A 72,089-nucleotide genomic window follows, 5' to 3' on the forward strand; every position below is an offset into this window, starting at 1 on the left:
GGGGACTTTCATAGAGAATCATAAGTGTGGCCATGTGTGTGTGTGTGTGTGTGTGTGTGTGTGTGTTTTTTTCTATGTAAATGTGCCTGTGTGTGTAGTATGTGCCTTTGTTAACACAGTGCATAGGCTACTAGGGAGAACCCTAGTGCGGTTAAGACTGAATGTGCACTGTTCGCTTCAGAGATAATAATTCAGTCTTTCTCATTGTCAGTGTACCTCTCTGTGAATCCTATTTTCTCATTACTATGCTAATTGACCAGTCTGCATTGGGCAAACATGATTTCAAGCAAAAACTACAGAAACAAAGTAATGCCTGAGAAAGCTCCCTTTGGTGAGGAACTGCACAACAACAATGCATACTACAGAGGATTATGATCAGGGCTCCATTCGTAACCACATTATTTGTGTTCAAGGCATGGATGCCAATAAATTCAACCTGAAAGTGAATACATTTCTAAGGATTTTTACTTTTTATAGGAAACCAGACTCCTTTAAAGAGTAACAAAGCCATTTAAAGAACAATGGATAGAGGCTTATAATTTACTTTATACATAATTCATGAACCATCATTTCCTATGTTCAGATCTGTACTTGAACAATGGCTGCCTCACAATAATATTGTAATCCAATCACCTACTATCAGCCCTTTCTTTTATGAGGAATTGACTTTTTAGTGGTTATCTCTGTTGCTTTGCAATTAGAGATACTTGTTTGGCCATTGAATGTCATTCTAACAGAATTTTAGGATGCTAGACAGCCTTCTTATTCTTTTCTTTAATTTGGGGAATAAGCATTGAGCCAGCGTTTGTGGAAAGAGATGGCTAGCCATAATATACATCTGTAATATACATTGCACAGTACTTTATTATACTATAGTACTCTTTACTTACTCTTTACTTATGGGGGACATAGATACATTTCTTAATAGTGGTCATGACAGGAGGCTGTAACTGAGTGGTCATTGTCAGTGCATCAGTCCTGGGTCAGATAAGCAGCTCTGGCTAACTGTTTGGGTGATGTATAGCAGAAACACTAAGTATTCACACATGAGTAAATACCTACCAAGCGCACACTGCAGAGTGGTGCACTGCAGATACCAGGAGGTGATGTGTGACTGCTTGTATGGTATGAGCACACATTGCAGAGTGCCACACTGCAGATACCAGGAGGTGATGTGTGACTGCCTGTATGAGTGCACACTGCAAAGTGGCACACTGCAGATACCAGGAAGTGATGTGTGACTGCTTGTATATATTTTCTAAGATAAGAAGTGATATGTCCTGCTCAGGAGATTTGTTGAGGGTATCACTGCTCAGAGACTGGCACAGTAGCCCAGTTCATAGGGCCTGAAACTTGCATGATCCCAATCACCTAACTCTTGCAAGTGGAGGGATATTGGCTAAATGGACTCCCTAGCCTGAAACAAATGGGCATAGGACATTTCCTAACCAGGGAATGCTTGGCTTCATCCTCATTGAAATGGCCAGTTGAGCACAGAGGATCCATTGAACAGAACTAGTGGGTGTAGGGCATTAGGGGGAAGAAAAAAGTGATAAAACCATACACAGAATGCAGTGGCTAGACAACAGAAATACAGCTACAGATAGTTAAATTTAAGCCTAAATCATAATAATATTCTTCAGCAGAGTAATAAAATTAACATATTTAAATTTTAAAATATCAATACAACAACTAGAACTTACATATTTTGCGGTAGATACTCATTAGAGTTCACTGAGGCCAAAATGGAATGCAATGGTACAATGATTTGAATATTACATCACAAGGAATTAATATTTCAGGAGACTCAGAGGTAAAATTTGCAATACTATATTCAGCAGGAGAAATGGTATATAATATTTATGATACTCTATCAACTAAAACAGATAAATATCCCAAAATAGAAACAGAATGCATCAAATAGATTAAGATTATGAATAATACTCAGTGAGAAATATACCCATTCAGGAAAACATTACCAAAACTATAGTGAACAGAACTCAGGGAAATAGTATCTCAATAAATACCATATGGAAATGGCAGACTTTCAAGCTAAAAATTGAAGAGATACAAAATCCAGACATATATACACTATGTACTAAGCAATATCCAACACCCTTTAAAACACTTGTACAATAGCAGTGGCAAACTGATTAAAAATTAAAAATCATGTAGCAATGTAACATGCAAACAATATAGTAGGAGAATTTCATTTAAAGCACAATGCCAAAAAAACATGTAAATTCCATTTACTATGTAAATGAAAACCCTTTTGTAAAGTTCAACAGAAGTAACTCTCAAGAACAGAATATTTCTCAGCCTGATGCCACAGAGACAAGGCATCCACCAGCAATGCTGCCAACTCAGGTTTGGGAATAGAATCAGGTTTCTGGTAGGGCTGATGATGGGGGGGGGGGGTGATGAGGGAGCTGATAGACAGCTTCCCTATCACAGGAAAGGGTGTGCAGGGAAACCTGATGCCTCTGTGACCTGTGATGGGGAACAGGGGCCTTGCAGGACCATCTTACATTACTACTTGGACTAGTAATGAGATCCTGACATGAGTGTACAAGTTGCTCCATTACTAGAACATTCTTCCTATTCATCCATTGTAAGAATAATGGCTTTCAGGCTCCACTCTCACAGCTGTCTATTGGAACCTCACTCCCTGTGTCTAGAAGTGAGGTTGACTCCCCAGTGAGGTAGAGGCCCACAGAGGAAAGAGTTACATATGAGGCATCTTAATGGAGCAATTGAGAGATCCAGGGATTAACAAGTGGAGATATCATAGAAGACACAGTTTGGGGGTGTGTGGGGCCATGGTGTCTCCACCAAAGAATCTCTATTTCTACAAAATAGAAAAAGAAAAATCAGAACATTTCTCTATAGAAAAAAAAAAAACAAGAATTTTTCAGACAATAAATATACAAAGTCTACCAAATAAATCATGAGACTACATTTGCAAAATATCATATACATCAATGTATGAAAAGTTTTGGGTTTATAGATTAGGCAAAATCTTAGATTATTGTCAGACTCTAAAACTTGTTCATCTCAGTATTCATAGACTCTAGAACAGCTGAGACAAAAAGAAAAAAAGAAAAAAAATGAAAATAACTCTGCAAATGTACATCTACTGTTCAAAAGAGCAGTAATCCATCAGGTAGATTCAGAATGCTAGTTAGGTCATCTGGTACCCCACCCACCAAACCTGAAGTTGATGAGCAAAAAAGGGGAGTTTCTTAAAAATCTGAAGACCTAAAAAAATGCTGAAACTTTAGGGCTGTGGGAAGCTACTTGCTACAAATGTAACAAGTACAGCTTGCTACAGTTGCACATATTGTGGACTCCAGAGATAGAGTCAACTTTGGTCACAAATGCAGTATCAGAATGCAACATCTTCACAGCTTCAAAAAGTAATATCAGTATGCCAGTTTGGTATGATTGGCAGTTACGGATCACACTCCTCAAATTAGCCATACCCTTCACTTCACCATAGTTACAGCTCTGAGTAGGTTTATAGTTATAGATTTCATAACATGCTTATAGACACATGCAACAGCTGGAAAGGCCACAAAAGTACCTCATGAAGAGGATCCTAGGCTTTAAACACATGTCCCTCATGGACAGACTCAACAAACTCCAGCTATTCTCTGTCTCATATCATCTACTAAGAGGTGATCTCTGCTTGACTTACAAAGCCATGTCTGACCCAGCTCTGTTAGAAATGCTGCATCTAAAGAAATTCCAATCCCTCCGCACCACATGATCCAGAGACCTCAACCTCATTACCACAATCAACAAAACATGCTGGAGGGACAGGTTCATATCCCAAAGACTACCCATGCTCTGGAATAGACTTCCCATACACATCAAGCAGAGCACCTCACTGGCCCTCTTCAAAAGAAATCTTGATGAGTGGATGAGAAATAGAAAGTTCACCCCGGGGATCACTCCAGTGGATCTGCCTGATAGAGGCACTGGGAACTAATATTGGGTGGCACGATGCCAGGGCACTTCTATGAGCTAGGCTTGGAAAAACACCAGGGCCATTAGCCTAGTACACACCTATGAAACTGTATTCAATATGATATCTGAACTCTGTCAAAAAATAAATAGGAAACTCCATGTATTAGTCTAAATTATATACAAACGTCTTATATCAGTTGTTACAAATAATATATTTATAGCAGGTAGATGAGAGTGGAATGAAACAGAGAGTTTTTTTGTAAGCAAAGTTAGCACAGTAAAACTGGTGAAATAATTCTACCTTTACCTTTACAGATACAGGAAATATGAGTTAAGATCCTATCTGATATAGGGCAGAAATGAACCACAACAGATAGGCTTCTGGTATTACCATGATTAGAAGAATTAGAGTAAGTTCACACTGTCATATGAAGTGTAGGGAAATATATTGCGGATGGACAGAAGCTTTTTCCTGAAGTTTTCTGCTGAACATTTTGCTACAGGGAGTTTTAGCTCAACCTCAAAGGGAGTGGCGATCAGATAATACGTCTTTTTATATACTGTAATTTTACAAAGAAGAGGAAGGCAATAATTTTAGAAGAGGTATAGAAAGGTGTGGGGTTAGAGGCAGAAGCAGGGTTAGGATTACCATGCATTTTTTAAAGCATTCTGCTAACCTTTTTACCACAATAACTATGGAAGACACATTCCCAGTCCAACAATATTTTATATATATCTATGTCTATCTATCTATCTATCTATCTATCTATCTATCTATCTATCTATCTATCTATCTATCTATGTAGATAGACAAATGTAGATATAGATGTGTTATATACATCTACATCTATGTCTATATCTATATATTTATCTATGTATATCTCTCTATGTATATCTCACTATCTGTATATATATATATATATATATATATATATATATATATATATACACACACACACACACATACATACATATATTTGTATGTGTATTTTATATGTATGTATATGTATGTGTGTGTGTGTGTGTGTGTGTGTGTGTGTGTGTGTGTGTGTGTGTGTATATATATATATATATATATATATATATATATATATATATATATATATATATATATATATATATATATATATATATATATATATATATATATATATATATCCTTAGACCTAACCAACCCATTTAGCTCTGTAGTACCTCCCATTTCCTACATCTGCCATCTTTCGATTGTTCCTTTATGGGCTACCTCTGAAGTAACTTATCACTAGGTGGGCTCCTTGATTGCTCAGAGAGTGGACATTGTGGTACTCATTAGTACATTCAGAAGAATGAACAAGCAGGGAGGGTGGCCTAATTGTTAAGTTGTTTGCCTTATAAACAGAAGGTGCAGTGTTTAAGTCTCACAAGGGATAATTGGCTAGGCTTAAAATGGCTCGCAAGGGCAGTTAGCTTATTACTAATCTATGAACCTATGAACCTATCCTACAGGGAAATATGAAACACGGCACCAGAATTTTTCATGTGCATGCAGCTAGTTAGAAACCCTAGCATGGGGTAGTAAACTGTGCAGTTACATCATGGCATCCTGCCACTATTCCTGTTAAGTAGGCATCTGGCAAGGCTCTTGGCAGTAGTTTTCCATGATATCTTCCTCTGGGATAGGAGAGCTAGCCACTGGCCATTTCATTGTATCCTCCCAGCCAACATTACTTGGGGTCTGAACATATTCCAGAACTTTGTTTTTCAGGTGTACAGACTGATGTAGTGCCTCTATGCCATTAGGCCAGTGCTTCTAATACATGTTTGTATTGAACTTATTGGAGAGCGAGCACGTTATGAACAAAGAAAGTGTGATCACCAACTTCTTAATATTAATATGCACAGAGAGTTTTAGGATCCACTAGCAATTTCAGCTCTATATCTTTACACTGAAGACAGCTTTATAATTAAGTGTAATGTTTATCTTTACAAACAAATATGCTACATTAAGCTATTGTATTACCTTCTGGGAAACTAGTCTGACTTTGTTGAGATACCTTCTTGGTTGAAAGACAATCTGGCTAGTTAATGCCTGAGGATTCAGTGACAGTTAAAATGTCGGTCCCTCGTTAAAGTTCTCTGCTACAGGATGGTCTTGCTTAACTTTCTGGGTAGGCAAAACAACCATGCTGAATGACCATATTAGTAGAAATAGCATATTGTTGTCTTATTGTAGTGGACTCATAGCAGGTAGAGAATACAGAGCTCATAAGTAAAGCTGTTGCTCTCATATGAGATGGTCTTGGATGACCTTTGTGACAGACAAACAATTGTGTTCAAAGATATTCTTGATGAGAAAGCCATCTGCTAAGTGCTGAATGTGACCCTGGGCCTGGTTAAAAAAATATGAAGCCTTTATTTAAAATTCTCTGCTAGCCTTTCTCACTGACCTCCTGCAGTGTGCTCTCGAGTGATCATCTATATGGGTAAGCTGTATAGAATCAGTTATCTTCTTGGTGGTAAGACTGTTGAGTAGCTGACTACAGGGAATCCAATGGTAAGTTAGAGAATATGGAGTCCCAATAAAACAATGCTTGAAATCATTGCTCTACTACAGTGTGTACTTGAATAACCTTCTGGGTTGGAAGACTGACATTGCTTAACAACTTTTCTTGGTGAGAAAACCACCTAATTACCTGACTTCAAGGTAGAAAAAAACAGTTAAGAAATAATGAATACCTGAATCTCATTCTGTTAACCCTATTGCAATTTATAGTTTTTTCTCTTTATATATTTATTCATTTTAGCCTTGGTTGTGGCTGTAAAAGGTAATGTACTAAACTTCTAACATAGTCCATTCATAAATATATATATATTGTATATTATATATATAAACATGAACACACTCTGTATATTATGCTGTTTAGATTATTTTAAGTATAATCATACATATATATATATATATATATATATATATATATATATATATATATATATATATATATATATATATATATATATATATATTTATATATATATATATATTTTAAACAAATATATACAAAGGGGCACTGGGAGAGATCAGTATGGGGCTGGTGGCAGGGTGAAAGAAGTATAGACAGTCCAAACATTCAGAAGACTGAATGGTATCAACAATGTGTGTCATTTCGGCTTTAGTAAAAAATTATGTGAACGTGAGGACAAGTTATTCCTGGCAGAAGATAGGTGCAGAAGAAAATCTAGTACTGACATGGTGGCAACTCTGACTCTGAGCACAACAAATATCTGTAAGACAACTGCACCCTACAACAGGGGAAATGTATGCATTATGCCCCAACCTCACGTGCACAGATTTATGCATAACCAAATTCTAATTGCTATGACTTTCGGCCCCCAGCTTCGATTTTTTGAGGAAACCCTTGGTATGATTTTGAAAGAGAGGTTGAGAGATAGATGTTTCAGGCCATGTGGTCTCTTTTGAGGTTACACTAGCTGTTTTCTGACATGTCTGGAACAGTTCACTTCAAAGGCAATGTTTTCTAGTTGACAAGGCAAAACAATTTTATGTTCAACATGCATTTGTAAACAGGCTACCACTATATGCACATAACTACTATGGAAGGTAAGTTACTTTATCATTTTTGCATGTAAAGTAATTGTATGCGAAAAGGATAGGAAAGAATCATATGAAAAGACATTTATCATCTCAAAAATACATGGCTCTGCTCCTGCATAAAGCCTGCCTAATGCTCAGATCTTCTTGTCTCAAATTTCAATCCCTCACAGACTGCAAGATCCTAAAGCTGTTCTAACTCCTTCTCTGCTTCTTAAGCTGCTGCTCAGGCTTTTATTGCGTCTATCCTTCTTAACTCTCTCTCGCTATATGCCTACATCACTAACTTTCTGGTTGCTATTTCCACATCATGTATGATGAGAGTGACTATTATGGTCTGTAATGTTTTAACTGTATAGAACTGTTTAGATGTGTAGTAATATATTACAACATCTTGTAGCAGTTTGTTCTTTCAACTTATTTTTTGTATAGTATTTCTAATGTAATCTTTATGTATTGGATTATACTGAATTTGTATTGTACTGTATGTGGAGCTTTTCTCCCCGGGACTCTGCTGAAAACAGGTTCTGTAGACCCAGTCAGACCACCCTGGTAAACAAATGTCAAATAAATAAATAATAAAAAAATTAGTTTCATTGTATGAGTATGAAAAGCCGTGCTGTTAAAGAATGTTGAGGAAATACATTTAGGACCTTTGAGAAAGATACAAAGAAATTATGCATAGTAACAGACTGAAGTAATGGAAAATGTGATAAATTTAGCACCCACAGCAGAAATAGCAGTATTCAGTTACAGATGCCTTCCAGCAAAATCTGAGGTACTTGATGCCACTAAACGAAACTTGTGACGTGAGCTGTGGCTTCTTCCCCTTTTAAAACGTCTACCCTTTTCTTTTACTTTTAATTCTTTTATTCTGTATTGTTTATTATCATTTCAGCTCAACAGTGACAATGGCTACTGCTGGTGCCTGACATGCTACAATTAATCAGATAAATAACTACTTCATTCTGCAGGCCAGACTTACAAAAATGTAAGCAGTGTCATGATTTAATGTGAAATGTATGCAGATAGTGTTTAATCATTGCAGTTACTTATTTTTATTCAGATGCCATTCTTGAAATTAAATAAAGGTAAGCAAGATTTGACAAATGTCAGGTGTTCAGCATTTAATGGGTTCATACATAATTATATGTCAGTAATGACAATAAGATAACTAAACAGTTATAGTAAATAGGTGTTAGTTGTAATGCAAATACTGTACTTAAGCAGAATATTTTCTCAGTAAGTCAGATGTTTTTGTATTTATTTCCATTGTTTTGTATCACCATCCTCCTAACAGATGATGGAATTTGTTAGGAATGTGTATCTATTTACCTATCCTAAGGCCTTTTTACAAAATAAAAGATAGACCAAACAGTGATGCAGTTAAACCTTGTAACTCTAGAACCCATAAGTAATATCAATTAGTTATTGAGCAGTGTTGTTCCTTCCTGGTGGAAAGGAATGACTTTTATCCATAATGGTTGAAACATAAGGGGGTGGGGGCAAAATGCTGACAAATTATAGGATGACTTATCTGACAGCATAGTCTGTTCTTCTTTAAAAACAGTATGCAAGTATATGACAGTAACTTTGGGAAGCAAACACACACACACACACACACACACACACACACACACACACACACACACACACACACACACACACACTTACATTCAACAAAAATAACTAACCCCTATATGGTTGCTGCATGTCTGATCATTTGTCCCACTTTTTCATCCCATGACCATGATGTTCTTCACCCCTCTGCTAGTGTACATAGGCATGTATTTCAAAGGACAGACAGTCTGTCCTTTGTGTTTTTGGTATGTGTAACTTATAAAAAGATGTCATAATTCACAAACATATTAGGGACATCAAAAGTCATATCTCCAAAGCGGAAAAAAGGCAGATCCTATTAAAGCAATTCCCTTTTGATACCAAGAAACATAGCCTAATCAAAACTCTGCATAACAGAAAGAAAATATGGCTATGACATATCAAGACTCTGGAAGAAAGTACTTTTACAACATGAGCAAACATCAATCTTTTTAAGAGCCTTGATCAGGGATTAGGTTACATCTATGCGAGTGCTATGTTTTTTGACACAGCATAAATCTGCTGTGTCATCAAAATATTCTGGTTGATGGCCTATTGTAAACATTTGCTTACATTTGTTACTCTTCCAAACAGCAAAATAATATTGTAAGTGGGGAACAGATTTACCTTTAAAGCCTATGAAAAACATGATTACTTAAAATCATTTTGCTAAATTATTAGCTAGAGCTTCATTATTCAGTTTGTTGTACATTATCTCTTTTGTTATAAAACTAATGATATGTTTTCTTCCTATCAAATGCAGCTTATTGTCAGTTCAGAACTCCTTTACACTTTTTGCATACTGGCTATTGTTATCAGCAGTTGATTTATTTAATTTGGTGTAGGCAAGCATTTAACCGTCAGCGGTGGTGCAGCAGTTAGCATTGTCGCCTCACAGCAAGAAGTTCGTCAGTTTGATTCTCAACCAGAGCACCTTCTATGTGGAGTCTGCATGTCCTCCCTGTGGTCGAGTGAGTTTTAAAGACATGCAGTAGGTGCATGTGTGTGTGTGTGCCTTCTGTGAAGGTTGGGTGTCAGGTTGGCAACTTGACACTGTAACCCCTGTCAATCAATGTGCAGACTGGTGATCTTCTGTAGTGACCCCTAACAGGAGAAGCAGAAAGACATTGCTTTGGTGTAGGTAAGTATTCAAGAAGGCCGCAAGACTGAAAGTAAATTTGTCAAATTAAAATTGTAAGAACTAACAGCAAAAAACAATGTTCATTGCAGAAATCTGAACAGCACTCTGCAAGAACAACAGACTGAGCACCTTACATATTTATGAATAATTTTTTTTAACAGTTTTAAATATACTCATTGACAGTCATACTGTATGAAACCTTTTGCACCAATCACACTGCTCATTGTGTAACACCCTGTGCAGTTTTACTTTAATTTTCCAGTATTACTGTTTCTTTTTCTGTACAGTCATATTCAACAGTAACTTAAGCAGTTTGCACTTTAATTTTTCTTTCAGCAACTTGTAATTTTTCCACAGGACACATACTTCTATAGTGACATATGAGGGCTTCCTCCATATCTTCTCTTTTTGGTATTCTAATTTAGAGATTACAGAACTTCTAAAAAAAATAAAGAATAATCGGTTTTCCAGAGAAATTATTTACATTTCCTGGTGATTGCATGAGATCACAGTTACAATGATGTGGACACACAATAATCCTTTTTTATGTCAATGTGAAAACTGTAAAATAAGTGAATCAGCAGTCAGGAAATGTCACTTCCAGAAAAAAAAAAAGAAATCCTTAAAACTCTGTGTTATGCCATGCTCATAAATACTTGTTTTTGTCACTTAGAAGATTTGTTCAACATACCCTACTGATGTTCTATTTAAAAATATAAAAAACATAAATATATATAAAGAACAAAAGGCAGTAATACTTTTTACAGGGTATATTTGGAACTACACTGATTTTCAAAAAAATTATATCTCTTTTTGAAATCAGCAGATAAGTATTAAAGAGTCCAATAGAATGTTTAATTACTTCCATTTGAAATCTGTCAGACCCAGATGTCTCTTTCATCATGTACAAAGTTTGTCAGCGTGTCTCTAGCATTGTTTTAGTCCTTGCATATCAGTGGTTAACTCAATGTGTTAAGGATCCTATTCTGTGAAATTTATTAAAATATTTTCAGTATATGCTATTGAACTGAAAGAAAAAATGTCATCTTAAAAGTATCAGAGACAAAAATATGTGCAGGTTATCCATGAATACTTTGTTGCAAAACTGTATAAACTTTCTATCATTGGCATATTTTAATTCTAGGTAGAATATTGTCTATTATACAATGATCCCCCCATTAATATTCTAAAATGTGCACGCTGATTGGTCAGTGTGCACGTTGTAAATCAGACTTATACTAAAGGAAAAAGGTCCGGTCGCCCGGACTTTTTCCATTAGTATAAGTCTTTTTTTACAGCAATGGATAACGCAAGATCTCCATTGCTTTTTACACACTGTCTCGCTATGCTGCTTTTTTTAAAGCTGTTTCGCTATTTTAAATGGGTTTAACATAGCGAGGCAGCTTCAAAAAAAGCAACGGAGATACCAGACATCTGCGGAAGGGCAGCAAGGAGGCATTATATAATGCCATTATTTAAGAAAAGTAATTATTTTTTTTCTTAAATAATGTCACTGTATAATAGCAATAACCCACTTCTGGGTGTGGGTAATGCTGGATTTACCCACAATTGTCTTTGATTGGCCACTCAGGCTTTGCCCTCATGACCAAACCACACCAACCGTGGGTAAATCCAGCATTACCCACACCCAGGCATGGGTTATTGCTATATTATACAATGACTGGCTATTAACATTCAAAAACAAGCATGTTGATTGGTCAGCCCAACCAGTGTTTCCCATTGTAAATCGAGCACATACCAATGGAAAAAGATCCAGTCACCTGGACTTTCTTCAATTAATATATGTGATAAAAATGTTACTTTTATTTCATTTTAAAAAAAAAATAAACTTACAAAACCAGAGACTTCAAACTAACAAGAGAGATGGGACAGAGAAAAATAAAAGGATTATCATGTACATTATGCAAAACTAAAGATACATACCTGATTATCCTTTTATTTTCTCTATCCTCTCTCTCCTGTATATTGAAAATCTCCTGGTTTCTTTCTTTTTTTTTAATTAAAAACAAAACAAAACAAAACAAAAATGCAAAGGAGATCTTCTTTTCTCCATTGCTTCCTTTACACAGCAGTGATGTACTGCGTAAGCATGGGAATGAAAGAACCATACATATGCACAGTACATCAGGAAAGCCCCAGGATACCTGGGGGAAAAATGATGAAGAGCAGCATGGCACCCTTTTAACTTTTTTTCTTAAATAATGTCATTGAACAATAGCAATAACCCATGGCTGGGTGTGGGTTAATGCTGGATTTACCCACAGTTGGCTTTGTTTGGTCACAAGAGTGAACCACTCCAACGGTGGGTAAATCCAGCATTACCCACACCCAGCCATGGGTTATTGCTATACTTAATTGCAACTTCAAAATGTCTCAGTAAAGAGGATATCACTTAACCACATTGGTCACAGCTTCAGAACGTATAATATATAGTTAAGATATTAAGTCTATAATGTAGTCTATGGTAGAAACTCTTTTGCTGAGAATATTTATCGATGTTAATGGAAAAAGGTATCTGCATTTTCAAGATAAATGAGGCAAAAGGGGGCAAGATGAAAAACAGAAAAATAATTACTGCTAACTTGTGCAAAAAAGCTACCAGATTTATTGACAATATACTGCTATTGAGAGAAAAAAGAAACATGGTACAAAAACAAGACGGATGGAAGCATATGAGGATACACAACTGACAGAGAAATAGAATATAACATTAAAAACAGAGGAAAGGGTGCATTTCCTTAGATATAAGACCAATATCCTTGGTGGATGAAGACTGAACTGTCGAGTTTCAGTTGTCCAAGGTTCAATCTGATGACAAATGGAGTTCCTCTACAGGAAGTCACTGTCAGCTAGGCATGTCTTTTTTCGGGGAATTTCTTCCTTATTTGAGAGGATGTGACTGAGGTGTTGGTATATATAAGTTGGGGTATGTGCGGTGTGATTGCCTGCCTGCACCTGTTTTTTCAGGGAATGCAGGTTTAGGGATTCTGATCTTTAGTGATTTCACTTCCATCGATTCATAGTAGAAACATATAAGACAAGGAATCAGAGAAACAAAATAGCCAGTTACATATGGAGTAGAGCAGACAGCATGTATCACAATCCATCCTCAACCCTTTTTTTCTCATTTTGCACACATGACTGCAGTGAGGACATGCAGACTCCGCACAGAAGGTACCCCAGCTGAGAATCAAACCAGAGAACCTCTTGCTGTGTGGTGACAATGCTAACTGCTGCACCGCCATGGCCACTCTGAAGACTTCAAATGGTCTACAAAGAAGCTGCATAGAGAATTGTTCATCATGATAATAGCAATGATATGAAAATAATATAAGGTATCCTTCTGATGGTAGAGAAAGATCAAGTTCTTTTAAGCTTGTCTTTTTATATAAGTAAGGAGGTAAGTGGTGATCTCATTGCAGGAAGCTTACTCCACTGAAAAAGAAAGGAATGTTTTTAGCAATTTTACTTGTAGTTTTGGTGGAGGTCAGTTTTGGTAAGTATGACTCATTCATTATGTTTTATAGGGAACATGGTCCATGTATCTGCCATACCAATTGCTATTTTTCAGCAGTAATTATATAATTCATTAACAGTGGGGGTTGTAAAGGATGCAATTATTTTTAAAATATGTGAACTGATTGCTTTTTTATGTACTTTCCATGCATCATAAATCCCTTACATCACTCCATGCAAGCCAGCCAGTTGCATCAAAGGAAATTAATACATAGGTGCTAGTAGATTTATTCATTTTTTTTCTTCGGGTTGGTAAAAAAAAAATACTTAACCGAAGAGCATTTAAAAACTTGTAGATGGGAAGGCATTTACACATGTGGAGCTGTAGATGTGAAATCCTTATATATGTCTATATATCATGTGTGGAAGCTGAGGACTATAATTGTGATCCTTGGAATAGTAAACCTGAATGTACAAACATGAGGGCATGCATACTATGTCTGATGGTTTAGAGTGTAGGAGTATTACCCCAGCCTTATTTACAGCTATCTCAAAATTACTGTATATAAGAAACAGAGATATGGGGGAGTGTTTAAAGGAGGCAAAGTTTAATGGCATTACAGAGAGCTTTTAGATTCACAGTATTTCAGATGTGATGCGATTATATTTTTTAAAGTTGTTAATTAACTTTTCAGTTGATGTTATGGCCTTGGCTCTGTCCAACAATTTTATTATTTTTGAAGGTCAGTTCTTCAGACAGACCAAAAGTGTCACCATGGAGGCCAACTGTGCTCCCATCTAAGTGAACTTGGTCATGTATAGTTGGGAAAAGCAGCATGTTCTGAATTCTGATTATCAGAGTTATTGCCACATATATTGTCATTTTTGAATGACATTTTTATTCTTTAGAAATATACAAACTCCATCCCTGATGAATGTATTACACACATTAGCAATACCATGACCTTTTTGAAATTTACACATACGTATTCAGTGGATAAGGTGGATTTTTTGGATATCACCACATTTCTAAGAATCTTGGAAAAGGCTGATTTAACTGTAAAATATATAGGAAACCCTCTTTTTCAAATAGCTATATGGACTTCCCCAGCTGCCACTAATATTTTTGTAAAAAATTTTTTTTTAAGGGTCAACTAGTTACAGCAGCCAGGATGTGTTCAGGTTACAATAGTTTCCTGGTAGTCGATAAGATGGTTGACATGTTCTTGGATAGGAACTACCCATAGTCATTGTTAAATAATATTAAGACCACTGTGGTAAAAGGCTGGGGCACAGGTACAAACCCCTTTTGTGTGCCGAACAACCACTGGTTAACATTTTGGATGCACATGATACAGTTAATTATACAAATTCTTTTGTGTTGACTTTCAATAATTGTTTGAATAAAATTAAGGATATAGTACTTAATAACTGGATCATTTTGAAAGTCAACAATGAAATTTTTAAAACAGTAGGTGGGAAACCTAATTTTGTTTATAAAACAGCCAAGAATTATAAATACATACTTGAACATCCTTTAACTGTTAAAAACAGTAATAGCAAAGGTACTGGTAGATGTGGGATGTGTAAGCAGTGGTCCTTTATCTTGGAATAATCTGTTATTACCTTTACTTGTTTTTCGCACAAGGCACACTTGACATCTGGTAACTGTGCCACCAAGGGGGTGGTTTACATAGCTATATCTAAACTGTGTTCCAGATTCTACATAAGGAAAACAGAAAGACAATTTAGGAAATGAATATATGAACACGCATACTCACTCTTGAAAAGTAACCAAATATAATGCCCTATACAAACATACTTTAGTTTCTGAAAATTCTAAATTCATGTTTGCACTCTTGGAAGTAGTTTCCCCTAATATAAGGGGTGGCTTGTGGCAGACAAAGTTGGAGCATAGGGAGGTGATATGGCAATTAAAGCTAGTTGCAACAAATGGTCTGGGACTTAACGACAAGGTCTCTATAGCTCCAATATTAAAACTGAGGGCCAGTGCCATTAAAGTCTCTTCTAAACAAACTTTCTTATATTGCTTTTAAAGTGTTTATAATAACAAGTTTTTTTTTATTATTCATATTATATTTTGTGTTTTGAAAAATGGTTTGATATTTTACTGTCATTATAATGCCATCTTCATTTTAATCAATGAATTTTAAAAAGAAGTTATGTACTCACCATAATGTTCCATCTGAGTAGTTGTACTTCATTTGTCTTCAACCAGTAGGTTACGGATCCGTATCGGATCTGAGCCGGCAACTTTTACAAGTATCTGCTCTAAGCTCCAAACTCCTCCCCTTACCCATAATACACCTCCACTGCCTTCCATCCCCAGATCGAGTTTGCTGAACCTTATACTGATAACTCGACCTGAAACAGTTACTTGTGACCTATACTACAGACCGTAGGCTGATCATATGCAAAGGTACGGGGTAAGGAGGGAGGGGTGGTTGAAGACAAATGAAGTAAAACTACTCATATGGAATGTTATGGTGGGTACATAACTTCTTTATCTGATGTAGTTTACTTTGTTTGGTCAACTTGTGGGAAAGAGTCCCCAGCTACTAAACCCCTGGGAGGCCCTCATGGAAGGATATTCCAGAGCACCGCAGAACCAAAGGATGCTCTCCTTCTGGAAATCAAATCCAATTTGTAATGAGAAATAAATGTATGAGATGAGGACCAAGTAGCTGCAGAACAAATATCATCAAAAGACACTCTAGACCAAAAGGCTGCAGACATAGCCATGGACCTAGTGGAATGAGCTTTCACCTGACCTAGGGGAGACATGCCTCTGTCCTTATAGACCTGAAGGACGCATGAAGAAATCCATCTAGCAATAGTGACCTTGGAGATAGATTTCCCCTAAAAGGGTATATAGAAGGATACAAATAATTGATCAGATTTATGGAAATATTTTTGTCCTATGTAAATAGAATCATAACTGTCTATGAACATCCAACAGGTGGAGTTTGTATTCCATCTTGTTAGTAAAATTAAGAAAAAATACAGGCAAATTGAGGGTCTGATTAATATTGACTGGTGATGCCACCTTAGGAAGAAAATATGGATTGGTTTGAAGGGAAACCCTATCTTTGTGAAAAATCATGTAAGGGACTTTGATGGACAAGGCCTGTAATTCTGAAACCCTTTTGACAGAGGTAATAGCCAACAGAAAGGTCATTTTCCAAGATAGATATTTCAGATCTGCAGTTGCGGCAGGCTCAAAAGGCAGAGCAACCAAAGCTTGAAGAAGCATAGTAAGGTCCCATGGGGGAACAGGATCTTTGTAAAAATACGTGGATAGCTGATAGAATCCAAAGAACACAACACACGCTGGATAAAAGTCTTTTATACAAATGCAAAGCTTCAGGTAAAACCCTTTCTCAATACTAAACACAGGATCTTTGACCAGGGAATGCAGCAAAAAGGTGCCTTTGATAAAGGCTTTACACAGTCTGGAAGAGGCTAAAGAGGCAGAATTCTCACGCACATGAAAATGAGAGATGGCAGCCAACTGAACTTTGACAGTAGAAGAACTAGCTCCATGTTGAAAAATATCAGCTAAGAAATCAAGAATGGTGGAAATAGGAGCCGTGAAAGGGTCTAAACTCCTTTGAGAGGCCCAGAATCAAAAACGTCCACTTGCTGCGACTTGGACTGTCCTACCCGAACAATGCCTCCCCACCCAAGTTGGGAGGCATCCATGGTCACTGTGGCTTGGGCCGAGGATGGAACAAAGTGTTGTCTCTCCAAAATGTCCGGAGAGCACATCCACCATAAGAGGGACGACTGACAGACTCGACTGAGTTGAATTGGATGTGCCAATGGCAGTTCCAACAAGGACCATTGTACAGCTAGAGGCCACTGTAGAATTCTCATGTGTAACCGGGCACACGGGAGAAGAGTTATGGTCACCGCCATCGAGCCTAAGGTCCTCAGCACTGATTCCGCTGTTGGGAGATGAGAATGGTAAATCAGGGAAACATGCATCCTCAGGTTTTGAACTCTCTCCTAGGTTAGGAAGATTTTGCACTGAAGAGTATCTATCCTGGCCCCAATTTAGTCTATCACCTGTACAGGATCTAGGAGAGATTTGGATGCATTGATTGTGATCCCAAAATGCAGGGCAAGAGTCTGGAAGTAATCCCTGGTTTGGGGGAATAGATGCCTGGTGGGAACATTGAGGAGCCAATCATCCAGGTACAGATAGACTTGAATCTCCTGAAGCCTCAGTTGAGCCGCTACCACCGCCATCACTTAACACCCTGGGGGCTGTGGTGAGACCAAAGGGTAGGCCTTGAAACTGGTAATAATTGACTCCTAGCTGAAAGCAGAGGAACCTCCTGGAGATTCTGTGCATTTAACCTCCAAACAAATATCAACCTATACAACTACACCCAACTAATTTCTGATATAACCAGGCCCAACAATCAAATGAAACAAGGCTCAACCTTAGATTGGATCCTTGTGTCTGACCCAAATAAAATCTCCACTTTTGGAACTTTACCAAACACTATCAGTGACCACCTACCAGCCTTCGCCATCCACAAAACTACTACAACGACCGGTAATCATCACTTAAAACTAATAAGAGACCTGTCCAGTTTCTCTCCAGAACCTCTAAATGAAATCTTATATCATACTAACTGGACTCCATTGCATAACATTCCCCTACATGAAGCAGTTGAATTATTCAATTAAACATTTCTCAAAATCCTAGATGAGGTAGCACCACCCAGAATAAAGAGAGTCAAGACTAACCACGCAACTTGGCTCACAAAACCCACAAAGCAAATCATGTCCTCTAGAGATAAAGCTTGGAGAACATGGCAAAAACACAAAAACCCAGCTGACCTGGTACAATACAAACAACTACATAATCAAGCCAAAAGACAAGTTATTAAAAATAAAAAAGACTATTACCATAAGCTACAAAACCAGCATAGACTAATCCCTCAAAAATTCTGGGGAACAATAAATCCCCTTATTCACCCAGGGTCTAAATCCATTCCCTGCCCATACCCTGATAAACCCCCCTCAGATATAGCCTCTTGCTTCAACACATATTTTCTTGACACCATAGCAAAGCTGACCACTACTTTCCCCCCTTCAAACCTAAACTCACCAGACCAATATACTACTTATTCTAAACCATCCCCACCACCATCTTTTTCTTTCAGTCCCATACCCACAAGCATCATAAAGAAGCTGCTTCATAAACTCTAACCCTGATCCTGTGCTCCTGACACCCTACCTGCTGAATTCATAAAAATAACTGCTGATTCCATAGCGTACCCCATTAGTATACTAATCAATAGATCAATCCAAGAGTCTTATGTACCCAATATCTGAAAAAAAAGATTGCATTCTGACCCTGCACAAAGGTGGCAAAAATTCCGACATCTCAAACTTCTGGCCAATAGCCATTCTTTCCCTCATCTCTAAAATACTTGAAAAATGTGTCCACACCCAACTAATCAACCACATAATCAATATTCAACTACTCAGCCCTACCCAACATAGCATTAGACCAGGCCATAGCACAAATACAGCCCTCATCTCCTTTTTGGATACAGTAAATCGAGCATGCAATTCAGGTCTGATCGTCTCTTCACTCTTCCTCGACCTTTCAAAGGCATTTGATACAATTTCTTACCCCATTTTACTCTCTAAACTTAATAACCTAGGTGTCTCACCCCCAACCCTAAATTGGTTCTCTAGCTACCTTTCTGACAGATACCAATCAACCAAATGGCAGCAATCCTCTTCTACCTTCTTAAAAATCTCCACAGGTATCCCCCAAGGCTCAATATCGGGCCCCCTACTATTTAACTTATTCATCGACAATTTCCAAGGGTCACTAATACAGGCTGATGTAATACAATATGCAGGTGACTCAACAATTATCTGCACTGCAAAAACCCCTTCTGAGCTTCAACTACTAACCCAAAATGCCTTCACATCCACCGAAAAATAGATGTCAAATAATCACCTTACTCTCAACCCAAACAAGACCAAGCTGATTCTATTAACTCCCAAAAAACAACACCCCTGAACAGGGCTGAATTCTCTATCCTCTCCCAAAATAATATCTCCATAGAAGTTGTCCCCAGTACTAAACTGTTAGGAGTCACTATCGATGAAACCCTAACTTTTGAACCCCACATACTCAATAACATCAAAAAGACACACCAGAAACTAGGTACCCTCTACAGACATAGCTGTTAACTAAATAACAATGTCAAAAGAACACTAGCCTCTGGCTTCCTACTTCCATCCCTCCTATATGGTGCCAGCATCCTCACTAATATACACTCCACTAAAAAACAAACTTGATATATGATACAATAAAATTGCTAGATTTGCAACAAATGCTAGATCCTCATCCCCTCACTGTCCTTACTGCAATAACTAAACTGGCTTGAACTTCCACTCTATCTCAACTACCTCCAATTAATTACTGCACATAAAATAATATATAAACCAATAGCTTGTCCAGCTCTCTCCTCTATATTAACTCTGTACCATCCAAACAGACATCTTAGATCTGAAAACAAAATTCTACTTAAAGTCAATAAACCTCAACTTCCAGCTGGCCAAATGCTTTACTCCTTCACTACCTCCAAACTTTGGAATAACCTCCCAACCTCAATAACCTCCATCTCATACCCTGCTCTCTTTAAAAAATCCTTCAGACAGCACCTCTCTACCTGCTGGTTATGCCCATGCCAAAAATAACTCTTCTTCTCTTCTCACTACTCCCACTCTCTGGGGCTACAGGTGTGCACTCTTAGCAGGTCTGCAGCCATACCTATGACTGTTACTACACTGCCTACACAGATTTAAATGCATGTAAATAATTGTATATGATGTTACTGTTTTTTCTGCCTCCCAACCAGTAATGTCTATGGCATCTACATGACCAAAAGTACATGTTAATATCATCGATGGACTACCATAAAACTGCAATGGAATTGCTAAAAAACTGTAAGTAGTGCTACATTTTTGATATTTGTATTTTTGATATTTGTATTTCTGTAATGTTGACTTTTATATGGAGTTTTTCTCCCCAGGTCTCCACTGAAAATGGGCTCACCTAGGCCCAGTGGACTTTCCCTGTAAACAAATGCAATAAATAAATAAATAATAAATGTGACAGTAAGCATCCTGGAGGTCTAACGTGCACATCCAGTCGCTCTCTTGCAGGTACAGCATGATGGACTGTAATGTGACCATCCGGAACTTCTCTTTGGCAACTGACAGGTTCAGGGTAGAGAGGTCCCAAATTGGCCTTAAGTCCCCAATATTCTTTGGCACCTAATAGAACCTGGAGTAGAAGCCCAATCTAGACTGATCTAGGGGAACGGTTTTGATGGCTCATTTTTCTAACAGCTTGGCAATTTCCTGTGCTGCTGCCTCCCTTTGCGTGGGTGGTACATCCGGGAGGTGTCTGGAAGATCTGGGGGAACCCACGAAGGGAATAGAGTATCCTCTGGATAGGATTTGAAGCACCCAGCGGTGTGTTGTTATGGACTCCCATATCACTAGGTGCAAAGACAATCGTCCTCTGACTGTCTTCAGAGTAGAGCAGTCGGGCAACCCCTCAGGGTTGCTGCTTGGGTCTGTCCGAGAAAGGTTCTCGAGACCCAAAATTGCTTGGACCCCTTCTGCCTCTGGGCTGGTGTCCATTCTGTCCTCATCTGCCTCTGGGGGAAGAAGAGCCCTGAGTGTCCCGGGAATACTGTGAGTTCTGGAACCACATCTTCTTTTGCCCTCTCTGGTTCTGGGAAAAAGATCTTTGAGGGTTTGAGAAGCAGATCCTGATGGCAGACAGTGTCTTCCCATCCTTCTCACTCTGGAGTAGTGTCTCTTTGATGGTCTTACCAAAGAGAGTAGAGCCATCATAAGTGGCATTGGCAAAGGATGACTTGAAGGGCTCAGAAAATTGACATAACCTGAGCCAGGCATTGCACCTCATGGACACATCAGACCCAGCCGCCCTAGCCGCTCCTTCCGTAGCATGTGAAAGGAGTCGCATGGACATGTTAGATACTGCTTTTAAAGTGGCCATCCTCATGGAGAATGACGCATTGTCCTCCTGCGACATGGACTTGGGGAGACTCCTCCAGCTCCTTTACCAGGTCACATTGGCGTCTGGTGACATGGGCCAGGTGGTTCAGCGCCCTAATCAAAAAGGTAGCTGAAGCGTAAACCCACTTCCATAAGTGGTCCATCATCCGTGACTCTTGGTCAGGAAGATGAACCGAGGAACTCCCCTGAGCAAGTTCCTTCTTTGTGGCTGCTGCTACCACCTTAGCGTCTATGGGGGAGCCCTTGTTCTATGTCGGTCTGTCTATGGGGGGACTTAAAATCTTATCGGGTCTTTTTGGAATTGGTTCCATGGTGTCCAGTTCCTTCCATGCCCGTGAGGTGACCAGATCCACCAAAGGATCCACGGGAGCGGACACCCAGGAAGAAGATGGGCCCATGCCAAAAGCCTCCAGGAACACGGACTCATCAGAAGAAGGTTTGGGGGCAGACCAACCTCCCTGCTGGTGCAGGATTTCCATGATGTCTCCAAAGGAGACATCCTCGGGAGGTGATCTAGGGGAACCTTCTCCAACATCCAAGTCCGTGTCCTCAGTGAGAGACGCTGGAGGAGTCCAAGTGCCTCCTCTTGCACGTATGCTTGTGAGGTACCTCTCCGGTGGGGCTCTCCGGGGGGAGGGGTGCACAAGCCACATGTTCCTCAGGGGGAACTGTCTGGGTCTCCTCGAGCATGGGCTGTCCCTCTGGAAAATGATGGGGACCGCAGACAGAGCCAAGGGGGTCTGGGTGGAGTCCAAGGGTACAGTCAGGGGTCTCGATCCAGTGGAGAGAATCCTTTCTTTCACACTGAATGTCGAGGAAGACTGAACCTCCTGAGAAACCAATGAGGAGGCCACTCTCCTCAGATCAGACGAGAGAATTGGAGCCAGGCCTGAAGTGGCTGGAACTCTGAGGGAGGGCACTTGGCCTGACAAAGGTGGAACTGATGAAAAAAGTTCCACTCCCTCAGATCTGACACCCAGGCTTTGGCTCCGAGAGCAGCTCAGATCCGAGCTGGTTGGATCCAACATGCTCTAGGCAGCTGTTGGCATCGGGGAAGCAGGCACCATCAGTGATGACCCCCTGACCAAAGCCATCCTCAGATCTGAATACTCCAAATCCGAAGGTCGGATCGGAGAAGGAGATAGCTGAAAAAAGGGAAGTGAGCTCCCTCTTCCTGAGGGAGAGGGGGCTGGCAAGACCCTCATCTGGATCAGAGTACAGATAAACCTCCTCATCATTCTATCCATATCAACCTCAGACAAAGACTGGGTGGACCTCAACAAGGCCAAGGACTCTGACCTGGCAGGTCGGGGCACCGAGGCCCTAGAAGCTGAATGAGTCTCCTCCGGCTCTGGGGAGAACCTCAGAGATTGGAGCCAAGGGGAGTCAAGGATCCATATCGCTTTTATGGGTGAAGGGAGGTCAGGAGACCTCTTTGGCTTTTCCCTCGTCTTCAACTTTCTCTCCTTCTCTCTGCCCCTTTTCCACTCTACTTCCACAGGCTTTTGAACAGAAGGTTGAGTCCCAGCCTGAGAGGGAGGAGAAGCCAGGGGAACAGAGAAAGGAGAGGCAGCCACAGCAGCCACTGTGACTGAAGTCGGAGACGAGGAAACAGTCTCTGAAGGTGGAAGAAGGCCTTTGAGGGCCAACTTGGCCTTCCTATCCTTAATGGTGTGGCAGTTGAAGCCTGCACATATATTGCGGTCCACACTCAGATGGGCCACGCCTAAGTACATAACACACAGAGTGTGGCCATCCGCAGGGGATAACTTATGGCCGCACTCAGTGCAATGCTTGAAAATAGGCTTTTCAACCATACTGTCTGTAGAAAGAGAACTTAAGAAAAAAAGAAAGTTTCTTTCTAACTGGCACACACACACCCACTCACCGCACTGTACACAGAAAACACTGAGGGGGGGGAGCAAAAATCCCCACAGCAATAGAAACTACTCTAACTACCCTAAAACACTACAACTCAACACACCAAGTGAGGGGAGGAGAAAGGGGAACCTATACTAACACTACCTAACAATTTTTAGAGAAAAAAGATACTTAAAAGGTTTTTACCCACTTGAAAAAGTTGGAGCTCAAGAGATCATGATGCAAAGCTATTCACTGCAAATGAGATCTGGGGATGGAAGGCAGTGGAGGTGTATGATGGGTAAGGGGAGGAGTTTAGAGCTCGGAGCAGATGCTAGTAAAAGTTGCCAGCTCGGATCCGATATGGATCCATAACCTACAGGTTGAAGACCAAATGAAGTAAACTACTTCATATTTAATAATTTTTAATTAATGACTTCAGTTTTGTGATTGAAAAAAGGTTAGCATGTGATTGTTTGAAAAGGATATTTAAACTGAGTTAGATGTGATAGTTTTGTTCTGATGAAGTCACGCTTTGTTTTAGAGACAAAAGTGCTCAACCTTTATTTTGATATTTAATAAATGAACATTTTATCAACAATCAGTTGTTCCTGTTTCTGGAGACATCTTTTGAAGAATTTGTGATCCGACAGTTTTTTTTTCAAGGTATACACTACGTGAACCTGAATTGTTTGGTACTCATTTGGAGGCTGCATGGACACATGCTGCTTTATTTGTATTTTAAGTTGATTAACTTGGATTTAAGGATCTCACACTTCTGATTTGAAGCCCTCAAGGCATTTACTTGTTTTCTTCCACATGGAGATGACTACTTCTAGTTTTTACAACTTTTTTAGTTTCCATTTTACTGAAATGAGGCAAAATGGTGTATATATCTATGTAGCTTTATCTACATGTATATCTATGTAAAATACACACATATACATATGTGTGCATGCACACACACACACACACACACACACAAATACATATATTATCACATATGTATTTTGTTGCAAAACTGTATACATGTACACACACACGCGCACACAAACACACACACACACACACACACACACACACACACACACACACACACACACACACACACACACACACTAACCAGGTTTCATTGTTTTTTTATATTTATTTTGTGGTACATAACAACTTTACCTTAATATTCCAGCATTATATTTCACATTATTTTCACAATTGCTTAAGCCTCTTCAGGTGACTGTTTCTTTAACATTAGTGCAGACAGAATATTTCTAATAGAGGTCATAATATTGTTCTTTATTTTTCAATATAATTATTATTACTTTTTCCAAGCATAGATAATATTGCTAGGGTAGCTGACTGTCTTAATTTATAGACATGTTGCTGAGCCAAAATGCATTTTATATGTCACTTTGCCTATGGGAAAATAAAAGGCTTTCAAATTAAAATACGTTGATGAGCATTGTCTGGGGTTAAGGTTGAGTGGATTTCATAGAAACAACATTACATTCATGCTAGACTAACAGCTTTTTATTAAAATGATGGCAGTTATAATTAGTGAGGCTATGATCTCTGGTGGTTGTGATACGTGATTGTCAGTCAGGGCTATACAATAATGAAATTAAAATGAACTTTTGCAACTACTGCATTTATTGAAGTTCATACAAAAGAGTAAACTATAAAAATGAGGCATGTAACAATATCTCACAGACCAGTCAGAAGCATATGCTTTCCAAATCCTAGAATATGACTTTATAAGATAACTTGGTAATGCTGTCTAATGTGTCAACTCACAGCAAAGTGACATAAACAAATGCTGCTCTAATTATTATACTAAAATACATTTTGCTAATAACTATGCCATGTTTACAGTTAATTATAAAAGAAAATAGATTAGTAGTTCAGCATTAATTATATGCCATAAATGGTACCTCTTTTAGGAGTAAGGTATGATGCCCAAAGGTTATATTAAGATTCTAGTCAATCAACCTCTGGGGATGTAATGTGGTACAGGGTGCTGATGAATGTCAAATTACTGCTAGTAGTTGATTAAGCTGAACATTAGCATGACCTCATGAAATGCATTATTGTTATTATAATTAGAATAATTTCTGATTCATTTACCTAATCCTGCAATTTATAAATTCAATAAATTATAGATACTGATATTACATAGTAAATATGCTATGGTTTCGATGAATGACATTTATAAATGATCAACAAAAAGCTGTCAGCATATCGGTTTTACCCATGTGCATTCGAAAGTAATGAAAGTTTTTTTTTTTGGTATAAGGGACCACAATTTAGGAAATCAGATGTCACATGTCTTACTTTTCTAGGTATCATAATGTAGCTGTATAATATTATTGTTATTTTTAATGTTTATTTAAGAAAATTCCTGCCTGGAAATAATGCAGAGTAAGACAGAGATATGTGTGCGTGTGTTCCAGCACCTGTATCTGTGTGTGTGTGTGTGTGTGTGTGTGTGTGTGTGTGTGTGCGTGTGCATGCGTGCGTGCGTGTGTGCGTGTGTGCGTGTGCGTGTGTGTGTGTGTGTGTGTGTGTGTGTGTGTGTACGTGAGTGTTTACGTGTGTGTAAATGTGTAGATGCATATGGTTTCTGGACTGGTTAAACAAATCATTCTATACAGAAAAGATCTTTGCCCAAATACAGTTGGACCAAGGTCTCTTGATTTAAAGAGGGAATTTTTGATTTCTGATCTTCAGCATGATGGCTTTTATCCCCACCATTCTTTATTTTTTTCACATAATCCAAGGTCACTTCACATTTCAGAGTAATTTGTTTTCATTAAAACAGTACATCTTCCATCTTCTGAATGACTTTTCGTTTATCCGTACTCAGCAAAAGTTAATTTGTCCTGGTCTCCCTTTATTAAACTTCCATAACATAGCTTTGATAACCAATATTATTAATTTCAACTGAACATAGTACAACTGATTTTAATCACATCATAAATATCCCTGTAAAGTTAATCAGGACAGTGTCACTTTACTCATCCTGACCCAGTAAGTAGCGTTCATACCTCTACTCACTTACTTTAGTTATGAAGCAGCATCCAACAACTCACTTCATATACTATTTATTGAATTACACATCCCACCAAGTCCTTTACATATGAAGCAACGTCCAACAAACCATTTATTGAATTACACATTCTGCCAAGTCCTTTACTTATGAAGCAGCATCCAACTCACTACATATACCATTTATTGAATTACACATCCCACCAAGTCCTTCACTTATGAAGCAGCATCCAACAACTCACTTCATATACCATTTACTGAATTACCCCTCTAACCCAATAAGCAGCATCCTTACCTCGGCTCACTTATATTTACTACTTATTGCCTCCAACTGCTCACTTTCCTTTCCCAACTTATTGAAATAAGCATTTATACACCAGAGGGGGAACAGAAGAGGGCAAACCTGTCCCTCTGCTTCACCCTACTCAGACTGCTAAAATAACCAGACCCCCACCAATCCACTAAAAGATAGGGAGGGAGGGCGGGCAGCAAGTTCACACCAAAATGTGATTCCTTACCCAGCTGGTCTTGCCTAAGTCCCTTAAGCCCCTCCCCACCCCTTACCTCATTTCCTCCCAATCAACCCTCTTTCCATTTAACCTTTCACCCCCCCCACACTCTTACCTCCACTAGGCTGTTCCCCCTCACTCTTACCAAAATTTCCAACAACCTAACCCCTAAACCAAACATCATTCAGTGTACCCATCTACTAACTGGATCGCCATCAACCAAAAACCCTGTCATATAATTAGCAAAAACACCAGTTGACTAAATGGTTAAAAATAATCTAATAATCATCCTTCTGACTACCAGCCCCTGAGATGCCACATCTACTCAAATTAGCACTGGCCACTGAGCAACCCCTCTGCTTAACCTTACAACAAAAAGATCAACCAACTACCATGCCCCCCAAAATCCAATCCATAATAACCATATCATGACTCCACCTCACCTGTGGACAATACCAAACTCCCCCCAAACAATCCCATCTATCCCCTCTACTCTGCCCTTAACTCACCTCACCTCAGCCTCACTTGCCTCCATACTACTCTCTACCACAACAAGCCTGACATGGCTTAATGAGCACCTAACGGTAATTCACCTGTGTGCTTCTTGTTCACCACTCCAGCCAAGCAACATCCATCAACTTCAGGTCACTGACTGATGTGACTCTACGCACATCCTTATACGACCTCACCTCCCATCACTCCAGCTACTGGCACAATGTCCACTGTGTGCTCATCCCTCATTGATCTGTAAAAGAAAAGAAACTGTTAATGCACTGCCATAAACCAAAATCTTAACATTGAGTGCTATCAAGGGGACCCACCGTCATATTCTCCCCATCAACTCTTTCCAATGTAAGTATGAGTTAGGACTTGCCTTCTACTCTTTTTCTCCCTTTCTTTCTTTCTTTTTTAATATATAGCCTGCTTAACCTTCCCAGCTGAAGTTGTTAATATGCCATAATAAGCCATTAGTATGTGTACCACATTCTGCTCATCTGCACCCCCATAGCTTGCAAGCAATGACCCAAGTGAAAAGCTCTAGAAAGACACATACATCTCGACCTCCTAGCCCAGGTAATGTGGACAAAGCACATACTTCTCAACCTCTTAGAACAATAAGTGTTCACCAGCCATAAATAAAAGAGGGGCCGAGATATCCTCTGAATGGTGTAAAGTGAGAAGCTCAAATGTCTGTCATTATCTTCTAATGTCAGTCTTTAATGCTTTGCCAGTAATATCCAAAAACCAGAACTCTATAAAAAACAAATCCACATATGAAGAAAAATCTGAACCTTCTATGAAAATCTATATAGTTAAATGGTATGACAACACCTCAATATAAGGACAGCTTTTAAGCCCCCCAACTAGTTTACCCACCTTTTCCTTCAACTCACTCTTCATAATATTGAAGTTTCTTAGGGGGTACGAAAACAGAAACATAAATGGCAGAACCCACTTTCTGAATACAACAATCCCTGAGTGCCCTAAGCCCACCATGTTATGCAAACAGCCCAAAACATCAGAAACCCCAGAGATGCTGCAGGCATGTCATAGTTGAAGGGTATGTATGTAAACCCGAAATGTTACCCTACTAATGCCTCTTGTGCACCAACTGAATTACACATGCACAGCCAATACAATTCTCTGCTGTCCATCACTCCTTGTATCAACATGTATCCTTTAATGAGACAAAACCATATCTGTGCAAAGCCGGAAGAGTGGGCCAGGAAGTGACAAAAGCCCAAATAGGGAAAGCATGAAAATATTGCTCCCCTAATTTGGAAAGCCAGTAGAAAAACAGCAGTGCACTCAAGTAACCCGCAAGTGTGACCTCAACCTGGTCTGTGACATCAATAGGACTTGTTAGCAGGACAGATTTGTGTCCCAGCAACTCCCCATCTGTGGAATAGCTTCCCTCTCCACGTCAGAGTACCTCATTATCCCTTTACAAGCACAACCTGGTTAACTGGATGGGAAACAGGGAATATACCCCTGGGATTCCAACTGTGTCCCTGCTGGACTGGATTATCTTATACATAATCAGATAACTGCTGAGGCTATAAAGAGTGATCCCAAGTAGCATACAGCTACACATACAAATATTACGGGTATGGGCTCTAATGCTTTTAGCCTGTCAATATATCAAAAGGGTTATTCCCATAACAAGAAAACCAGGTGGCTCTACAATGTATAAATACTGAGGCCAAGATCTGACAATTCCACTAACCTCTGTACAGCTGAGAAGTTTATCAGGACCCTACTGCCACTCCAGAGCACCCACTCCTCTCTGACTTTAATTCATATCCTATACTGCCCTTTTTTTTTTTTTAATGTGGTAACTTGAAAAACCACATCGTCGCACAGTAACAGCAGCCTAACCAGATGGCCCTGACTTTGCTGCAACCACCAACTAACAATAACTTTAATTTTTTTTTATAGAACTAAGATGGTTGGCCCATGCCTAATGACACAGATCCCATCTGGAAATCTAACATTTGACACAGACATAAAAAAAAAAAAAAAAAAAAAAAAAAAAAAAACCACCAGGGAAAATACCTAATGGATCCAACAAACCAAGAAATACACTATTAATGTCAAGGATACTATGGCCGGCAAATGGTAGAAGACACGAGCGCAGCTGTGTGAACAGGTATTTTACTCTCCTTGAAAGAGCTGGTTATGCAACAAAACAACCCATACATCTCAGCTGTCCTAGATACTAGCTCTACACAGTAATCAATTAACTTTAACTAACTAAATCAATAAATTTAGTTCCCTAGATGTTAATCAACACAAAGTAATCTGATGACTCCATCCCCCACTTTTTTGTTGCCTGGTCAATAACAGTATTCTGATTAAGTACTACATTTGCTTTCAACTAGCTGTAGGTATCACATATATTCTTACACTTTTTTGTACAACTCTCTTCAGCAGTATACTTGAAATACGTAGTGGGAGCACAAGCCTTTTGACTGACTGACAGACGAATATGTGACTCTGAAGTTCTTTCACTGGAGAACAGAAGCCACGCTTCAATAACAATTAGTGGCAGCCTGCATATAAGCAGAGTAATTTCTCCACCCCCTCTCAAAGCCCGTGAAACAGTCTGCAGCATTTAATAGCAAAGTCAGTATAGGCCAGGTGGGTGGTTTCTTGCCCTCACATAACAGTTACTGTGACCACTCACTTTGTCAAGCTGTCAGTGTAAAGGCTGTTTAAAAGCCCCACTAAAGCTTGGAAGAAAGAAGAAAAAAAAATTAGAGGCATTTACGGCCAACCTCTATATGTTGCACTTAGCAAGCAAAACAATCGCTTAACAGGAATTCACGAACAGTAAGGCCTGAAGGGCATGAAATCAGCTCAGCTCCGGCTAAACCCTGCCATGTCTCCACTTTATAGTGCTATGGTCAAGCAAATCAACAACCAACACCAGCTCCACAACGAACAAATCAAAACATGAGCAGGATGCAGACACTGAAATCTTGACCCCCCAAGGACAATCCCATAATTTATTTCCCCTCTCTGAGCTGAACCTAACTCTCACTATCCAGGACACTGCACTGATGGCACCTGAGACACAATCACACTACTGCATGGAGCTAGAGTGAATGAAGCCACAGAGAACTCAATCTGTGCTTGTACCACTTATCTGCTCATGTACTTTGTCAATGTTTTAACTTACACAAGCATATTTGTTTTCCCTTGTAATGTAAGTGGACCCTTTGTCCCTTCTATTTTTAAATATTTAGAGCTTTCCTCCCGAGCCTCTGCGGAAAAGGAGGCTTACCTCCCGATAACAAATGTAAAGCAAAACAGACTGCTGAGAGGAACGGGGCTGCCTTAAGGCTACTAATCATGCTATGTTAACCCCTCCCCCTTGCATAAGCGAGCAGTCACTTCAAAATTGCCATGCTCCTAGCCATAACATACACAACAACACCTGTCACCGCACATATTAAGTAACCTCTTCAGTCCTGCTGGAGGCAAAACATGCTAAGGACAACAGCTCCAATCAATTTCTGTCACACCAATGATGCAATGATTTCAGGCAAGACATAAATCATCTATATTCCCATGCAATAGCATAATAGTGGCCTAAGACTCTTTTCTGGGCAACCTCTGATCAAGAACTTTTTTTTTTTTTGAACCAAGCCTCCCTATGGACCTGAGCAAAATTAAAGCTGAAAACAACACCACAGGAACACCAGGGCGAACCAAACTACTCTCACCACTGATGTCATTTAAGAGAAACCACCAGAAAACACTCCACTCCAACCAAAAATGAAACTCCATAGCTTCAGCAGATGCTTTTACTGGGAAGCAAGCACTCTGTAATGCTGTACCATAACTGCATTTGTGACTGAATTTAACCACCATCGATACTACCTTCCCACTCTCAATAAGCAATTAATCAGCTTAAGCGAGCTAAATGGGAAACCAAAGGAAAATAAAATGAAGCTACAATGAAGGCCCTCGTGATACAAATGTTCCAATGCACTCCAATGTACTGGACTCACTCCCATCATTATTTAACCTACTAATGACAGCAACTAATTTTGAAATTCAATTTAATCCCCTACTCAGCTACCACTACTGGGGTCATATCACACCAACACACAGAGGAAAAACAAAACTTCCATTCCTGCTAATCAGCCAAAGGCCTATACTCACCCTTCATTCCTATAAATCATCCAAAGGCCTACCTGATCACCAGCCTACCTCAGGTCATCATGGATGCAATCCTACACTTAGCAAGTTCATGCCAAAATGTGAATCCTTACCCGGTTGGTCTTGCCTAAGCCCCTTAAGCCCCTCCCCACCCCTTACCTCCCAATCAACCCTCCTTCCATTTAACCCTTTCATCCCCCACACTCTTACCTCTCATTGCTATATTTGTCTAACCCCCTAATGAAAATGTCCCTGGACAAATTGGTTTGTTGTCAAACCTAATTTGGCTACTATGGTTTTATGCTGCTCAGCTCCAATACTGCTGTCTGTTTGAGTTCATTTGTGTGTGTGAGTGTGTATGTGCATATACATGAGTGTGTGTGTGTGTGTGTGTGTGTGTGTGTGTGTGTGTGTGTGTGTGTGTGTGTGTGTGTGTGTGGGGTGAGTGTGTGCGTGAGTGTTTATGTATGTGTAAATGTGTAGATGTGTACAGTTTCTGGACTGGTTCAGCAAATCATTATATATAGAAACGATCTTTGCCCAAATACAGTTGGATCAAGGTTTCTTGATTAAGAGGGAATTTTTTTCATTTCTGATCTTCAGCATGATGGCTTTTATCCCAGCCATTCTTTATTTTTCACCTAATCCAAGGTCACTTCACATTTCAGTGGAATTTGTTTTCAGTAAATCAATACAACTTCCATCTTCTGAATGACCTTTCTTTTATCTGCAGTCAGCAAAAGTTAATTTGGCTACTATGGTTTTATGCTGCTCAGCTCCAATACTGCTCTGTGTTGGAGTTCATTTGTGTGTGTGAGTGTGTATGTGCATTTATACATGAGTGTGTGTGTGTGTGTGTGTGTGTGTGTGTGTGTGTGTGTGTGTGTGTGTGTGTGTGTGCATTTATACATGAGTGTGTGTGTGTGTGTGTGTGTGTGTGTGTGCGTGTGTGTGTGCATTTATACATGAGTGTGTGTGCATTTATACATGAGTGTGTGTGTGTGTGTGTGTGTGTGCATTTATACATAAGTGCATGTGTGTGTGTGTGTGTGTGTGTGTGTGTGCGCATTTATACACAAGTGTGTGTGTGTGTGTGTACGTGTGTGCGTGTGTGTGCGTGTGTGTGCATTTATACATGAGTGTGCGTGCATTTATACATGAGTGTGTGTGTGTGTGTGTGTGTGTGTGTGCATGTGTGCATTTATACATGTGTGTGTACATTTATACATGAGTGTGTTTGTGTGTGTGTGTGTGTGTGTGTGTGTGTGTGTGCATTTATACATGAGTGTGTGTGTGTGTGTGTGTGTGTGTGTGTGTGTGTGTGTGTGTGTGTGTGTGTGCATTTATACACGAGTGTGTGTGTGTGTGTGTGTGTGTGTGTGTGTGTGTGTGTGTGTGTGTGCGTGTGTGTGTGTAAAGGATGTATTACATTAGATCAATTCTACCTTTGCCTATATGATGGTAGCTTCAAACATTTCTGTTTATATTGTGTATTAACGTACAGTATTTAGTTTTCAGTTCTTTTAATTGCATTTTGTCCTTTCCATTTACTTTAACATGGAACACTAGAATGGCCATGGATTTGTCCCACTGATATACATGAATCCAAACATTCTTCACTGCATGTTTCTGCAAACCACACATCTGTCAGCAGGCTGTAAGTACTAAAGGTCTGAACTAGACCATTAGTCATTTGACTGATAGGACAAACTGAAAAGATTAAAGATGATATTCTGATGAAGGAATTTCAGTTAACAGTCAGGATATAGTTTTAATAAAAACTCGGAACAATACGTACATACATTTATTGTCATATTACCTGTGAAAGAATAGTGTGATAAAAAAGTAACATAATTTAATTCACACAGGTTATATTTTTGTCTAAGTACGTTTAGCACACAAGATCAGTAATGGATGACAGTAGTCTTTCCTAAGGATTCCAATAATTAGAATCTATGGATGTATCTTTAATGAAATTACCTAACAATTCCTAAATGCCAACAACTAATGTGACATCACTGTTTCTGAAACAATGACAGTAATGCAATAATATAATATAGTCAGTGAAGAGGAAAAAAATGGCAAAAAAAAATAAAAATAAAAATAATGAAGGAAAATCACTTTTGCACTTCCTAAACACATCCTGTAACACTTTGCATCTGGGTCAGCTCTTCTCTTCACTCCCCCTTGCTACACTATTGAATATAGCTTTTGCTAATTGTCCCTGTAGTAAGCAGAGGTAGAAAGATGCACACAGACACACACACACACACACACACACACACACACACACACACACACACACACACACACACACACACACACACACACACACACACAAATACTACTAGGACATGGTAAAGGATGAGTGGAGAAGGTTTAACAGAAGTGATTGTATCTTTTGTTATTATGATTTAAACTTGTCTTCCAAGTAAGATCATATGGGATTATTTTGTTAATGTTTTAGTATACAGAAACTTGAAATTATTGGCTATATCTACTTTATGTTTGGATTATGCAATTTATTATTGTGTATATAATACTTTATTTTTGGATTATGTGACAAAGAGAAGAGAAGTGAGTTTTATTTTTTTCACATTTTCCTTATTTTGTAGTGTTACATGCTGCTGTCCACAGTTTTGTTTTAGTTTTGCTATTAAGCATATTTTAGATGTTTTTCCTGCAATGGTGCCAGTGTCAACTGAAGTAGACTGAACTATTAATACTAAACACAGTTAACTAGATCCAAATATTTGTTCCTAGCATGACTTTAAAACAATGCATCTAAGTGTTATAAAATGTTACGTAAGCATTTCTCTGCCTGAGTGCTAAGCTCTTAAGTTTCATGTTTACTGGTTTGATGGTCATTGTGAGAAAAAGTAGGAAAAAAAGTGGGACAAGAAATGGACTGCTATTAAAATGGATGACAAATTAGTGATAACTTAAATAATATGCCTGAGAAACTCAGTCATTATGTAATTTTGTGCAGCTTTGCTTTACATATATTTCTTCTAGAATCCTGTATAGTCTAGCGACACTTCAATCATTGCATCTTGTCTGTGTTACACAGTCATTTGGCATATTATTTGTTTCTTACAAGTTAGCTGCTACTTTATTTTTAGTTGAAGAAGGCAAACAAAGAAGTAGTAGTTGAAAGATCAAAGCTGCCCTTAAAGGTGAGATGTGCCCAAAATAGTACAACCCACTGCAACACTAAATACCTTAGAAAAGTATTGTGGGACTCAACTGGTGCTACATCATCTGTTTCTGACATTTTGTAAATGTATAAAAAATGGCCAAAGCTTTTGGAAAATTATGAAAGAATAAATGATATGGAAAGATTGTAATATTATGCATTATGAGATCATGCCTTTCAGTGATGAAAATAACACAAATGCTAACACAGCAGCTAGCTTGAGTGGTGACTAAATTTGTTATTTTTATTATTCTTGAAGGGGTATTTCATTCAAGAGAAAGATTAAAAATGACCCTCAGTTAGATGCCTTATTACCAGTAGTGACACCCTTCAGCAGCATTACAAATAAGTATGTATCCCCGTTTTTCCTTTTCAAGACAAGAGTCATCCCATTTATTCCCAAACCAGGGCAGCAGCTGAATGGTACACCAGTTCCCTCACTGGGAATCCAGTGGCCCATTTGTTTTCCTTTGGAGATTAGGGCAGGACAATGGAAGTAAGCCAAAATGTCTAACCCCCCCCCCCCTCAACCTAATCCTCACCTCATAGTGGCTGTGACAATCCTGGAAAGAAACATCCATCCATCCATCCACACCTGTCAATCTCCCTTGCTAATGTGCAGTGTTATCATCACCCCAGCTTATAATGTGCTAGTTTAGACACCTTTCACTCCTTTATATGTCATTATGTGTCAATACTGCATTGGTCTGGACCACCTCTCCTCCTCCAGGATGGTGAGCTGCCATTGGCTATTCAATCCCACACTGCCCGCTCTTCCAGCTTCTGATGCCACTTACTGAACGTAGGCTTTTTAAACAAGACTGAGGTCTTTAACACAGCATGTCACAGAGCTGAATAGTAATAAAAAAGTTTAATCACTGATTCCAGGTACCTGCCACTTTGCTGCTATTTTCATCACAAACAGTGCAGTATTGACAAAACTTTGTGGCATGCACTTTCTGCACCATTCTATTCACTAGTAAATGGCCAAATGTTTTTGGCAACTTATTTGAAGCTTTACAAAATGATACAAACTGTCCTTAGAATACCCGTGGAGTCATACAACATTTTTTAAAGGTTTGAGTTGTGACAATAGGCTGTACAGATTTGAGTAAATTTTGTTTTTAAAAACTAACTTGACACTTCTCATTATTTAGTTTTGTCTGAAACAGCTAGAAGTATATTCTATTTGGAAATGTTGGCATTGCTGGAAGTTTCTGTATTCAGTATCTGAAACTGTAATGAGAGCAATAAAGTCAAAGATGAGTAAGCAAGGATGTGTATCTCACTGTGTTTGTCTGAGGGGAACACAAGCAAAAACTTTCCCCTGGATTCATGAAGCTCGGCGCAAGGCCGGTGTAAGGCCTGCGCCGGCTGTGCGGCGTATATATGGTGTAGTAGCACCATATGCATATTAATGAAGGTGCGCTGCCACCACATCCACGTGCATAGGACACATGCACGAGTGCATGGGGCATTACTAAGCTGCGCCCGGAGGCGTGTCAATGTCGGCTGTCGATGAGCAATCTAAACTGCTGAATATTATAGTCCGCCTGCAATAGTAATCGCATCTATCAGTGTCCGTGGATAATGAAACGTATGCAAAGCATGCAAGACAGTTCCTGGCCACACAAAATGGAGAACCAAACAGAAATGCATGCAACACAATATGAGTTTCCATCCATGGAACAAATGATATTTAAAATCGTGTGTCCATAATGTACTGCACTGTAAGTAGGTATACCCAGTGGAAGTGAAGCTCATCATGTCATCGCGCCGCCAATGCACACATCTAGCCCCATGGGCAGGGTCACCAGCAGTCCCACAGTGGTAGTGATAGTACACAGCTGGGCAGTTGTGGCTATAAAACAACCGTAAAGAAACCTGACAGTCCAAATTGTATACCAAACACACACAAACATATGTATATTAAAATGTGCTATACACATGAACAGGAACGTAACCTGCACATACACATAGGATGCTATATGCGGAACCGGGATATCCAAAAGCAGAACCCATGCATGCAAATGCAATACACAACAACCCCTGTATAGCACATAACCCGCACACATGTCTGAATGTCCACCAAATCCAGCTACCAGCCTTGCGCATCCGTACACCTACACATAGCGAGTATTCCCCATATGTAGTAGGAAGTATCATCCTAGGCAGTGTCAGGATTGCAAATATGTATCCCACATTTGTAAACATCCCATCACAGTTACGTAAATCCAAATGCCCGCGCGTTCATGTTTCGGACAAATGTGTGTACTGTTCAGTTTCTAGACAGACATGCAAAACATACTACGCAGGATGGAACAGCTGTCCACCATGCAGGTCTCCCCACTAGGGTTGCCACCTGTTCAGATGCCCAAGGTGGGACATCCGTTGTAGAAATGTGAGAATTTGCAGGATAAAACATACCCCCAGCCAGTGCAAAGGACAGAATTACACTTGTATGCCAAGATAAAAGCTTATTTCATAGCATTTGAATAGCTTATGCTATCCCAAGTAATAGTTATGTGTTCCAGATACAAAATACCTGTATCATGCAACTAGTAAAGAAAATAAGAAATATACTGTTGTCTTAAAATCACAGGACATTTGCCAACACAACTGTCCAAAGTGGGACTTCCCCTCGCAAAGAGGAATAGGTGGTAACCCTACTCCCCACTGAATTATCGACAGTATATATTCACCTCAATCACATACCGACACCACCTCTCAACCTATTACAGCAACAAAATCTGGAGAAAGCCTAAAAGGATGGGTGGACAAATAGGGACAGATGTAATTACTGCTCTCACAAACTTTGAAAGTTCACAGAATAATAGTATGTACATTAGCATGAAATGTTGTGAAGGATGTGGGGTAGTCCCCGAGTATTACAGAGGTCCGTACATTTATACTGTAACAAACCTTCACATATGTTGACTGTACTACTGCATAGTTAATTCATAGTTAAGTCATGTGCAAAATAATAATCCTCGTATGAATGAATACAGGAAATAGTCAAATGTGAATGGGAACACCACTCACTGTGGATTATGTATTGTAACCACCCCCACCCATATTATGTATTGCCAACATTATAAGCTGCTGACAGGTGCCCAAACACCTGTGTCTGTAAACACAGATAAAATGTTTAAAATGGACAAACCCTGTCCATGTGCTTTGTCTGACATTTGAACACAGTCAGGGCAGTTCCGTTCACCAGGCGGACAAGCCTAAACCCAGATCACCACATGAACACCTTGACAATTAAAGACCTGTATGTGTCAGGACTATAAGCCTTGGGGTTCTGAATAACCCTGCAGTGATTAAATATGCAGCTTGGGTCCGGAGCAGTAGGGAATAGGGAATGTGTAACATGTAGTACCGCATTTTTCCCAGCAGGAGAATGGATGCCTGTGTCGTAAGTGAAGCGGTGAGGCATATGTTAATGTAGCTATGTACTATGGGTATGCATATAAATGAGTCAGAACACCAAAAGTATAGTGGTTACAGCATCCGGCCAACGTGAATGCAGTCCCGGTTCAACTACGACTACAGCACATATAATGTGAAAGTGTAATGAATGCGTCTGTGCTGTACAGACAGTTAAATATGTAAAGGTGAACGTGTGTTTCGCATACGTCCATTAACCGGATTACAGATAATTTACTGGTACTGTCACAAGTAATAAATTCCACGTAAGCACAAAGACAGTAAACATATGTAACCCACAATAAGGATATGCATGTGCGCCTGCGCGTAACCCACAATAAGGAAATGCAAGTGTGCCTGTGCGTGTGTGATCCGCTCACAGCATAGTAAATGAATGCTGTTTCCCCCACTTTAGATATACATGGTTCAAGCCTGTTAACCCCGTAAAGTATGAAACCGGACAAAGGCATGCAAACTACCGGTACAAATAGGGACAAACCCCAGATATGTGCCAGAATAAACATAGAAAGTGGATAGAATAACGGGTGTGTCAGTAGCATGGATTCGCTGAAGGGTATGCAGTCGTAACCTGAACTGCTTGCCAGTATTTCCCACAATAAGTCTCAAATGAAATGCCACTACATTGCTAGATAGACACAGGTTTATGTAAAACACACTGAAGATAAAGAGGCAACCAGCTGTACACTCTGCGACAATCTGCACAGTGGAAAGGTATGGTATGGATATAGATATATGTGTATACACATAATCCACAGACGTAAACCAAAGCAAGTTATGAAATGAGGATTGTACATGTACATATGTATACACAACAGACATATGTCCCGTAGATATGACATATGTACATAAATAGGCCACGTTATAGCTAATATGGGTAGACAAACAGACATGCACGAAAGGTGAATAAACCGCTGCCTTCCAAACCATTGGCCAGAAAGTGACAGTCCAGCAAGTTCTACACTTTAAAAAATGCATATAAGTGTCCATTGCAGGACCCCAAAAATTGATCCGTACGTAGTGTCAACCGACATTGATGCAAAATAAGTGACCTAAGCAAATACGATATAGCTGTACATGCAACAGTAGCAAGTGCAAGGGTGATGACACATGTGTCGATAGAATGTATGACGTACAAACTGATATCCGGAGAGTGGGGAGTGCATATAAGTGTCTCCACACTTCAGTACCGCTCACATTAAACATGTGTAATGGGTACTGTAGAGGGTTGTCAGGTATGGGAATCATGGGTATGCAGAAATGGGCATAGGTGTTGTTTGGCAGAGATTTCGTAGGCCCGCCCCGTGGGAGTGATGTGGGTATAGCACACACCTATATTCTCAATAATGGGGCAAACCATCCACTGGATATTGCGTAAACCATTTTGGGAATATGTAGGTCCCTATATCAGTGTCATGTAGGTGATTATCATGGATGGACATGCGTACGACCAAGATGGTAACCATAACTGGCAAACTGTCAAAATAAGACAGCTGGACTAAGGCATAGTACATGAAATACAAATAGGGACTATATTAGATATACCCCAGACAAAGTCAGAACGTTGTGAGAATACTGGCATAGCCAGGAATATGAATGTTATGAGTGTTACTAATCATGTAATGGAAATGTCAGTCACTATTATCTAACCGCACAGTTCGTAATGCCTTGCCAGCAATTTACCAGAAAGGCACATTACTATGACAAATGTAACAAGGGCAAAGGTCAAACATCAGGGCGTTTACCCATAATGTGTACAGGTTAGGGGTATGAAGGTAACCTGTCCAAAATACATGTACAGAACTAGTGATACTAGGTGAACAGGTGAGAAGAAAGACATCAGGACAAATGAGAAAACATGTACAAGTCATACGCATGTACTTTGACAAATGTGAATGACAACGTATGCCCTGTGAATGTCAATGTGGAAGGTTAATAGACACAGAAGTAATGTGTCCCTCAGGGTGTCATGCAGTGTCACCGTAACAATGTCCAGTCCCCCATACTTGTACATGAGCTCTGCCACTGACGGAAAGCGCAAATACTGGCGCACACATACGGTACATGATAGACTAATTAGTGTGGATAAGCAGCTGTTGGCCTGTGTGAGGAATACAACTCTCTGGGTGGGTGTGTCCTGCAATATAAATGTAATGGCATGTGGCCTGTGATGCCGCCATACAGTGTGTGTATTGGTGTCAGAAAGTTGATATCTTGTATCAGACACATACTCCGCAACTGTACAGATTTACGCAGAATGTGCAGAGTTCTGCCTCATATGTTTGGTGTGTTCCACGTAACATCAGTACCATTCTGGCACATTCCTGATAACTGAAGTCATGAAATAATGACAAACATGTGATTAAGACACCAAATATGTCAGAAAAGCCATACTAATGCAAAACCTATTATTGTGTCAACTATCTGCATTTGTAAGAGCAACATGTCAATACTGCCCCTATGTATCCCACTATCAGATAAGGCCTTGTCCAGAAGTTTGCTCTGGGAGGTGGAGTGGTATGATCAGAAACAGATACATGTGTGAGGAAACAGCATTATTGACTGCAAGATAACGCAGACGGTATGAAATGCACTGCAGTAGGACGTTCAGTACTGTCCGCAGGTATGTGCTGACATGTCAAATGACACAGCAGTCTACATGAAGTACCTATAGGGCTGTCACCTTTCCAAATGATGATAGTGGGACATACCCACAGCCATGCACACAGCACAAATAGACATACACACAGCAAAACTAGGCCATGATACATGAAGCCTCCAGCGTGTACGAGTACAGTGAGAGTGCAGCAAGGATAGATGTCTGCCAAGATATACAACAAACGCCTGTAAGGGCGTGTAACACTGCCCGTAACATGGACGTTGCATGGACAATGTTGGGATTTGCAACATTCCTAATTGGTATGTGAAAGCTATGCAAATATGCGATACATGAAACAGTCAGCTGTCCATGCAAGAGCAGAGTTATGGGCAGAAAATAGATTATATATATATATATATATATATATATATATATATATATATATATATAGATATATATAGGGAGAGAGAGAGAGATACAGACATATACACACACACACATACAAGGGCTGGTAATCAAACTTACACATTATTACCATATCACACTACAGCATGACGCATTTACAGAACGCACTACCGAGATTACTAAACACAGCAGACCCACAGGCATTCTACTATGTGTGTGTCAACATCCGCAAAGACAAAGACGTCAGCAGGATATATCCGTGGTGCGAAGCATCTAAAATCATAACCTGAGTCCCCAGGTGGACGGGAGCATGCAGACACACACACCCACTTGGCAGGCCTGGGAATCAAACTTACACTTAATGACCCTATCACACTACACCATGACGCATTTACAGAATGCGCTACCGAGATTACTGAACACAGCACTCCCAGAGGTATACTTCTAGGTGGGTGACATCATCCACAAAGGCAAAGACGCCGATAGGGAATGTATGTGTTGTGAGGCATGTAAAAGCATTACTGTGTCCCCAGGCAGCTGGAAACACACACACACACTTGGCAGGGCCGGGAGTTGAACATACACCTAACTACCTTATCACACTACAGCATTAAGCATTTACAGAACGCGCTACCAAGATTACTGAACACAGCACTCCCAGAGGCATACTTCTAGGTGGGTGACATCATCCGCAAAGGCAAAGATGCTAATAGGGAATGTATGTGTTGTGAGGCATCTAAAAGCATTACTGTGCCCCTAGGCAGCTGGAAACACACACAAGCTTGGCAGGGCCGGGAGTTGAACATACACCTAACTACCTTATCACACTACAGCATGACACATTTATAGAATGCGCTACCGAGATTACTGAGCACAGCACTCCCAGAGGCATACTTCTAGGTGGGTGACATCATCCGCAAAGGCAAAGACGCCAATAGGGAATGTATGTGTTGTGAGGCATGTAAATGCATTACTGTGTCCCCAGGCAGCTGCAAACAAACACACACACACACACTTGGCAAGGCCGGGAGTTGAACATACACCTAACTACCTTATCACACTACAGCATTACGCATTTACAGAATGCACTGCCAAGATTACTGAACACAGCACTCCCAGAGGCATACTTCTAGGTGGGTGACATCATCCGCAAAGGCAAAGACACCGATAGGGAATGTATGTGTTGTGAGGCATGTAAAAGCATTACTGTGTCCCCAGGCAGCTGGAAACACACACACACACTTGGCAGGGCTGGGAGTTGAACATACACCTAACTACCTTATCTCACTACAGCATTACGCATTTACAGAACCCGCTACTGAGATTACTGAGCACAGCACTCCCAGAGGCATACTTCTAGGTGGGTGACATCATCCGCAAAGTCAAAGACGCCGATAGGGAATGTATGTGTTGTGAGGCATGTAAAAGCATTACTGTGTCCCCAGGCATCTGGAAACACACACACACACACACACACACACACACACACACACACACACACACACACACACACACTTGGCAGGGCCAGGAGTTGAACATGAACCTAACTACCTTATCACACTACAGCATTACGCATTTACAGAACACGCTACCGAGATTACTGAACACAGCACTCCCAGAGACATACTTCTAGGTGGGTGACATCATCCGCAAAGGCAAAGATGCCGATAGGGAATGTTTAGAGAGTGAGCAGTCTGAAAGCATATTACTGTCCCAAGGTAGACGTAGTCAAACACGACAGTGCTGTCATCGGGCCAACTAAATATCTACGGAGCACTACAACACTAAATAGATACGATATGCGCCACAGACAATACACCCTTCGAGACAGCAACCAGTGTGTTCAATGTAGGCATCCATCGTGACATTGAAAATGGACATCTGTTGCCTGGATGACCACCATGGCTATACGGGATGTCAATGGCCATGCCCACATGCTTAGTATCACATGTCTGTTTGGAATATACTGTGTGTCCATCTACACAACGGTGTACTGGGCATGGTCACACACTTAGCAGTTGCAAAAGGCCATCTAGTATGCACACGGAGTCTAATCACGGAAGGGCGCAGTGTGGAATGTACTGTGTGTCCATCTACACAACGGCGTACTGGGCATGTTCACACACTTAGCAGTTGCAAAGGGCCATCCTGCATGCACACGGAGTCTAATCACGGAAGGGTGCAGTGGGGAATGTACTGTGTGTCCATCTACACAACGGCATACTGGGCATGCTCACACACTTAGCTGTTGCAAAGGGCCGTCTTGCATGCAGATGGAGTGTAAACACGGAAGGTCTCAGATTGGACTGTACCGTGTGTCCATCTACACAACAGTGTACATGGACTGTACTGTGTGTCCATCCACACAACAGCATGCTGGGCATGCTCACACACTTAGCTGTTGCAAAGGGCCATCTTGCATGCAGATGGAGTGTAAACACGGAAGGTCTCAGATTGGACTGTACCGTGTGTCCATCTACACAACTGTGTACATGGACTGTACTGTGTGTCCATCTACACAACAGCATACTGGGCATGCTCACACACTTAGCTGTTGCAGAGGCCTGTCGTGCATGCAGATGGAGTGTATACACAGAAGAGCACAGTACAGAAGGGCACAGGAAGGTATAACTGTCCTCACGCACAGGGCGGTCACACATGCAGCGACCTGTACACACACAGCTGCCATCACAGCTGTCACAGGTGCAGATCACACACATACACACTGCAGTGTACACTGTAGCTGTCAAGTCAGCACCATGTCATTGGTGCAGCACTACACAGCCTTACAGTACCACAACACCATGTGACACATGACCACTGGGCTGTACAGAGGTGTACACCAGCTGTGCAGAGTACACATGTACCAACAGGGATCCAACAGGTGTTATGCATTGCAATGATACCAGTATACATGCACAGGTCGGCTCAAGACATACCACGGCCCTTACACAGCTGTGACACCTGACTGTTGCTGTACACCAATGAACACATGTCTGGATATGTCATACATGTGATTGTGTGGATGTGTGCATGGACTGCACACACAACACATACATACATAGCCTGTGATGTACCTCGTGCATAACAGTGGCCTAATCAATGCTACACACGTGAATGGAAGGTGGGCCCATGTCTGTTGAATGCCCACACTACAGGGGGTAGCAATGTTGACCGGGACACATACCCTTGTACTGGTCGCCTGTGACACCCGTGATATCATACCACAGTCCATGTGTTATGTATGTCAACATACATGTCCAACAATAGCAATGCATACAAACAAGGCAACAGGAGACACATGTGACATCTGTACTGTGCATGCAGCAACCATGCATGTGCAGTGGCCAATGTCCGTACCATAGTTGCACCAACCTACGACATGCAGTCGCAATGCAGACCCATCATTGACACCTGTATACGGTGACATACAAACAGCACATATGGAGGGATGTGTGTACATAACGTGGTGTACCACCTGTGTAGATGTATGTGTGCAGGGGGTGGCTCACAGTTGTGTCACACACCATCCTATCATGCCATGTGCAAACAGTACGCTATGTCACTGTTACGTGACGGTGCTGACATAATGCATACACAGCAGTCAGGTGTTACCAACTATATGTCACATGGCATCTGTAACACCTACAACCTCCCGTATGCATAAAGCAGCACATTTGCCAGATATAGCGTTGGTACACATAATACAATCAATACCACTGCATGTCTATCAAACGTGTCATCATATGGCAGGTGTATCATTCCCAGTACTGCCATGTGTGTCTGAATGTGTGACCAGAGATGCCACATATCACAGGGAATATGTCCCAGTTGTTACACATCCTTGTACACCGTTGTAGAGATCTGTACATACGTCAGTGTGGGAAGCATGATGTCGGCCGATGTGGTGCATCACACACGTTGGCTGTCCGTACACACATGTGTGGTCACCACAGTGTGTGTGTGTGTGTGTGTCTGTATGTATGTGTGGTGCTTGGTGTGAGGGTGTATGCTATTATACGGTGAGAAATGATCACTAACCCCACGTGGTGACTAAGCCGTAATGGTGATGCATTGCACTACCCTGTTGATGCCATAGGTCCCAGCCATACTGGCTACCTGTGCATGTTCCTTCTTTGTGACACGTCGTGTGGGTGCATAGTACTGTGAGGGTGATGACCACATAGGCAAAGGTCCCCACCTGCACACTATGGGGTGTGTGTTATAGTGGTGTACACCCCGTGAATGTGGCCATGTTCCCGTACTGTTACAGGGTCCTACTGCTGCACAGTGTGGCCTCCAGCTACCAAGTGTCACCTCACAACATCATTGGCCAGACCGCTGTGTACAACCCCTGCACCATGTCACCATACCTGTAATGTGTCCTGCTATGTATGTCACGTCTCTGTCCAGTGTAGCCTGTGGCACTGACCACATACGTCAGGTGCAGTATATGTGCAGACATCTGTGTCATGTTGGTGTTTCCAACAGTCAGGTTGAGGGTACATGTAGCATGCTGATATTGCCAGACGTGCCTTTGAGTAATCCACAGTTACACATGGGGGACTGCAAACACTGCTACCTGTAGGCACAAGCAAGTACACCATAGGAGGGAACCAGGGTATCACAACCAACATGGTGCTACAGATGTAACCGAGACACATACCGTGAACACATCACAATGCATGCTGCACCTGCACTACATGGTATGACCGGTGCATGCCGACATTACACAACCTATGTCACATACACATCTCTCAGTATTCACACACAACCACTGCAACATACACATCCCTCACTATGCATACACAGGTACTATCACATACACATCTCTCAGTATTCACACACAACCACTGCAACATACACATCCCTCACTATGCATACACAGGTAATATTACATACACCTCTCACTATGCTGTTCACCCTGTGCATCAGAATATTTGTGCATAACCCTGCACCGATGGTGTGGATGACAGGGATGCGGCACAGGCTTCATCATATGCACAGGGTGATATGTTTGCCAGGGGCATAGGCTGCACCAATGGATAACATCATGTGTGTGTGTAAGGGCCGGTGAGTTGACTGGACATGTCTGTGCAGAATGCATGTGGATGTTGTGGAGCCCTACAGTTGTGTTTGCTGTGTGTGTGTATGTGTGTACACAGTTCTGCCATTTGTGAGGCCTACACAGGATATAATTGACAGCCCCAGATTGTACAGAGCAGGTTGTACAGCTCACTGTGTCCGTCCACAGCCACGTGACCTGTGCCTGCCTGGGGTTGCACGGGCACTACCAGGTGGAGGTACAGAGTGGCTACTGTCTGAAGACACATGTCCGGTGGAACCGTGTCCCCGCTGAGAATGTCCAGGGCCACGTCCACGTGGCCTGCTGTGTCCTGGTGTTGACAGCGCAGCACCAGCTGCATTGCTACTGCTACCGGCACTATGGGAGCAGGCATGTGAGGTGGCACGCTCACGTCGACCTACACTAGGTGGTGTTGCTGGCCTACATCCACGTGGCCTACGCCTCACTCCTACCAGATGTTCCAGCACAGACAGCTCCCGCTCGCGGATTGCCATGCCTCGGTTAAGGATTCTGATCATTTCACCTAATCGCCTATCCAGAACATTAGCAATCTGCTGTTGAGCATTTGCCAATGCCTGGATGTTGTCATTTAGGGTATGGATAGCAGCCCTCTGCAGCCTCTGCCCTTCTCTGTTCTGCCATTCAGCACGTGCCTGTACCGCCATTACAGTCTGGAACATGCGTCTGGTGATACCAGCTGCTGCGCTCTGTCCTGCAGGTGCATGTCTGCCAGAGGTCCTCCTACAAGCAGCACCAGCCACATGCCTGTGTGGCACATCTGCAGTCATTACACTGACACCATGGTGTGTAGACACACCTTCTGTAGGCACCACACGTTCCTGTTCCATGCTAACAGGCGCTGACTGTCCTTCCTCTATGGCCACTGGTGATGCGGTATGTGTTGGCAGCAGAACTGTGTGCGGGGAAGAGGGGGACATAGCTGGGATGGTAACCACTGGCACAGATTCAGCCCCTGAAAACCCTGCCTGTACCTCATGCATATGTTCATCACCGCTAGTATCTGTGGGGACACTAACATCAGATGGACCGCAGGAGGGTAACGCACCTACATCACCTGTGAATGCAAAGAAATACTGTAAAGTACAATAGACACAGACACAGACACACACACACACACACACAAACACAGACAAACACACACACACACACACACACACACACACACACACACACACACACACACACACAAACACAGACACACACACACACACACACACACACACACACAGACACACACACACACACACACACACACACACACACACACACACACACACACACACACACACACACACACACACACACACACACACACACACACACACACACACACACACACACACACAGACACACACACACACACACACACAGAAACACACACACACACAAACACAGACACACACGCACACACACACAAACACACACACACAAACACAGACACACACACACACACACACACAGACACACACACACACACACACACACACACACACACACACACACACACACACACACACACACACACACACACACACAGACACACACACACACACACACACACACAAACACAGACACACACACAAACACAGACACACACACAAACACAGACACACACACACACACACAAACACAGACACACACACACACACACACAAACACAGACACACACACACACACACACACACACACACACACACACACACACACACACACACACACACAAACACAGACACACACACACACACACACACAAACACAGACACACACACACAACCACAGACACACACACAAACACAGATACACACACACACACACACACAAACAGACACACACACACACACACACACACACACACACACACACACACACACAGACACACACAGACACACCATGCATGTGATTTGTCAGATGGCATGCAGCATGCCTGCGATACAGCAGAGGGCATGCAGCTCAGACATTAATAGTGTTAGTAAGCATACCTCCCTGGGGTGCACACTACAGCAAGCAGGTGTCATATCAGTAGCCATGCAGTTAACGCAATTATGGTAGTATGCATGCATCCCCGTGATACACCATGTGGCCCAGACAAGGATAACAGTACACATGGCTGATGTGACCTTGACATGTAATCTGCTGATATGTGCATTAACATGCATACATGTCTGACACAATGGTGTCCTGACACATGTGCAGCATCATAATGGGCGTCACATTGCAGTGTTGTGTGTATGCCCTACAGATAGAATGCATGTTTAGCAAATGTGCATGAGCATGGGAGGGTAGTGTGAGCCATCTACATTGCTATACAGTGTGAAGTACAGACACTGTGCCATTGCATGGCATCATGAGGCATCTATGTTGCTGTAGAATGCATAATATGTACACATTGCATAGCCTTAACTGCAACACAGTCGTGATGTTCAACAGATTGTATATGGTAGACTACAGTGAAACCTCCAATAGCTGTGCACAGGCTTTTAGGTTGTCCAGTGTACCACATCAACTATATAATCGGTCAGCTAAGGCTATAATTGGACCATGTGTGGACAATGTGTAACAGGGTGTATACACATCCCAAGTACTGTGTGGCTACATGTCTCTGGCCATCCCCCATGGCCATGTGTGCACATGTGTTAGCCAATTGTGTGTGATGGGCATCTATCTCACATGTCTGTGTTGTCCCATATAACATACACCCATAGATGTCAGATATGTCACAATCCACAGGGTTATGCAGTCAATGGGTTGTATGTTTGGTATGTGGGGTATAGGTCATATGATAGTGTGACAATATTGCAGACAGAACACTACATGTCTGGGACTTGTTAGGTGGCACATCACAATGTGTGCACCCAATGCAGGGGCATATGACACAATGTTGACACCTGTGGGCTGCCCATTACACAGCTCATTGTGTGGTACTGTGTGCGTACCACACATGTTGTTCCAATGCATACTACATATGCCTCCATTGTAGAACACCTCCACCGTTGTATGCACAGCTGACCACACATGTCACAATGACAAGTACTGTGGTTTCAAGTCGGTGTATCATTACTTTTGTATATATTGCACATGGGTGGCCTGTGTGAATGATGGGTGGTGCGACCTGCATATCGTGACTGGAACAAACATCAGGTGTGCAAGTGTTCACTGGCCACATGGCAAATAGATCTACACTGTAACATGCCTGATACTGATGACAGTCTCACCTGCAATGGACTCATGTCTGTGCGGCACGCCAGAGGTACCTGTATAGGGGTGACACACCAGTATGAACATTATCCATGACTGTATGACAGCCACAGGTTGCACTGTGCATGTGAACACATTCACCTGTGTAATAGCATATAGTATGCACATGTGTGCATACACAACGTAGCATACTGTAGTATGCAGCATGTGTGTCCACATACCTTGCATATGTTGTTACTTCACATAATGTACAGTGACACATGCAACTACATGGGATATAATAGCCATATGTGCAGTAATGACTTACCAGGCAACTCCAGGCTCATTGTTTGGGAGACACCCACCTCCACGATGGCAGCTAGTGTTTCTGGATGCTGTTCCCTGGGTGTCCCCAGACTGGCCAGTAGCTCCTTGGTGTGTGTGAGTGGGGGCTGGGTTGGTGGCCCACCACCTGTTCCACCTTGTTCCCTGGCGATTGCAGTGGCACGCTGTTTTGCATGTCGTATCAAGTCCATGCAGTGTCTGCGCACCTGCTGGTAGGTGCGGTTATGGCCACCCACATCGTTCACCCTCCTGCGTAGATCCTGCCACAGGTCATCCTGCTGCTGGGCATGCTGTGGCACATGGCTGAACAACAAATCATAGTTGTCATGGAGCTGTGGAATGAGGACATCATCCTCCTGGCGGGTGTATGCTGGGAGGCGTGTATGGGGCATTATCTGTAAGACATAATGATGGTGACAGGTCACAGTTTCACAGATGTACAGAGATTCTGCTGCACATACATTTCTATGACATCTACTACATCTGCCCAGTTATCTTTGCAAAGCATCATGATACTGACATGACTGACGTGTTTGTGTCACACATGTCACACCCATTATGCATTGGATATCATCACCATATATGTGTGTCACCTCATTACAGTGTTTATACTCCATGTAAATGCTGTCTTGCTGTGGGCATGTCTATTTGCCTGCACTTGTGTTTTTACCTATCTGCACATGCCTGGATGTGTCCACGGTACTACTGTTGACCTGGATGCTGTGTATATGCCACATATCAACACAGACACAGCCGTAATGGACTTGAGCAGTGACAATGCACACATACACATGGACACTTGTACATGCATGTGTTTTGCCATATACATCTACACAGCACTGTACAACTGTTCACCATCCTGCCACGGATCACCTGTATTGCACATGTGATAGACATGGGACAATGGCTAGTCAGACGACATTCGCAGGGATGGTTATCAACCATAGCATGTGCGGGCACGGTTTCCAAGCTGTACAAGACAGCCATTGTGCCACTGCAAGGTGCATCAGTGCCACATTACTGATCCAGTCAGTTGATAGTACATCTACCATGTGGCCATCTCACCATGTATGACTGGGATGACATGTGCAGCTTTGGTGGACAGGGTTGCATGGTATGGCAGGAGTATGTCACATATATGGCACAGGGATCTGTCCAGCCTGTGGCGATCCTAGAATTAGGATGGTGGCTGTCCATGACATATGTCTTATAGATCAGGATATGGATATGTAGCATGTCCATCATCATGGCGTAGCAAATGTCCTTCTGCAAGGTAGACAGCATGCTGCATAGTGGAGGTGAGGATTGTGAAGGCTGGTATCACACATCCATGCATAGCCATTACCCCTTACAGGTGGTATGTGATCCAATATTGGTCACCACAGTGCTGTATATGCCTGTCCAGTGATCTCCGTGCTCATGGATGGCACCCTGACATGAAATGGGTACCTCATATGACTACCTAAGGGGCCTGGAGATGTCACCATGTCGGGGGGTGCACTGCACAGCACCATCCCTTACACAGTGTCCATAATGTTGACCACAGCCTAGGTAGTAGTTTATGGGTACAGGGATGTTCACCTAGCGGTGACACTGCTGGTATCATCCATCAGACTGTGCACATATGTCACACACCTCACCCACACAGCCCATTCTGGATGTTGTTCACAACACTGACACAGCTATACTGATAGGTCATGGCCATTCACAGCCTTACATACACAGATGCCTAACATTTGTCTGTGTGGTATGGGCTACAATGAGGGTGGGGTACAACACATTAACCCTGTTCTACTGTAGCTGGCACTGGTGTGCTGTGCACATGTCACTCTTGCACCTTTTGTAGTTGTGAGTCTGTCAACAGGCCACTGGTGGAACACTCCTTTGACATGCAAAGGTTTTTGTAATCAAATATCCTTGCTGTCTTGTACATCTGTACTGCTAACATCTACAGTGCTAATGGTTCATGGACATGCACACCATACTCAGCAGGGTTATAGTGTGGTGCCACCCTAAATGACTGTCATCACCACTTGTGGGTTGATATTATCCAACACCCTGTCTGTATTGTATGGTCATGCTAGGCATTTGTTCAGAACTTGTGAGCATGTCATGAGCTACTGATTACTATAGCACCCATTCCACACCATTTCCCACAGGTACACTGGCTGTCCTACACTTCCCAGCTTGCTTATGGTACAACAGCTGTTGTACACACGTAACGCACATATCCTGTGGGACATGGTTGCATATACAGGCATGTCTAACTGTCACGTACCAGTGCTACTGCCTGTCTATATGAGGGATATGTCATACATGTGGCAATAGAGCAATTGTCTCATGTACACATTCAATGCTCACCTCCCAACATACGGCACTACAGCCTGTGGGGGATGCACTTCTGCAGCCGTGCTGGGGGCATAGCTTGCAGGTGTACCTCATTACGAGGAACGTACCTCACATGGGGTTCTAAAAGGTGCATGTTCCTCAAGGTTCCACATTGGAAGGGTCTGTCACACATTAATTGTTGTAAATTGTTTACCTGCTAGCTATGGCTAAATAGATGGGAATCATATTAATTCATTAGAATATCTTTTTTATACGTAAAACCAGCCTATTTTAGCCATCATATGCCCTTCCTAGTTGAAGCTGTAGTAAGCCAGTTGTAAGTGTTCCACGTTTTGCCCATTTGTCACACAGTATGAGGGCTAATGTTCCTCAGTTTGGGGACAGGAGGTTGACAGCTATGGCTGGGGGTAATGCTGTCACCAACCCTGACTGCAACTGACAGTCATTTGGGGATGTGTAACATTCGCAACACACCCCACCCATCACATAGTCTCACATGATCTACACCACTGGCCACACCTACGAGGACAACTTGTGCAGTACGTCTCCATACTCACTGTAAGCACCAGAGGTAGCCCCCATCATGGAAGACAACATCACCAGCTTATAGCCCACAGACTCATGTGTGCCCATCACATACAGCCAATAGTGAGTTATAACATTCACAACACACCAGTCATAGATGACTCTGTAGGGAGTCACACTGCAGTTCCACACAGCAGGCTGCACAAGGCATTAGTTGCTTACATCTTGCTGTCGGGTAACTGCTTCTGCAACATAACCTATGCACCTATGCACCCATGCCACACCTCACCAGGTAAGATATGTCTGTCATTCTCCATGTTAGTGTGACTGCCCTGTGATGCCACTTCACAGACTATGTGTGCAGGGACATGCAATAGCTCACCAGTCTTATAGCCCTGAGGGTGTGGGCCAAGCCCTGGGGAGCATTTTGCATTCGTCCAGACATGATACCACTGTACAATGACTGACTGTGTCACTTCAACAGTTGCCTATGCTCCTATTGTCATTCCACATGCATCTGGTATCTGTCTGCTATGACTGACCTGGTCAAACACAATGCTTTGGCACAGATAACTTGCACCTGTCAGCCCTGGGAGTACAGCAAACATGTAAGGCACTTGCTGCTTCTATACTGCCTGTCTTGCACAGTTTCCAATAACTGTCACCAGCAGGGCAGTAACTGGCAGGCACAACATGGGGTCATGTGACACAATGCTTGCATCTTCCTCTGTGACGCACGCAGGCAAGGCACACCTTATAATGCACCACTCAAACATCTCTGCAGTGACTGGGACCTGCTTCTAGGCTCTGCAGAGCACACCTGCAATGACAGGTTATAGACAGACCATACCTTTCAGGCACATACCTGGACCGGCACACCCACAGCTGAGGGGTTCCCATATCCCACTATGTTTTGCACACATCCTGGCAAGTTACTTAGCACAATGCATCAGAGGTGCTCCATGTGCAACTAACTGTGTCCAGGACCGCTATACACATTGTAACAAGTGACAGAGTCAACATCATACCCCACGGGTAACATACCTTCTATGTTGGTATAGTGGACAGTGGGCCTCAGACAGCTACTACTGATGTGTGACTGACACTACCCCACACTTCACTGGGATAGCCACTCATGTACCGACACATCCATGAGTCATACCCTCCGCTCTGCTGGGTCAACCCATACACACCACTTCCAAGACCTACATTACCCTTGGCATGAACACTACCACCATGTGACTGGTGTTACACACCTGGGGTTATCCCCTCATTGGTGGATTCCGAACATATGCTAATTGACCTTGTTAGCCACATCCTGGCAACACACCCATCACAGCATACACAGTACATGAGTACTACAACACCTACTACAGACGTCTGCTGACAGCGGTTGTTAACATCATGACACCCGTGCAGATGGACAATGCACATACAAATGCTAACACATACCCCAGTGCACTTCATTAGCATGTACACAACTGCATGGATCATGCTATTCCACACAGAGCAATGATGGTACACACCAGATAACAGACGCCACTCTGGTGGTCATGTTCCATGGACATATGATGTACAACAACAGGTGTAGGCTGTTGCACAGTAGTGTACATTCCCATGTGTGGGGTGGCTCACTGGTCAACCGTGGTAGGGCCACAGGGTCCCACATCACATACCCCAAGACTAGCTACGTAAACATGACTGCCACACATTCCGGGGTGTACCACCAGGCATTATGGTGGTATATCAGTAGTCGATGGCAACACCCACATCTGCTGTCACATACAACAGTCACTCAGGAACATTGCAGACCCAGGTGTTGTTGCCAACATGCTGGAGGATGGATTCAATGCTGACATTACACCCTCTCACTCACTACAGGGCCACAATCCATACATGAACATTGTGGTGTCCCTGTGGTCACACCTACACAGTACTGACCTACACTCTATATGTCCTGGGACACTGGCCCCATGTCACCTTCTAACGTCCCAGGCTGTGATGTCCACCAACCTCTGAATTACATGTCTCCCCACTAGGCCACCATATTCAGTAATAGCCTTGTTTCAGACATTGTAGCCCCTGAATGGCACACAGCAGCATTTATCACACTACACACAGGTGGCACCACATTGCACGAGTGGGACTATAGTCCTACACACCTGACTGGACTTTTCTGCATGGCTATGGGGCACATCATCAAGGACGTCATTCACAGAGACATTGTTGGGCTCCCGTCCTTTGCTGCCACCCGGGTTGGGCTTGTTAGGGCCAGAGCATGGCCCCTACACATGGTGGACTCCTTTCGTACAGTTACCAGGGCAGTTGCTGATGGTACGGGAGTCCACACATCCTACATTGTCCTCTCATTGCCTTTCAGCACCATTCCCCATTCTGGTATTGACAACATACACATCCACCTGCACATTGTACCCTGTGTCTCAGGATGTTATGCTATGTGGCTCACGGACAGGACACACAGTGAGGCCAGCATACCATAGTACCTACTACATGTCAGGTACATTTGGCATACCATGGTCCTCAGTCATAGGGCCCCTCATGTTCAGTATATGCTTCCCTGCAGAACAGGCTAGCACATGGGACTTTCCCTGCCTAGCTTTCAAACCCCTGCATACCAAGCGCCATGATTGCTCCACCAGCTGATACTGACTCCAATCATATGGGTGTCGCTGTGACAGATATATAATATGACTATCATGGCATCAAGCTGCATGACACAAGGTGCATGCACATCACCTTTGCATTACATCATTCACCCACTGACTATCACATGGATGGTAGTCCCCTACATACATATCACATTGTACATGTTTGCAGTACACACATATGTCGCATCCACTCCTGTGATTACCGTATTGCCAATGTGGCGTGGATATCCTTCTACATGGCCACACCTATCTGTACTGGATGTGTAGCTGGTACATAGGCACCCATTGTACCTCTGAACTCAAGACATCTACACACATTCAAGTGTGCACCACCCCATTTAGGGTGTACCTTACACAACAGCTACAGCTTTACATGCCACAACATTAACACTCCATGACGTTTACTGAGCTACAACAGTTTAAATATGCGGCTGCACTACGGACACCACATGTGTACACATTTGCATACTACATACTCAGGGGTGACCTCTGCTGATCAGACAGGGCCCATATCCACAACATTATTAATGGATATACTCCTCATACGCGACATAAGCAGAGGCCACTGTGAGCAACATGCTCATGGATATGTGCACACACGCCACAATGAGTGGGATATGCTTGTGGGTTAAATTCCCAAACCGGACACTCACCATACTTTGGAACATAAGTCCTATGTACATCACGCAGGGACACTCAGTAGCATTGTTCATGTGATACCTCCCTTGGTGGTTGGGAGACACATGTAGGCCTGGGATCACTGCAGTGGCTGTACTGTGCAGAGGAGCAGGTGACACCTGGCTCTGCTGTTCACAGGACACTACCCTAGAGAGGTGCCACTAGTGTGAACACTGTAGTTATGCTTACACATGGACTTGCCAGACTGCATAGTACCCCACTATGCACCTGTGAAGCTATTACATGTCCTTTGTGCATGGTTATTTGGTAGCCCTTCCATTTAGATTAGCTATCATGCTATTACTATGTCCCATACCTACAGGCCATATGTATCCTGTTATTGTACATACCAATAGACGATACCTGTGGTATGTATGATATGCCTGTTATGCTGTGTAGAATATCTGTCATATCTACCTATAATACTATACATTACACATATTTCACATAGTATCCCATAATGCAAAGCATACTTGCACAGCGGGACCACCTTACATATGTCATTAACGTTATATGCCCATACACATGCGTGCTGTGACAGTATATCAATATATACTATCCCCTGCTATGGCACGTCCTTGTTGGACATACCCTACCACTGACTGTGGGTTGTATGGAATTGTTCTGTTTAACGCCCTCATGTAGCATCCCTTGTGGTGTCTGTGCTGTGTACCTTGTGTCCCACTGCTGGACGCACAGTTTCTACAAGCGTTAGTATGCTCAGCAAGACATCAGTACATAAATACCTTTCCCCACTTTATGCATTGCGGACACATTTAATTAATGCAAACCAGGCTATACATACAGTAAAACTAATTAATACAGATCATGCTATACATAACCTTACATATACTGCCACAAAGAAGAGAGTTAGGCACAAAACATTCTGTACTCCCTGCATGATAAGGCTATGATCCTCGGATATCATTCCCTCCCCTTATGGTATTAAATCCCAGAGAACAAGGGGTGAAATGGGCATGTATATTTACTGTATATTTACAACTGAGTACTAAACTGTACTTTATCTGAAAATCTGTTAGTGCTTTGTCACTAATTTGAGTATTAACTATTGTGATGTTGTTCTTGATTTGTAGTTACCAGTGCCCTGGATTGTCACATTTGCACAATGGTGCTCATCAGACAGTGGCAGTTGGGAGTGCCATATGTGGATGCAGACACCTAGAACTGAATTTTTTCCTATGAATTACCTCTTTAATTTCCTAAATTCCTAGCTGAGCATTGAGCATGTAGTTTGCGCACCGAGCAGCTAGTTTGTGCACTGAGTAGCTAGTTTTTGCACTGAGCAGCTAGTATGCATGGTGAGAAGACCCACCACTCGTGCTTAATCCTAGGCAGTTCTAAGCAGTGTTGCTAGTAATCTGCATCATACAGCAACCAAACTAGTCAGTCATGAACCTACTATGTACAATCCTTCTGTAGAATAAGTAACTAGGGTCCAAAGCCAAGTGCATGTACATCCCTGCTATCTCTGGAGAAGTAATAAGAAAATTCAAGTACATTATCATTAGTCAACAAATCGACTCTCTGTGGATTTTAGTTTTGGTGTAAAGAGATGTAGTATGCAAGGGGATAATAGTTAATGTTATATTCCTGAAAACAAAATCATTTAATAAACCAGTAAATTAAAATGACACTGAAGTGAAACATTTTCAAAATTTGCAAATTTGCATAAAAAAAAAAAAAAAAAAAACAAGTACCTGAGAGCTAAAGTTTTTATTCCTGTATGAGATCATACAACCAGCAGGTGTGTTTTACACATTGCAATGGAAAAAATGCAGGTCTATGTCAACAATATGTGTGAATGTCTTTGTTTTACCTTAACTAGTGAAGTCTGACCTTACCATGAACACTATTCAGGAAACATTATGAGAACTATGTTATGCTTATTACAGGTTACAAGTCTAAGAGTACGTGACCGAGAGTTAAAATATGTCATATGAAATTGTAAGGCTATTATAGAAAAATTAAATGTGCTATTTCAATGAAGCAAATTCTGTAATTTTTTAATTACAATTTCTTAATATTTCCAAAGATATACTTTTTGTATAATCTTTAAGATATCAGTTTTAGAAGGTACACGGCTTTCATGCAGATAAGCATGGAATTTTTGTTTAGAAACTAGGTATTTCTCACCTGCTACTCTTAAATTTTGTTGTTGTTGTGTCTTTCGGCTTTTCCCAGTTAGGGGTTGCCACAGCGGAACTCCGGTCTGCTAATGATTGGTAGTTGATTTTTACGTGCCATTCATGCATGTCTCCACGCAGAAGACGCTCTAGCTGAGAATCAAACCGGCCAGTGTCTTACTGTGAGGCGACAACGCTACCGCAGCACCACCACCGCGGGTCCCACTCTTAAATTTTGTCCCATATCAAAATCAGCAAATGCCATATTAAATGTATGCAGAATTCTCAAACCCATAACATACTGAAGGAAGCTCCAATCTATCATGCTGACACTTAACAACTAAATGGCATGCATGTAAAAAGATCTGAAACACATAAAATCACCTCTCTCTAAAACTCACAAGACAGACTGATAAATGTCCACAGATGCTGAAAATTGCCCTTCCCAACTTATTTTTTTCAATGGATTTGTGTCACATCATATTGCAGGCATGTCTTCCTTTCTGAAATATGCAGAGCTGGAATTTCAGTTGCACCAAGCATAAAATAATTCAGTAACGGAAATATCAGATATTCTAGGTATCTTTTTCCATCTCTTACCCTCATTCATTAGTTGGCAATATATGTCCCTCCTACTATGGTCAGCCATTTCAACTACAAGTCCTTTTACCGGACTCTGAGTACTGGACTACCATCTCCACTGACACTATTAATGCTAAAACATATGGGCAAAAGCAAAGTGTTAATGTTTACATGTTAATATTTTTATCCTTTACTCACATGACATTAACAGAAATATGTATTTTGTTCCATAATAAAATATGTTCTTTTTACTGAATATTCATTACCTGAACTGTCTGATCTTTTTGGTTAAATTTGACAGGCTAAGAGTGCCCTACCAATCTTTTTGCCTCCTGGTCCCCTCAGTCATCAAGTCTTCTATATTGCCACCTCCTTCAGTTTTTTCCTTAGGTATTTGAAGATTATTAAGTATGTGGGCAAATTTACAGTAAAATGAAGAGTGACCATATGAGTACTAGTTCTGAATCTTTCTTCTGCCTATCTATAATGGAACCAAATTGTTGAATTGGCCTAGAACTACCTTGGATCAAGACCACATACAGCATTCTAGTGCATTCCCGGTTACCTGCAGCTTGCATCATCACTGCAATGCAGGGGACTTCAAATAAAGCTGAGATATGGATGAAATAAAGACCAAGTTAATATTCCATAATACAATAAATATGTCTGAACTGTGAGTGGTAATTTGCACCTATTAAAATGAATAGCATAAGCATATAGACAATATGACTTATATTGCACATAAACAAAAACTATTAAACTACTGAAAAATAGTCCATGTTATGATGATAACTTTAATCAATTTTTGATGACGTATTCATATCCTAACTTGAACTGTAATTTCTGTTTGTTTCTGAAATAATTTCATTGCTTTTTTCTAGGAAAACTGCTATTTGTGAATAAAATACTTCAAAGCAATCATCCTACATTTAGAATGTTAAGATGCAGCAGCAGTTTGAATAATCATTAAGTATCACAAAGCATTCATGACCATGTAGAAGACTCCCTGTCTTCCTGGTGTCAAAATCCAATGGCAGTTGTGGTGTAAAACACCAGTCAGCATTGTGGATTCATGATGCTCATACTTCACAGAATTTAGTGAGACCTAGTTGAATTTATATGCAGGTCCCTGCCAGACATAAAACTTGGGCTAGTGATAAGGGGCTGGAAAAGATGACTTTTAAGCATTGTTGTGATTGACTAACTGCCTCCGTTTTTTTTTGGAGGGGGGGTTGTAGTTGTAAGTCAGAGATCCCTAAGCAGCAGAATGCTAACTAATTCCCTTGCTTTCTGAAAACTTTCTTGACAGGAAACTACGTGTTTCATGAGAGGCTTTCCCCAAAACAATGCATGAAAAACATCTCCAATATTTTGAAATCAATCAAAAATGATGTGAATTATAACAAATGCAAAATTACAAATTCCTTCTGAGACAAAGGCTTATAAATCAATTTTAGTATCAATAGTGTATCTGGTGATACTGAATTTATATTGCAATTTTGCAAACGAGAAATGGTACTTTCTACCAGAAACTACTAGAACTATTACTGAACAAAGGCTAATATATTTGCAAGTATTCACAAATGATCCAGTGAGAAAATTCTTCATCTCTTTGATAGCTTTTCAGTGCTGTGCAACACAACACTGTACAGAATGGAAGTTTGGAAAATTGGAAAATTACGAAAATCAACAATGCATATTTTAATGATATTTCAAATAGTATTCAAATATAGCAGACTATGCATATGACATTAAATATTCCAGTAGCGTAATTTGCCTGAATGTTGCCTTTCACATGACATTATTTATGCACATTAACTTACTCATCTGTTAAGATTATGCAGCCATGAATTAACTGCTCATATTCTTAACCTCTGGAACAGAGATTTGTCTCTGGATATGGATATGTTCATGTTGTTAACCTCCTTTTACTGTACCTTTTTAACTGCCGCATTCAGCTTGCATGGACTGATGCCTAAAGTCCTTTAGCTCCATCCATGACTCTGTTCTTGCCTAACATATGAGAAATGTTATATTTGCCGTAACTCTGCACAATGTTCAGTAACTCATGGAGTAAATATCTCACATCGAGTGTTTCACTGTTCAAATGTATTAAACCAGGTCGACTTGTAGATGACTCCTTCTTCCCTTATGTTATAGTGACCATTCTTTAAATATGAACATTAATGTGAAAACTTCACTAGTATTCATAACTGCAATAAATAACTAACTAAATAAATAAATAAATAAAATAAAAGTAAAACAATAAAAAAGCAGTGTACCACAGGATATGTTCTTGTTATTAATCTACTTTTTAGTGTCATTTGTTTACTACCATCTTGTGATTGTATGCGTATGCATGCACATTTATAGTGTTGACGCCAAGGCCAATTTTGCAGTATGAATGCAAACAGGTCAAATGTAACATTTTGCAAATAATCATAAATACCTCATGGAATCTCTGTCTCACATTGACTGTTCATAGGTAAGTACTTGGCAATCTGTAGACTATTACACACCTAGCCAATAAACCATGTTTAAAAGTTCTCTCCAGTCTCAAGGAGGACAATCCATGATAGACTAGGGAAGGAATTTGAGGTTGTCAATCCATCTCTCTGGGGTTATGCTGAAGGGCTCTAGGTTGTTTCTCACCTTGACAAAAAGTGGATGTTTATTTCTGAGGTGGGGGATAATGTGGGATATGAATCTGTTACAATGGGGGGAGGGTCCAAGATGGTAGTTTGAAGAAATGTCTTTGATAAAAAAATCTTTAGAATTCCCATTTCATATTACTTCCAAGCTGAATTGTTTTTCAACTAAGACAAGAAAATCCCTAGTAAGTGAAACCTTAGTTAGTACTTCAATGTTTATTGGATATGGGAAATCTTTCTCACTGTTTCCCAAATGTAACAAATTGCATTTATTGATGCTGAGAAGAATACTATTAGTTAAAGACCAATGAAAGAGAGAATGTAACAGTTGTTGATGAGTGTGCACACCATTAATATCTGAGACCATGGCCCCCACATTTTTATCATCATGAAATGTATTTGTCCACACTCCACTATCAGTAATGAAGGACATTAATATATTAAACCCAAGACAGAGCCCCCAGGCACTCCTTTGCTGATGATTTTTGCAGCAAAGACTGTTTATGTGACACTAACCCTGCAAATTCAGATAGATAACCAAATTCTAATCCAGTTTGTCAGTAATGGCATTGAAGGAATTGTACTATAAGTCTAGTTAAATGTAACTGAAATGGAACCATGTGCAGGGACCATCTAATACAAACTGGTTTTGCTGGATTTCAGATGTAGATTTCTAATTGACTGCAGGAGATCATGTGTTTAAGCCAGAAACTTTTCATAGAACTGAAGTGGCAGGTGGGACAAGAAAGTAAATACAGGCAAAGTTAAAATCTTTTTTTTTAAATAAACATGCTTACAGAGCAAATAAAATACAGAGCATGTGTACTCATTAGCTAGACAGTAACTAAACAATACAGAGTATAAGAGGAGGCTCATGTTTAATTAATACAGTGGTGGCACGCAGAGAGATTAGTGGCATTATATATTTTTTTTTTCATTTACTCCAGTGCTGTGCCTACTTTTTTAAATGACAGACATGCATACTACATTACATTTTAATAAGAAACTCCTTCTGAGGTATGCATGTCTATTTATTTTTTTAATGAAACTGCAAAGATGTTGACAATCATACCTACCACAGGATTATGAAGAACTTTATGATGAGTATGTTCTTCTAAGACATACAGCAACTTACCCCTAGATTTAATAAAATCTATGTAGGCATAGTGTAGAGCGAACACGTAAGTTATTGTGTCCATGTACGCAGTTCCCCCTCGGTAGTGCACCATGCATATTAATGATGGCGCGTTGCTGAGGGAGAGCTGTGGAACACGGTTATTGAATCAGTGTAGGGAGTGTCAGACTAACTGTGTCCACAGATGAGTAACACACCCCTTGCACTGTTCACGTGCATTATATCAATGTATTGAATTTTATTTTATTTATTTATTTTTTCAAGTTCATGTGGCATGGCGCAGAGCACAGCAATTCACACATGCCAGACATCTAAAAAGAGAAACCGGATGCATTTAATTTCTGATGCAAAGGTCAAGTTTAAGCATAGCTTAGTGGGTTTGCATGGTGCAGCAAGGTGCTTTGGTTAGCTCAGAGGTATATGTAAAAGTATAGTAGCTATCTACTACATATCCATGTAGTCAAGTGGTGAGAGTTATGGCAGTAGATACAGGGTATGAATACATAGGAGGAAAATTAAGCATTTATTTTCCAAAGACAAATTACTGTGAATATTTTTCAGTCCTGATCTGCTGCTCTCAGCTAAGCTCTGCTAAGGCCTGCTAAGCACTGCTTAATCACCAAACCATGAAGAAACAGAAAATCACACCAAACTACCAAGTCAGTGAAGGAATACCATGAGTCTTGTATTAGACAAATTTAATAAAACTTACTCTAGCACCTCAGCATAAACCAGCCTTCAAGGAGTAACAAACAATCTCTGTTTATACACTGCTTGACACTGCTTAGCATTGCTTGGCTATGCTTAGCTGGTTTCCACACTGCTAGACACTGCTATGCATTGCCAGTTTAAGCACTGCTCATCTCAACAGCGCTGGTTTGCATGGTGCCATGCAACATGGTGCATTTAAAAAAATTGCCCAGTCACATGTAAGGGCAGGAAAACAGGCAATATTAAGCTCAACAGGTGGGAATACAGCATAATCTGTTGGAGTTCTGACTCTGAAGGGTACAATGGCAGCCTTTGGAGAGGGTTCACGCTTTCGGGGACAGCGTTGGGGCAGTCAGGAGTCCAGGGTCATGGTTGGACTCCTTGTAAAAACCCATGAGGGCCAGCTAATGCAGTGTGGTTACAAGGGCTCAGAGTGCAAAAAGGAAGCCTGGGACCAGCAGGTAAAGGATCTCACCATTGCAACTGGTATCCCCCACACAGATGAGCAGTGTCATCACCACCATGATGATCTGAAAAGAATGAAGAGGGCTCTCTTGGACACCTGGGTCCAAAAATTCTGGGCTGGGAATGTCCCGCATGTATGTAAGTACCATTGCCTGTGTTTCACCAATATCTAATCTTGAATGTCTGCTAAACTGGTATGCATAATGTGGTCCTTCTCTCCCAACAGCCACAGAGGAGAGGGCTCACAACATCAAGGTGCATGCTGGGCTCTTGGCCAGGATGCACCATGAGTGCGGTGAGTACAGATATATTTTGCTACCTAAAAGTCAAATAGCAAGAAAGAGTATTAACTGTGATTAGGTATATATAGTAAAGATTGTATTGCAATGAATGTGAATTTACATGTACTACAAGATGTGTAGTATCATAAGCAGGGAAGACTAAAGCATTACATGAAAACACAATGCTGCCCTCATGAAAGGAAACACACAGGAATAAAGTGAATAGCAACATTTTCTTCTTCTTCTTCTTCTGGTACCAGAAGAAGAAGAATAACATTTTGCTGTTCACTTTATTCCTGTGTATTTCTTTTCATGAGGGCAACATTGTGTTTCCGTGGATTTTTTTCTTTTTGGATGTGTATTTTTTTAAAACTAAAGCACTAACCGTAATAAACTATTATATGCAATAAAAGGTAGTAGTGCAATAAACGTGGAACTACAACTGTGTTGCAACACCTGCATAATTACAAATGTGCAATAAAAATTTGAAATTATATCATTAACTGATTGAAGGTTTCTCTAATAAAGTCTGTTGTGCAATGATTCTGGCAGTAGGACTGTTGTTCAAGATATCAATTATGACAACTGTTGTGCAATAAAAACAGGAACTAGTATATGTACCTGTATGAAGGTATATCTAATAAAGTCTGTTGTGCAATAGGGCTGTTTTGCAATAAATCAATTATTACAAGTGTTTTGCAATAAAACCATGAAATAGTATCAGTACCTGCATGAAGGTATGTCTAATAAAACTGGTGCAATAAGCGTATGTTCAGAGTTGTACTGTAAGAAATCACTTATGACAACTGGTCTGCAACAGCACATGGTGCAATAGTGATAACACCAAGGTAAATATGCACATCAGGATTGTCTTGTTTACACCATTGCATGTCAGCTACAAGCATTCAGGCTGTGAGGTATGGTTCTGCAGTCATAACAGTGTACTAGTTGTATGCTGCATATAATAAACCATAATCAGATATTGGTTGCTGACTTCACAGATATTTCAAAACAGTAATGTAATTTGTACAACTGAATTCTATGTAGTTATATATACATTACCTAGTATCTCTGTCATGCTTAAATGTCATGCATGTGTGTTCAACTGTCAATGCAATCAAGTATAAAATTACAAAACTATACCAGTATTAGCGGGTCATATTCTGTTGCCAGGTAAGCTCTAGGCAAATATCAGTCAATCAGTAATCACCAGTGACTCAGCAGCTCAGTTTGCTAAATGCTGTGTATAAAATACATTTTTGCCACACACAGACCAGGGTTTGAATCCAGTGCTATGTAGATCTATATATTACAGTATCAGTCATGTAATGTTTACAGAAATTTTCTACACAGAAACTACAGGTAAATGGGTGAGGTAGCCCATATTATGAGTACATTAATGTGTGTTTACATGTTAGTGACTGTTACACTCATTACCGGGAATGTGAAAATCAGCATAAAAAAACAAGAAATAAGTGTAATAATAATACAATAAAATAGAAAAAATAAAATGTGTAAGCTCTGGTATGGCTGCATACCTGGAGTGTGTGTTAAAGGTAGCTGCAGTCAATTAATACATCTGATGCAGATGTCCACTGCTGTCACTGCTATTGCATTCTATCCCCATGTCTACCAAGCAAGGCATGATAGTTGTTAACTGTCCTGTGCTCATACCTGTCTCTCAAGTGTCACGCTATCATGGGATGTAATTACCGTTGCATAATCCCTCTCTCTCAGATGCATCATTGACATGATTATGTAAATAGCAAAGTAAGCCAACATCAGCCAATAGTACACCTTGGTAGTAATAAAGGTACATCTGATGTGCAAGTGTTCTGTGTAGTTGAGAACCCGCAGTTGTTACTGCTTGGCCCATACTGTCCCATGCAGATAGCTTGAGAGGTATATATATGCTACAGCAGCTACAGGGCTCATTTACACATAAAGAAAGGACAGACCTATAGAGTGGTACTGTTGTCAACTATATAGCATAGAATGATATTAATGGACTGCATTTCTCTCTCTCCTCACCCCTTATCTTCAAATATTTATTATTGCTATTTATTGGTTATGGTTTACTATTAATGTGTTGTTACATACACTTTATTTTGAGGCATGTGTTTTATTATTGTTATCTATTTGAACTGGTTGCCTACTAACATATCTTGTTGAATCACCTATTCTGTTGGCCTTATGCCATAACTGCTACTGGCATGCTGTTAATATACTGATTGTTCTTTTATTTATTGCTGCATTTCACATAATATACATTGACATGTAATGGGGTTATTTCCAATGTTCTGGCATGCTGTTATTACTAGCAATGTTTTTGTTACATATATTGCTTCACCTCCATAATCACAGCACATCAAGGTAAGCCGGTTCCTGTTGATCTGCCTACCCTACCTCAGCCAGCTGTGGCACTGGTTACCAGCACTTCTGGGACCCAAGCCAGTGATGCCTCCTCTGCTGGCCCTGCACCACCTTCAGGTGGAACTGCCTTGGGGGACAGGGCTCGTCCCCCCCTGGAAATGGTGGCAGAGGGCAGTAGTCATCCAGGATTGACTACCAGCCATGATGCACAGGATTCTTCATAGGATTTATGAACAATGCCTGTGCCAGTTCGAGGTCAGACTTGGCAACCTGGTGGGGCCTGCTGGCCCTGGCACCCAGTGTCCAGCACAGCCAACTTTGGGGCAGTGAGGGAGGAGTGTGGACTGCCCATGGGCAGTGACCTCAGTCATGCTGCTGCCATCTAGAGGCATATACTCCTCGGATTCCACAACACTTTCCCCATCCAAGGTGTTTATGTGTCACACACTGCCCCTGTCTGCTGTCTTGTCTGTCTGCAGCTGCATCTTCACCTACCCAGCTTACTTCCCCACATGTACCTATATCCCTTCCCCAACATTCCACTCTCTCTTATTAAAAAAAATTGGCACCTGTCCCACAAAATAAAAATATTGCCCCATACATAGCTCTCCATTTCGGACACATGTCCACTGGACACAACTAATTCAGTCCAATTGGTCTGACATCACATTTATGTTATCCTCCCCTCTGGGGTTTGAGAGTCCAAAGTCATCCTTCAAATCTATCAAAATGTACAGCTTTTTGTTGTACAAGAAATGGAAAGCTATGGTCCTTCCCTGTATCCATCCTACATATCCCTACCTGCCTTTCTCTATGTTTTTCCCTCCTGCTTCCCCCATTTCATCACTGTCCTATCACCTCCTTTTTCTTTTCTTTTTAAATTTTTAGCACGGGTTTTGCTAAGCATTGCACCGTGCAAACCCATGCAAACCCACTTAAATATGCCTTAATGATTTTATATGTTTCTCTCAGTATTAGGCACATCTAAAAAAACCTTAATCTCAGCCACGTCTTAAATCTGGGGCCCCTATCAACTACAGCATAGTGCATTAGCCCACTAGGCCACTCAGCTCTTAATTAAAACAGGTGTTTCCAGCAAAATATACTGATTGCCACTGACAGACTGCAAGTACAATTAATGGGAAAAATGGGAGTGTCCCTGGGACTCTAATGCACAAAATACACCAGTACACAGACACATAAATAATAATCGATGTACGTGAGGCCTGGGATAACAGGTAAATGTACTGTGTTATCAGCAACATATTTAAACCTGCTAAGGCAGCAATGGCAAAGTACATGTGTATAACTGGGACCCTGCTACCGACCAACTTCCTTTGAAAGCCATGCTAATAATGATGGATGCAGACAATGTGTGTCACAGACTGTATGCACATATATAGGTTCATAGGTTCATAGGTAGGTACTAGGCTATCTGCCCAAAGGCATTTATAAGCCTAGCCAGAATGTGTTGGCTGTCGCCGCCCCCTTAGATTAGTTCCCTGTGCCTCTGTCCAGCAGACCCACTGAAGTGATCCCTGGGGTAAACTTTCCGTTTCCCATCCACTCGTCAAAGTTTCTTTTAAAGAGTGTTAGTGAGGAGCGCTGCCTAATGTAGATTGGAATCTTGTTCCAAAGCATGGGAAGTCTCTGGGACAGGAATCTATCCTTCCAGCACATCCTATTTATTGTTGTGGTGAGGTTTAGATCCCTAGAGCATGTGGCTCGAGGGGATAAGTTTTCTTTAGGTGGAGCATGTCCATCAATTCTGGGTTGGACATGGCCTTGTATGTCAGGTAGAGATCACCTCTGAGTAGGCAGTATGGAACTCAGTACAGCTGCAGTTTCTTCAGTTGAGCTGCATAGGGCATCTGTTTGAGGCCAATGATCCTCTTGGTGAGGTACATCTGTGGTCTTTCCAGCTGTTGCAGGTGTAAGGTACATCCCAAATGGGGAGTTGCACTCTATGATGGGTCTGATCAGTGATGAGCAGAGGGGCACAATGACCTCTTTTGATCTGGATGCGAACCCTTTTGTGATTAGGTGGGCCATGTAGAAGGATTTTCTAACCACTTTGGCAATGTGATTATCAAAGGAGAGATTACTATCTACTTGGGTCCCCAGATCCCTTATTACTTCTTCCGTATTTAGGGGACTACTACCTATATAGTAATTTTTGGGTACTTTGTTTTTTCCAAAGGGGGTGACTATGCACTTTTTGGCATTTAGCTTGAGGCTATGATTTTGACACCAGGTATCCGTCTCAGTGAGACCCTTTTGGAGGATGTCTGTGTCAGTCAGAGAGTCAGTTATAGCCCCTAGTTTGCAGTTGTCCACAAACATGGTCTGCCATAGTCCTCCTGTGCTTGCCTGTACCTCTGAGAAGTATATGCTAAACAGGAGGGGTCCTAGTACTGAGCCCTGGGGAACGCCACTTGTAACAGGTTTACAGTCAGACCTAGCTCCTGCAACTCTCAACATGTGGGTTCTGTCTGTGAGCCAGTTGGCAACCCATCTTGTGACGTAGGTGTTTATGTTCAGGCTGGTAAGCTTTTCTATAATACCAGAATGGGGAATGGTATCAAAGGCCTTTGCGAGGTCTAGGTAGGCTATGTGTACCACCTTTCCCTCATCTATAGTCTTGGTAACCGTCTCAAAGAATTCCACCAGGTTTAGGAGGCATGATCTGCCGTTAACAAAGCCGAACTGGGTAGGGTCCAGTGTTTGAAGGTTCCCAATGTCTCCATTAATGAGTTCCATGATAATGCACTCCATAGCCTTGCAGACTAAGCTAGTCAGGCTTATAGGGCGATAGTTCCTGAGGTCTAATGTGGCTCCACCTTTGTGGAGCAGAATAACCATTGCTGTGTACCACTCTATGGGTACATAGCCTGTGGAGAGGCTGAGTTTGAACAGTGTGTTTAGGTGAGGGGTTAGTTCATCTTTGAGCTCATGTAGGACGCAGCCTGGGAAACCATCCGGTCCCATTGATGCTGTGTTTTTGGCTTTGGAGAGGGCTGTTTTAACCTGAGTGTCTGTGATTTCAGGGACTCTACATTCTTCTGGTATGGTTATGGGCCCTTTTGGGGGTGAGAGGGGGGTAAAGTTTGCACTGAACCTGTCTGCCAGGATGTTGGCAATATCAGTTGGTTCAATGTATTTTGTGCCATTCTGCACTAACTCCAAGCAAATCTGAGCATTGGCACTTAGATTCTTGACATAGCTAAATAATGCCTTGTGGTTATCTTTGGAATTCTTGGCAATTTTTCTTTCGAGGCTCGCCTTGGATGATTTTATGAGGGATTGTAGTTTCTTGCTGATACTGATTAGGGATGTCTTCCCTTCTTGGGATTTTAATCTTTTCTGTTCTAGTTTCCTCCTTCTATTGTATAGCTTGTTTATGGCAGTAGTCCACCAGAATGGCTTCCTTTTCTTGGAGGAGTGATTCTTGCTTTTGCTTGGGATAGCACGATATATGCATTCTTGTAAGTGCTGTAGCATTGACTAAGCAGCTCAGTCTGTTAAACACCTTGCATGTAGTGCATTTTGCCAGCCACAGTCTTGGGTTCAAATCCAGCGTGTTGCACTTCAATTACTTTGTTGTGAACACAGCAAGTAATGACTGAGTCATGCATATTTAACCCACAAAGGTTGCTGCAACTGAATTAACTGCCATGTTTGCAAGTCAAATGCCTGTAGGTAGGGACACACTGCATATATTCATATAGCTTAACTATAAGTCGTCTACCACTCTGTGATTGGCACTGTACTGGTGATCTTTAGTGTGGACCCGAATTATAAATGCTGGGATCATCCCTTTAGGCACATGCCTCAAGTGGACTGTAAAGGGTACCCTTACCCTTGTTCTGCTGTAACAACAGAGCTGAAACTGCTGCCTCAGTTACACATACAGCTTGCTGTCCTTCAAAGTGTTCATACTTCCCCCTATGTGTCATAGGCTGCAGCATCAGCTGCAGCCTGGAAAATACTCAGCTGTATATTAAGCTAGCTGCTACAGACCTAACATACCTCACAACCCTCAAGAACAAGGGATCCAGACAAAACCATACATAAAGGGTGGAGGGGGCAAAGGTCCAGTGACAGGGACATATTTCACAGTTTACCCGTACAAAGACAGTGAGCTGATAGAATAGCAGCTACTGCATCAGCATGCATAGTCTGATGGGTATGATGTCTGACATTCACATGTCTATCCCTCCTTACTGACCACAACCCACAATATTTATGACTGAACTGTTAGATAATCACAATGTCATGGGACAATGGCCAAACATATCATGCAAAACTGTGGACATACCTCATAAATATCAACAGTGGACAGTATCTGTACCTACCCTCTGTGATGCTGTAGTCTCCATACCTCACTAATGTCCATCTCAAAGACTAAGAAAGAGGTCAAGGCCTACACAAAGCCCTTAAATATTGCACTGTGGTGCCATGTCATTGACTAATGAAAATGCAACCCAGCTGTTATGAATGCAATTAGTATGTCTGAGCCACAGATTGGTGCACAGGCAATTACCTATTAATGAGCATTACCTACAAGAAGCTATCAACTGCTTATGGGGAACAGGTCTGTATGTTGCTTTACTCAGACAGACAATGGTTTTGCAAGCTGTTTGCAGATATTCTGGTCAAAATAGGATTGCTTCACTCTACAAGGTATGTAATACATGTCCCCATATAATGAGATGCAAATAGCAGGATGGAGGTATGGTGAATAGGGATTACAACAGTAGGCCTGTAGTACATCTATGGTATTGACATGTTGGTGATATTCTGTTGTCCAACAGCTACAGGCATACCTCTCAACTGTCCCTGCTTTGAATCAAATCACAGCGCTGCCCCTGTTACTCCCTCCTACAATGGTCAGCTGTTGTAGGAAAGCTAGTGGAATATGAGTTAGACATATTGACAGTGAGCAAGGGTGTACATAGCTGTAATATCAAATGATGTACAGTAATTCACCTCCTCTCAGTCTGTCAATGTCACACACAAATAGTTCTGACATTGTAAAGGTATCCCTGAATGTCTCTGATGTACTCTGGCTAGGTCAATGTTTTGTTGACCTTCGTATCTCATTGTTTAATAGTATGGCTAACATACCTGCCAATCCCTTACAGCAGGAATTTAGGCCATAGTCATAATTAGTGGGGGGAGGGGACAGGCCCAAAATCAGCAACAGAGTATACATATTGGCCATACAAAATAAGACTATGAATAGACTAACAGATATTACTGTAGCATAAGTATTTTCTGAGGGGGTCTG

This window comes from Protopterus annectens, chromosome 8.part1 (assembly GCF_019279795.1).
Source record: "Protopterus annectens isolate FY-2018-M chromosome 8.part1, PAN1.0, whole genome shotgun sequence".
Lineage (NCBI taxonomy): Eukaryota > Metazoa > Chordata > Ceratodontiformes > Protopteridae > Protopterus > Protopterus annectens.